The sequence below is a fragment of the Leptodactylus fuscus genome, chromosome 1 (genome assembly GCF_031893055.1).
Source record: "Leptodactylus fuscus isolate aLepFus1 chromosome 1, aLepFus1.hap2, whole genome shotgun sequence".
Taxonomy (NCBI): Eukaryota; Metazoa; Chordata; class Amphibia; order Anura; family Leptodactylidae; genus Leptodactylus; species Leptodactylus fuscus.
Window position 1 is genome coordinate 128755876 of NC_134265.1, and position 60948 is coordinate 128816823.

The window sequence follows — 60948 nt, forward strand, 5'->3', positions numbered from 1 at the left end:
GTGTGTGTGTGTGCATGCATGTGATCCATGTGTATATGTGCATACATGTGTGTGGTCCGTGTATATGTATCCATGTGTGTGCGCATGCGTGTATTTGTGTTTGTGTGTGCACGTGTGTGATCCATGTGTATGTATGCGGGTGTGCATGCACGTGTGTGGTCCGTGTATATGTATGTTTGTATGTGTGCATGTGATCCATGTGTTTGTGCGTCTGCAGTGCAAGTTTCCATGCGTGCGGTAGTTGTGTGTGAGTACACATGTGCTATGTTTGTCCATGTGCGTAGTGTCCATCCATCTGAGTGTGTTTGCGTGTGTGTATTTTCCTTGCGTGCATGTGTGTGCATGCGTGTGATTCATGTTTATGTATGCGTGTGTGCATGCAAATTTGTGGTCTGTGTATATGTATGCATGTGTGTGTGCACACGTGTGATTCATGTGTTTGTGCGTGCACAGTTCAAGTGTCCTTGCGTGCGGTAGTTGTGTGTGAGTACACATGTGCTAAGTTCGTCCATGTGCATAGTGTGCATCCATCTGAGTGTGTTTGCATGTGTGTGTGGTCCGTGTGTTGTGTGTAGGTGTGTTTATGTCTGTGTGTGGTGTGCATGTGGTATTTATGGGGTGATAATGTGGTATTTGTGGGGTGGTGTTTGTGTTGTGTGTGTGTCTAGAGTGGTCTGGTATTTGTGTGGTGTGTTGTGGTATTTGTGTGGTGTTGTGCTTGTGGGTTGGTGTATGTGTGCTGTCTGTGTGATGTTCATATGGTGATTGTGAAATGTTTGTGTGTTGTGTATGGTGGTGCGACTTTTTGGCCCGGTCACTATAATGCATCCCTGTCAGTCACAACTGTTGTTTTCCCCTCAGCACTTTCACTTTCACATTTCCCCATTATATGTATAGGGCCTAACTTCGGGGTCCTCAATTTGATGACGGGGGGGAAGGGGGGGGCGCTAGCGAGATGTAACGTGCACAGTATTCTGCTCCTGTGAGTGGAGAGGGGGCGTGCCAAATTTCACCAAAATCGGGTGAGAACTATGGATTTGTATAGAGCAGACTACTACAGAATTTGAGTTTTATATACCGTATTTTTCGGACTATAAGACGCACTTTCTTTCCCCCAAATTTGGGGGGGAAAGAAGAGTGCGTCTTATAGTCCGAATGTGGCCACCTGGCATCCGTTGTAATAGAGAGGCGGATGCCGGCGAGGGATAGACGCCGGCACAGGTGCCGGGGCCTGAGACATTGCTACGCTCCTCTGCCCTGCATGAAGCCAGCAGCGGCAGCGGCGATGCTATTCCGCTCCTCCGTCCCCCCACCGCTGGCTTCATGCAGGGCAGAGGAGTGCAGCGATGTCTCAGGCCCCGGCACTTGTGGCGGCGTCTATCCCTCGCCGGCATCCGCCTCTCTAGTACAGCGTAGTACAGTTGTATTGCTGTCTATCGGACTTGCAAACAAGTGACCGCAGGTTCAAGCCCCCGGGGGGGAATAAAATAGTAAAAAAAAAAAAAAAAGCTTTAAAAATATATAATAAAAAAAATGAAATAAATAAATGTTCTAAATCACCTCCTTTCTCTAGAATATATATAAAAGTAGAAAATCATATATCATAAACCGCCGGGGTTTTTTTTTCAATACAAGGTGATCTAAGCAACAGACATTCCCCAAAATGGTATAACTAAAAAGTACATCTGGCCCCGCAAAAAAAAAAAAACACTCTATGCGTCCCCGTACAGCTGCAGGGTCACCTGTCAATGTGGGCTTGCAGCTGTTGCAAAACTACAACTCCCATATATTTAATATTTTACCATTTTTTGCTTCAATTTTTTTTTCCCCTATTTTCCTCCTCTAAAACCTAGGGGCGTCTTATAGTCCGAAAAATACGGTAGATAGATTTCCAGCAGATATGCCCAAATGTCTGGATAAAGATCATGTAAAAATAAGAATATCTGTCTTTGTATGTGTTCTATTATGTAGTTTTTAATAGAAGCTAAACATTGTGGTAATCCCATGTCTGTCATCAGTCGCGTAACTAAAGTCTTATGGACCCTGGTGCAATCTTTTGTCCGGGGCCCCTACTTTATCCCTACAGTGAATTCTTCATAGTGATGATTATGGGTGCTAAGGAGTTTAATCAACCTTAGTATGGTTCGGTAATTTGTTGGTCTCTTTGGCTTATGGGCCAAGATGAAAGCTGCAATCTCAATACTGATGCCAGTGCTTATGGGCCCCCCAAGGCTCCTGGGCCACGGTGCAACTGAACCCTCTGCACCCCCTCAAGTTACGCCCCTGTCTGTCATGCAGTTTTACCATTTTGTTCACATTTTAACAATCATGGACAGCACAAGACCCTGTTGAATTTTGGGTAGTGTGCTGTCCATGGTTGATCAGTTTCACATCCATGAAAAATGGATAAATTTTTATCCATTTCTTATACTTTTCTATATTTTTCCGTGGATTGATAGTGTCAGGGGTGGTGTCAATGGGACCACTTCAGTATATTGGATGATAGTGATGCATTCAACACAGAGACAAATTGAACCTGGGTAGAAGCATATCTTTATTGCATACATCACACCTTTTTATACCCATTAAAGTGGGTGTACATGGGGTGTACATATATGAATAAGCAATTTTAGTATCCAATGACAATTTCCCAAAAAGGTAAATTCCCATCACACCACCTGATAGCTGAGGTAATGTTAGCTGACCTCATCTTGTTTTGTGACAAGGCAAAGTCCCAATGACTATCTACTATTAATTTTATCAGTACTGTATCAATAGAAGTTTATGACTTTATTATGATCTGGTTTATTATCTGGGTGCACCAGTCAGTCTACACATATTCTGATTAATATGGAAGATGGGTCAGGCTGACCTGGAGAGATGCATGCTACAAGCTTAAGTTCCATATTAATCCGAATGTATACACATATAGGAAATATATATGAATGTATTCATTTCCCTATCAATAGCTTACAATGAAGCTCTGTGGTCTTTATTTTTATATCAAAGTGTTGTTTTTTTGTTTCTGCATGTTTCCTCCCATTGCAGGGAATCCTCAGGAGACTAATAACACTGATACGCAAGGTTTTGTTGTTTTAAAATGAATAGGTGTATCAGAATGTTTTTTTTGCCCAGATTCCGAAAATGACCTTCAAAATTCTGTATCACGTCAGGTTTTTTCACAAATGATGGAAATGTGAAAAATAAAAAAACATAATTTTGTATCTTGTAAAAATCTTATCTGGAGGGACGGAATGATTGTGTAAGGGATAGATAAACATAAATACATACGCAAACAAGATATTAAGCACTATATACCAAAAAATTATTTTTGGTATATAGTGTATATAAAACTTAATGAAAGACAATTACACATCATCTGACAGACTTTATTCAGAATATTGTAAATACATTTTTTTATGTAAAAAAAAAAAAAGTTAAATATTCTGAATAAAGTCTGTCAGAAGACGCATAATTGTCTTTTATTAAGTTTTATATATTATTATTTTTTGGTATATAGTGCTTAATATCTTGTTTGAGTTGACCAAGGCTTTGTTGGCACTGTGTGAACTTTTGATTGTATAAGTTTCCGCATAACTTGTTTGAATGAATACATCAATGGAAATGCAACTTATTTATCTGTATGACGTCATGATTTGCTGCACTAATTAAAGCGGAGAATGAGAGAATGTTATCTTGGCATGGCAGTATGACTCCTACCTCACGCCATCACTCCCTTCTTTCTATTGGTCACGTGGCACCATTCTGGGGAGATCTAGTCAGTGCGAAGAAGAGACTGGTCACGTTCAGTTGTTTCTTTGTGGTGTGTGCAGTGGCTTCACGTGGTTGTGTTAATCATCCAGACATATTCTGCTACATATGTGGCTGTTATACGACAGGAAAAAATGAAGGCAAAATATTACGCCTTTCGTGAAAAATGCTTATTTCCAATACTTCGGGATTAAACTAGCAGATCAGGACAAAGTTTGGTCGCCTCACAAAGTGTGCCGTGCATGTGTGGAGGGGTTGAGGAACTGGAAAAGTGGAAAAAGGGCATCAATGCCATTTGGTGTACCCATGGTGTGGCGTGAGCCAAAAAATCACAGTGACGACTGCTATTTCTGCACAGTGAAAATTGTGGGCCATACCAGAACCAGTAAGTGTAACATTGTGTATCCCAATATCCCATCTGCCATAAGACCAGTGCCCCATAGCGAATACATCCCTGTGCCATCCCCATCCAATGTCAAGCCCTCAACAGACACCGATTCAGACGGTGATACAAGTGATGGGGCGTACCAACCGGACAGTATGTTAGGTATGTTTGCTTTTAAATATGTATTTATGTTTATCTATTCCTTACACAATCATTCCATCCCTCCGGAGAACATTTTCACACTTTACAAACGTTTCATATAGCAATGTCATTAAAAAATTACGTTGTTTTCAATTTTCACATTTCCATAATTTTTGAAAAGACCTGACGTGATACGGAGGTTTGAAGATCATTTTCAGAATCTGCGGAAAAAATCCATTCAGATACACCTATTCATTTGAAAACAACAGAAAAAAGTTGAAAAATTGCGTATCAGTGTAATAGTAGAGGAGCAGCCTCATATGTAGCAATTAACAAAATACACTGTTTAGCCTGCCTACACTCAGAGATATTCGTGCAGCCACAAAGTATCTAGCTCAGATGATTCCTATTATAGCTGTCTTATAGTAGAGTGTATAGCTAGCCTGTATAAAAGTTCTCCAGTGTGGTAGTGATAACTATCCTTCCCCACGTCTTGATGGCAGGTACTTTGAGATTCAGCCGAACCCACTGTGGCCTCCATTTCTATAGCCCCATACAAGAGCAGTTAATTATTTGGCTGGCTGGTATCACCTACAGCATATGTCTAAGACCTGTCATCTGAGGTTATAGCTACTAACATTTCTAAACACCCTCTGATACATCTTGTAAGAGGCTATTTCCTTTTGCTCTATAAAATTATATTTTGAGCATTGTTATATATATACCTCGCACTTGATGCGATTTTTTTGGTTTGCCCACAATTAACTCTGATATGGTGAGGGATAGTCTCCCTGATATCCTATGGACTAGTTTTATTCAGGGTTCCTAGTGTTGCAGCCATGGTTTAGACTTATCCCTGCATTTAGGATAGGCCTATAATTAATCACAATTCACACATTGGGAGGTATATTTTTTATTTCATTATACATATTTATACCCTAGGCTTTTCATTTTAACCTATATCAATAAAGAATTAGTTTTAAATTGTTGCCATTTCAGTTGGAAGTAGTGTTGGAATATTTTGTTCCCTTTGGACTATTGTCAATCACAGGCTGTAGCATGACCTGTGGCTAATTAAGATGGCGGACGACCCAGGAAAGGTGAGCCATTTTTTTAAACATTTTTATACAATTTTCGTAGCATCCAATTATTATACTCTGGGGCCTGAAGAAACCCTAATGTATAATAAATTTTACTCTGCACTTCTAATTTTGACACAAGCAAAATTTCTCAATCTCATGAGGTTTGCCCATCACTAGTTCATGGCTTTAGTCAGGAGAGCAAATTGGTCTTACAGATAAACATCAGCCTACAGTGGACAGAGCAGTATGTTTATGTAACATGTGATGTTACTTCTATGTACATGTCTATACCACATGAAAAAGCAGTCCTAGATCTTACTCTCCAATTGGATAGAAGAAGCTATAGCAAGGAATGGAAATATCAGTGCATCACTAAAAGGCTCAAGGAGCATGAGTACAGTTAGTCTAGTCTGAATGGCACTAAAGCAAAGCACAATTTAAGACTAAACTAACATTTTGCTTACTAACAATGAATGGAATACAATGGATAGCTGTATTAAATAGGTTTTTCTAATCTTATATGAGATCTGTTGGTTATTCTAGAGCCACAATGCAAATTTATATTTATGTAGGGACAGTCCAGTGCCAAAATAGTTTCAACTCGAACTTAGTTATCCAACATAATCATTGCAATGCATTGGTACACCACATCTACTGCATTACCTATGTCCAGTCTTGAACTGACCTCATTGAAGCTGATCAGATTAGTCTGACAGGACCGGTTTCTCATAAACCCATGCTGATTTGGTGTTATAAGATTAATTACATTGAGATACTCCAGGATGGCATCTCGTAGAAAGCCCTCAAATTTCTTTCCCACCACAGAAGTTAAACTTACTGGCCTATAGTTTCCAGGCTCACTTTTACACCCTTTTTTGAAAATTGGCACCACATTTGCTATTCGCCAATCCTGTGGAACAGACCCAGTCATTACTGAATCCTTAAATATTAGATACAAGGGTCTATCTATGACCATGCTTAATTCCCTCAGAACTTGGGTGTGTATTCCATCTGGACCGGGCGATTTCTCTATTTTAGTGTTTTGCAGGCGGCGCTGCACTTCTTCCTGGGTTAAGCAGGTGACATTTAATTGAGAGTTAACATTACCCCTAATCGTGTTGTTGGCCAATGGATTTTCTTGTGTAAACACTGTAGAGAAGAAGACATTTAATACCTGTGCTTTTTCCTCATCCTCCACCACCATTACACCCAAATTATCTTTGAGAGTGCCCACATTGTCAGTTTTAATTCTCTTATTATTTATGTAATTGAAGAATAATTTTGGATTACTTTTACTTTCCTTGGCAATTTTTCTCTTAGCCTCAATCTTCGCCTTCTTTATTTGTCTTTTGCACAATTTATTTTTCTCCTTATAGTTTTTTAATGCTGTGTCGCTACTAGTAAGGCTTCAAACATTTGTATACATACACTTCATAGATTTATCTTCCCTACTCTTCCACTGCCTACTGACTGCTCTAACCCCACCCCTCGCTCCACCCCCAGTTACAGTACACAAATATAGTATGACTCTTGGAGGCAGCTCACCTGATCCTGGAAAGTCTTCAGGGTGCAACGTCCTACGCCTTCGGACTTGAAAGGCCACAATCATGTAGACAAACATAGAAATAGAAGACCGCTTCCCATCCAGACTTTTAAATAAAATTTAACTTTTAAACCATATTGTTAAAATACAGAAACCACATGGGTGAGTGCAGAAAAGATCAGAAAAAACGTGCAAAATGTTTTAAAACCGCTAACGCAGTTCGGGATACTATAATCCCTTAGTCGTAGCCATCTCTATATATTTCAGTATTCTAAGAAAACGTTGACTCTTATATACAACTACCTATTCCTGTTACACAGATGTTCCAAATCACTTGATTAAATCTATTAACCACCTTTGTTTTGTCTGTCGTTCTTTTGCAATAAAGATTCCAATTACAAACATATATATAAAATTGTATTATCCAATGCGTTGTCTTATTTCTATTAGATAATTCACTTCTATCCTAGTAACTGTTCATACACACAATAGATAAACTATGAATGACCCATTTAAAGAAAAAATATATATACAAAAAATGAATAACATATCGATATAAGCAGCATGGTATGTGACCGTTCACACACACTGCGATTTCATTATAGGTGATCCTGTTAAAAAGAGAGGAAAATTTCATATATATATGTTGAAATATAATAAACCACTCAGCTAATATATGGGCAACATAGAGATAACAACGATGAATTTCTATGAATATATCCGTACACGAAGAGTTCGGGTCACATAATGTGATTACCCAAATAACGGGGTCCTCCCGCAAATACAGTCCTATGAAAAAGTTTGGGCACCCCTATTAATCTTAATCATTTTTAGTTCTAAATATTTTGGTGTTTGCAGCAGCCATTTCAGTTTGATATATCTAATAACTGATGGACACAGTAATATTTCAGGATTGAAATGAGGTTTATTGTACTAACAGAAAATGCGCAATATGCATTAAACCAAAATTTGACCGGTGCAAAAGTATGGGCACCTCAACAGAAAAGTGACATTAATATTTAGTACATCCTCCTTTTGCAAAGATAACAGCCTCTAGTCACTTCCTGTAGCTTTTAATCAGTTCCTGGATCCTGGATGAAGGTATTTTGGACAAACAATTCAAGTTCAGTTAAGTTAGATGGTCGCCGAGCATGGACAGCCCGCTTCAAATCATCCCACAGATGTTCAATGATATTCAGGTCTGGGGACTGGGATGGCCATTCCAGAACATTGTAATTGTTCCTCTGCATGAATGCCTGAGGATTTGGAGCGGTGTTTTGGATCATTGTCTTGCTGAAATATCCATCCCCGGCGTAACTACAACTTCGTCACTGATTCTTGAACATTATTCTCAAGAATCTGCTGATACTGAGTGGAATCCATGCGATCCTCAACTTTAACAAGATTCCTGATGCCGGCATTGGCCACACAGCCCCAAAGCATGATGGAACCTCCACCAAATTTTACAGTGGGTAGCATGTGTTTTTCTTGGAATGCTGTTTCTTTTTGGACGCCATGCATAACGCCTTTTTTTATAACCAAACAACTCAATTTTTGTTTCCAAAATGAAGCTGCCTTGTCCAAATGTGCTTTTTGATACCTCAGGCAACTCTATTTGTGGCGTACGTGCAGAAACGGCTTCTTTCTCATCACTCTCCCATACAGCTTCTATTTGTGCAAAGTGCGCTGTATAGTTGACCGATGCACAGTGACACCATCTGCAGCAAGATGATGCTGCAGCTCTTTGGAGGTGGTCTGTGGATTGTCCTTGACTGTTCTCACCATTCTTCTTCTCTGCCTTTCTGATATTTTTCTTGCCTGCCACTTCTGGGCTTAACAAGAACTGTCCCTGTGGTCTTCCATTTCCTTACTATGTTCCTCACAGTGGAAACTGACAGGTTAAATCTCTGAGACAGCTTTTTGTATCCTTCCCCTGAACAACTATGTTGAACAATCTTTGTTTTCAGATCATTTGAGAGTTGTTTTGAGTAGCCCATGATGCCACTCTTCAGAGGAGATTCAAATAGTAGAACAACTTGCAATTGGCCACCTTAAATACCTTTTCTCATGATTGGATACACCTGGCTATGAAGTTCAAAGCTCACTGAGGTTACAAAACCAATTTTGTGCTTCAGTAAGTCAGTAAAAAGTAGTTAGGAGTATTCAAATCAATAAAATGATAAGGGTGCCCATACTTTTGCACCGGTCAAATTTTGGTTTAATGCATATTGCGCATTTTCTGTTAGTACAATAAACCTCATTTCAATCCTGAAATATTACTGTGTCCATCAGTTATTAGATATATCAAACTGAAATGGCTGTTGCAAACACCAAAATATTTAGAACTAAAAATGATTAAGATTAATAGGGGTGCCCAAACTTTTTCATAGGACTGTAAATGTCAAATTCACCCGAACCATAGAACAATATCATTACACATAGTGAACCAGATCTTTACACATCCTAGAGAAAAGTATATAAATCACTTTGTAACATGTACGGCAAACCTGTATAAATATATCTATGTGAAAGAAATCTCATTCAAAAAATCTAGATGATCTCGTGATGTAATTGCACCAATCACAAAGCTCCCATATGAAGCTCACCCATGTGGTTTCTGTATTTTAACAATATGGATTAAAAGTTAAATTTTATTTAAAAGTCTGGATGGGAAGCAGTCTTCTATTTCTATGTTTGACTACCCAGTTATAGTATCTAGCCCTCTTTCCATTTCTACACTATCTTGCCCTCTACATCTGTTACCCTCCCCCCAGTACCTAGTTTAAACACTCCAACAGTCTAGCCATCTTCTCCCCCAGCACAGTTGCACCCTCCCCATTGAGATGCAGCTCATCCCTAGCATAGAACCTGTAGCCCACAGCAAAGTCGGCCCAGTTCTCCAGGAACTCAAACCCTTCCTTCCTACACCAACTCTTGAGCCACTTGTTTATCTCCCTAATCTCCTGCTGCCTTTCCAGTGTGGCTCGTGGAACAGGCAGTATTTCTGAGAGTACTACCTTGGAGGTCCTTGCCTTTAACTTGCTCCCTAAATCCCTGAAATCATTTTTAAGGACCTTCCACCTACCGCTAACTTTGTCATTTGTGCCAACGTGCACCATGACCGCTGGATCCACACCAGCCCCACCCAGTAATCTGTCAACCCGATCCACGATGTGTCGAACTCGAGCGCCAGGAAGGCAACACACCGTATGACGATCCCGGTCTTTGTGACAGATTGCCCTATCTGTTCCCCTAATAATTGAATCTCCCACTACCAGCACCTGTCTAGTCTTCTCTGCGCTCCTATCCCCCTTCTTACTGGAGCAGACATTCCCCGGCTTTCAGAGGAAGTGTCATGCTGCAGCAGTGTTACCCCTGTACTAACATCCCCCTCATCTGCCAATTTAGCAAACTTATTGGGGTGTGCCAGTTCAGGACTGATTTAGCCTAAAATTTCCACTTCTTCCTTCTCTTTTTAATGAGTTGGTTGAGAACTGAGTTTTTTAAGTACAGGAGGTAAAAGGAGGTGTGGAAAGATTTTTGCAACCTTCAATATATGGAGCATCAATTATGGGCAGGAGACAATACTTTAGTAGTCAAGGGTCAATGTTTTGAGCGTCATAGGCCACAATTTAAAAACCCAGTAAGGTCAGATGCTTTCTAGTACTGACATCACCTTACAGGTGCACGGCAGGCGGAGTTTCAATACCAGGCGAACAAATTCGCTTTCTCCAGTTACTATGTACTGGATTATTTTTAGCTGCCAACATCATCAGGGAAATCCAATGGCTACACTCTCCCTCCCTCATTTAATGATTGTAAAGTGAAGCAAGGGCACTTTTGCACATGTGGGAGTGCCAGTTTGAGAACTTCATTCAGCAAGCCATAGATACCTTTTGAAAAATAGTCCAGCTTTTTCAGCTGGCAAGCTAGGCAGTAGGTGCACTGATAGAGTACCCCATGGTTTGCTGATAGTATGCCAAAAAATTTTCTGGAAATTCTGTCAATTGCTACTCTGCCAACACATTGTTGATATAGCATGCTCCCATACAGGGATGACTTGGAGGATCATTCATGTTCTATTCTGCCTCCTAAGTGTTGTTCTCAGGGTCATAGAATTCTTTCCATTTCAGAAGATATTTTAGTTTTTCCAGCTGCCAGGTAAAGCACGCCTCCCTTTATCATCACCATCATCATGTTTTATTTACAGTACTGCTGCTGCTAAACATCTACCACCACTGCTACCACTCAGGCAGACATGTCCTGCGGCCTTGTTAATCATATTATGCCCTGCTGCACAGTCACTCATGTTACCATAGCTACCTACCATCACTGCCACCACTTTTTTCTAACACATCATCATGGCCATGCACGCCCTCAGAATTTTCACCTCAGGTATCCACCTAGCTCCCCTACCAGAATGAAAGTCATCATGTCGTCTTTCTCTGCTTGCAAACAATACTGATCAGAAAGTCCCTGTGGTAAATTATGTGTTATATAGGAAAAGGAAGAGGGGCACACAGAAGCCTGACTCAAGAACACATCACTCTCAAATGCAATATCCTCCTAAGATAAGCTAGCTAAATAATCAAAATCTTCATCTTCATTCTCAGGAAGTACAACAGTCATGTGGCTACTGGAAGTGCCACCAAAACGAAAAAAACAGGGTTGTTCTTGCCACTCACATTCTTATTTTTAGTAGTAGTACTTCCAAAAGTGTATGCTACTCCCCCTACTTTTGTCTGTCCCTGCCTTGTTTTTTTCCAGTCATTTTTAATGTGCATATTTTTAATTAACCAAAAGAAAAATCCTGAAATAACAAAGATTCTTTTTTTTACATTAGCAAAGGATGCACTACTACTGGGTGATATATACATATATATACATACACACTTGCAGATACAGCGAAACGCTTAACATATTTTGTTCATATTAACAACAATGCTCCTTCTTCACACTGTGTATGGGTCGGTTACCGGATGAGCTAACAGATCTTTTCTTTTTCAAGAATAGCACAGGCTAGACTGAATATTCGGTGAACACACTACTACTGTGTGTGTAGATGTGTGTGTGTGTGTGTATATATATATATATATATATATATATATATATATATAGTACAGACTAAAAGTTTGGACACACCTTCTCATTCAAAGAGTTTTCTGTATTTTCATGACTAGGAAAAATTTAGATTCACACTGAAGGCATCAAAACTATGAAGTAACACATGTGGAATTATATACTTAACAAAAAAGTGTGAAACAACTGAAAATCTGTCTTATATTCTAGGTTCTTCAAAGTAGCCACCTTTTGCTTCAATTACTGCTTTGCACACTCTTGGCATTCTCTTGATGAGCTTCAAGAGGTAGTCAACTGAAATGGTCTTCCAACAGTCTTGAAGGAGTTCCCAGAGATGCTTAGCACTTGTTGGCCCTTTTGCCTTCACTCTGCGGTCCAGCTCACCCCAAACCATCTCGATTGGGTTCAGGTCTGGTGACTGTCGAGGCCAGGTCATCTGGCGTAGCACCCAATCCCTCTCCTTCTTGGTCAAATAGCGCTTACACAGCCTAGAGGTGTGTTTGGGGTCATTGTCCTGTTGAAAAGTAGATGATGGTCCAACTAAACGCAAACCGGATGGAATAGCTGCTGCAAGATGCTGTAATAACCATGCTGGTTCAGTATGCCTTAAATTTTGAATAAATCCCTGACAGTGTCACCAGCAAAGCACCCCCACACCATCACACCTCCTCCTCCATGCTTTGCGGTGGGAACCAGGTATGTAGAGTCCATCCGTTCACCTTTTCTGCGTCGCACAAAGACACGGTGGTTGGAACCAAAGATCTCAAATTTGGACTCATCAGACCAAAGCAGAGATTTCTACTGGTCTAATGTCTAGCAGCTATTTTGCCATGAAGGCCTGCTGCACAAAGTCTCCTCTTAACAGTTGTTGTAGAGATGTGTCTGCTGCTAGAACTCTGTGTGGCATTGACCTGGTCTCTAATCTGAGCTGTTGTTAATCTGCGATTTCTGAGGCTGGTGACTTGGATGAACTTATCCTCCGCAGCAGAGGTGACTCTTGGTCTTCCTTTCCTGGGGCAATCCTCATGTGAGCCAGTTTCTTTTTAGTGCTTGCTGGTTTTTGCAACTACACTTGGGGACACTTTCAAAGTTTTCCCAATTTTTTGGACTGACTGACCTTCATTTCTTAAAGTAATGATGGCCACTCGTTTTTCTTTACTTAGCTGCTTTTTTCTTGCCATAATACAAATTCTAACAGTCTATTCAGTAGGACTATCAGCTGTGTATCCACCTGACTTCTGCACAAGGCAAGAAATCCCACATATTAAACCTATGGGAGGACCAGATTTCGAAAAGGATCACCGCGCTCAGGATCACACGCGTAGTGTGTTCCTCTATATGAAAATAAAGAATATTATATGACTGTTGGCTGAGCGCGGTGATCCTTTTCGAAATCTGGTCCTCCCATATTGAATGACACTAAAGGTGGTACGGATCCTGCAGTCTCGTAGAGAAAGGGGCGGAACCCTCCCTCCTCAAGTGGTTCAAAAACCTAACTAATGGTTGTGTTACACAACCTTGCAAGGTGAGAAGCTCTCATACTAATAATAGAAATTTACCATACGGTACCTCACTATATGCAGCTCGGTGCTGTTCTCTATTTTTGTCTTCACATATTAAACTTGACAGGGTACACCTGTGAAGTGAAAACCATTTCCGGTGACTACCTCACGAAGCTCATCAAGAGAATGCCAAGAGTGTGCAAAGCAGTAATCAAAGCAAAAGGTGGCTACTTTGAAGAACCTCAAATATAAGACATATTTTCAGTTGTCTCATACTTTTTTGTTAAGTATATAATTCCACATGTGATAATTCATAGTTTTGATGCCTTCAGTGTGAATCTACAATTTTCATAGTCATGAAAATACAGAAAACTCTTTGAATGAGAATGTGTATCCAAACTTTTGGTCTGTACTATATATATATATATATATATATATATACATATATATATATACACACACACACACATACACACACACACATACACACACACACACATCTACGCACACACATCTACACACACACACATCTACACACACACACATCTACACACACAGTAGTAGTGTGTTCACCGAATATTCAGTCTAGCCTGTGCTAAATTGAAAATTGAAAAATGTCACTGGCCGGAAGGAGTTAATATTCCAGTTTTACTTGAAACAGCATTAAAGGAAAACAATGCAGACAAACTTATCCTTATGTCACTGTTTCTTAAAGTGTAAATCACTGGATTTAGCATTGGAATAATAAAGGAGTATAAGACGGACAGAAATTTGTTGAAATTAAATGAGTCAATAGCTTGTGGTCTTGCATACATAAATATTGTTGCCCCAAAAAATAACACCACGACAGTCAAATGGGAAGCACAAGTAGAGAAGGCTTTTCTCCAGTTTCGATCAGACGGTCCCTTTTTTATAGTGGATATTATATAGACATAAGATGTTATTATAAGGACTAATGAACTAATCAACACAGACAATGCAGTTAGGAAATCAACAATCTCTACAGTAGAAATGTCATCACAAGAGAGGTTAATGACTGGCGAAATATCACATAAGTAATGGTTAGAGATGAGCGAACACTAAAATGTTCGAGGTTCGAAATTCGATTCGAACAGCCGCTCAATGTTCGTGTGTTCGAACGGGTTTCGAACCCCATTATAGTCTATGGGGAACAGATACTCGTTAAGGGGGAAACCCAAATCCGTGTCTGGAGGGTCACCAAGTCCACTATGACACCCCAGGAAATGATGCCAACACCTCTGGAATGACACTGGGACAGCAGGGGAAGCATGTCTGGGGGCATCTAACACACCAAAGACCCTCTATTACCCCAACATCACAGCCTAACAACTACACACTTTACACACTCAATACCACCTCTCTGACAGTAGGAAAACACCTTGAAACATGTGTATTTGGCACTTGCAGTGAGGAGAGCTTGTCACCAGCAGTGAATTTGGCCCTTGTAGTAAGTTGAGGTTGGCACCAACATTTGTTTTGAAAATCAGGGTGGATTGAGCCTCTAACCAGCAGAGTTTGGGCAAATTCATGGTGGAGGGAGCCTCTAAACACCCCAGTTTGGGCAAATTCATGGTGGAGGGAGCCTCTAAAAACCCCAGTTTGGACCAATTCATGGTGGAGGGAGCCTCTAACCAGCCCAGTTTGGGCAAATTCATGGTGGAGGGAGCCTCTAAAAAACCCAGTTTGGACCAATTCATGGTGGAGGGAGCCTCTAACCAGCCCAGTTTGGGCAAATTCATGGTGGAGGGAGCCTCTAACCAGCCCAGTTTGGACCAATTAATGGTGGAGGGAGCCTCTAACCAGCCCAGTTTGGACCAATTAATGGTGGAGGGAGCCTCTAACCAGCCCAGTTTGAACCAATTCATGGTGGAGGGAGCCTCTAAACAGCCCAGTTTGGGCAAATTCATGGTGGAGGGAGCCTCTAAAAAACCCAGTTTGGACCAATTCATGGTGGAGGGAGCCTCTAACCAGCCCAGTTTGGACCAATTAATGGTGGAGGGAGCCTCTAACCAGCCCAGTTTGGACCAATTCATGGTGGAGGGAGCCTCTAAACAGCCAAGTTTTGGGAAATTCATGGTGGAGGGAGCCTCTAACCAGCCCAGTTTGGACCAATTCATGGTGGAGGGAGCCTCTAAACAGCCAAGTTTTGGGAAATTCATGGTGGAGGGAGCCTCTAACCAGCCCAGTTTGGACCAATTCATGGTGGAGGGAGCCTCTAAAAAACCCAGTTTGGACCAATTCATGGTGGAGGGAGCCTCTAAACAGCCCAGTTTGGGCAAATTCATGGTGGAGGGAGCCTCTAACCAGCCCAGTTTGGACCAATTAATGGTGGAGGGAGCCTCTAAACAGCCCAGTTTGGGCAAATTCATGGTGGAGGGAGCCTCTAACCAGCCCAGTTTGGACCAATTCATGGTGGAGGGAGCCTCTAACCAGCCCAGTTTGGGCAAATTCATGGTGGAGGGAGCCTCTAAAAAACCCAGTTTGGACCAATTCATGGTGGAGGGAGCCTCTAACCAGCCCAGTTTGGGCAAATTCATGGTGGAGGGAGCCTCTAACCAGCCCAGTTTGGACCAATTAATGGTGGAGGGAGCCTCTAACCAGCCCAGTTTGGACCAATTCATGGTGGAGGGAGCCTCTAACCAGCCCAGTTTGGACCAATTAATGGTGGAGGGAGCCTCTAAACAGCCAAGTTTTGGGAAATTCATGGTGGAGGGAGCCTCTAACCAGCCCAGTTTGGACCAATTCATGGTGGAGGGAGCCTCTAAACAGCCCAGTTTGGGCAAATTCATGGTGGAGGGAGCCTCTAAAAAACCCAGTTTGGACCAATTCATGGTGGAGGGAGCCTCTAATTAGCCCAGTTTGGACCAATTAATTGTGGAGGGAGCCTCTAACCAGCCCAGTTTGGACCAATTAATGGTGGAGGGAGCCTCTAAACAGCCCAGTTTGGGCAAATTCATGGTGGAGGGAGCCTCTAACCAGCCCAGTTTGGACCAATTAATGGTGGAGGGAGCCTCTAACCAGCCCAGTTTGGACCAATTAATGGTGGAGGGAGCCTCTAACCACCCCAGTTTGGACCAATTCATGGTGGAGGGAGCCTCTAACCAGCCCAGTTTGGACCAATTCATGGTGGAGGGAGCCTCTAAAAAACCCAGTTTGGACCAATTCATGGTGGAGGGAGCCTCTAAACAGCCCAGTTTGGGCAAATTCATGGTGGAGGGAGCCTCTAAAAAACCCAGTTTGGACCAATTCATGGTGGAGGGAGCCTCTAACCAGCCCAGTTTGGACCAATTAATGGTGGAGGGAGCCTCTAAACAGCCAAGTTTGGACCAATTCATGGTGGAGGGAGCCTCTAAAAACCCCAGTTTGGACCAATTCATGGTGGAGGGAGCCTCTAACCAGCCCAGTTTGGACCAATTAATGGTGGAGGGAGCCTCTAACCAGCCCAGTTTGGACCAATTTATGGTGGAGGGAGCCTCTAACCACCCCAGTTTGGACCAATTCATGGTGGAGGGAGCCTCTAAACAGCCAAGTTTGGACCAATTCATGGTGAAGGGAGCCTCTAAAAACCCGTTTGGACCAATTCATGGTGGAGGGAGCCTCTAACCAGCCCAGTTTGGGCAAATTCATGGTGGAGGGAGCCTCTAAACAGCCCAGTTTGGGCAAATTCATGGTGGAGGGAGCCTCTAACCAGCCCAGTTTGGACCAATTAATGGTGGAGGGAGCCTCTAACCAGCCCAGTTTGGACCAATTAATGGTGGAGGGAGCCTCTAACCACCCCAGTTTGGACCAATTCATGGTGGAGGGAGCCTCTAAACAGCCAAGTTTGGACCAATTCATGGTGGAGGGAGCCTCTAAAAACCCCAGTTTGGACCAATTCATGGTGGAGGGAGCCTCTAACCAGCCCAGTTTGGACCAATTAATGGTGGAGGGAGCCTCTAAACAGCCAAGTTTTGGGAAATTCATGGTGGAGGGAGCCTCTAACCAGCCCAGTTTGGACCAATTCATGGTGGAGGGAGCCTCTAAAAAACCCAGTTTGGACCAATTCATGGTGGAGGGAGCCTCTAACCAGCCCAGTTTGGACCAATTCATGGTGGAGGGAGCCTCTAAACAGCCCAGTTTGGGCAAATTCATGGTGGAGGGAGCCTCTAAAAAACCCAGTTTGGACCAATTCATGGTGGAGGGAGCCTCTAATTAGCCCAGTTTGGACCAATTAATTGTGGAGGGAGCCTCTAACCAGCCCAGTTTGGACCAATTCATGGTGGAGGGAGCCTCTAAACAGCCCAGTTTGGGCAAATTCATGGTGGAGGGAGCCTCTAACCAGCCCAGTTTGGACCAATTAATGGTGGAGGGAGCCTCTAACCAGCCCAGTTTGGACCAATTAATGGTGGAGGGAGCCTCTAACCACCCCAGTTTGGACCAATTCATGGTGGAGGGAGCCTCTAACCAGCCCAGTTTGGACCAATTCATGGTGGAGGGAGCCTCTAAAAAACCCAGTTTGGACCAATTCATGGTGGAGGGAGCCTCTAAACAGCCCAGTTTGGGCAAATTCATGGTGGAGGGAGCCTCTAAAAAACCCAGTTTGGACCAATTCATGGTGGAGGGAGCCTCTAACCAGCCCAGTTTGGACCAATTAATGGTGGAGGGAGCCTCTAAACAGCCAAGTTTGGACCAATTCATGGTGGAGGGAGCCTCTAAAAACCCCAGTTTGGACCAATTCATGGTGGAGGGAGCCTCTAACCAGCCCAGTTTGGACCAATTAATGGTGGAGGGAGCCTCTAACCAGCCCAGTTTGGACCAATTAATGGTGGAGGGAGCCTCTAACCACCCCAGTTTGGACCAATTCATTGTGGAGGGAGCCTCTAAACAGCCAAGTTTGGACCAATTCATGGTGAAGGGAGCCTCTAAAAACCCGTTTGGACCAATTCATGGTGGAGGGAGCCTCTAACCAGCCCAGTTTGGGCAAATTCATGGTGGAGGGAGCCTCTAAACAGCCCAGTTTGGGCAAATTCATGGTGGAGGGAGCCTCTAACCAGCCCAGTTTGGACCAATTAATGGTGGAGGGAGCCTCTAACCAGCCCAGTTTGGACCAATTAATGGTGGAGGGAGCCTCTAACCACCCCAGTTTGGACCAATTCATGGTGGAGGGAGCCTCTAAACAGCCAAGTTTGGACCAATTCATGGTGGAGGGAGCCTCTAAAAACCCCAGTTTGGACCAATTCATGGTGGAGGGAGCCTCTAACCAGCCCAGTTTGGACCAATTAATGGTGGAGGGAGCCTCTAAACAGCCAAGTTTTGGGAAATTCATGGTGGAGGGAGCCTCTAACCAGCCCAGTTTGGACCAATTCATGGTGGAGGGAGCCTCTAAAAAACCCAGTTTGGACCAATTCATGGTGGAGGGAGCCTCTAAACAGCCCAGTTTGGGCAAATTCATGGTGGAGGGAGCCTCTAACCAGCCCAGTTTGGACCAATTAATGGTGGAGGGAGCCTCTAAACAGCCCAGTTTGGGCAAATTCATGGTGGAGGGAGCCTCTAACCAGCCCAGTTTGGACCAATTCATGGTGGAGGGAGCCTCTAACCAGCCCAGTTTGGGCAAATTCATGGTGGAGGGAGCCTCTAAAAAACCCAGTTTGGACCAATTCATGGTGGAGGGAGCCTCTAACCAGCCCAGTTTGGGCAAATTCATGGTGGAGGGAGCCTCTAACCAGCCCAGTTTGGACCAATTAATGGTGGAGGGAGCCTCTAACCAGCCCAGTTTGGACCAATTCATGGTGGAGGGAGCCTCTAACCAGCCCAGTTTGGACCAATTAATGGTGGAGGGAGCCTCTAAACAGCCAAGTTTTGGGAAATTCATGGTGGAGGGAGCCTCTAACCAGCCCAGTTTGGACCAATTCATGGTGGAGGGAGCCTCTAAACAGCCCAGTTTGGGCAAATTCATGGTGGAGGGAGCCTCTAAAAAACCCAGTTTGGACCAATTCATGGTGGAGGGAGCCTCTAATTAGCCCAGTTTGGACCAATTAATTGTGGAGGGAGCCTCTAACCAGCCCAGTTTGGACCAATTAATGGTGGAGGGAGCCTCTAAACAGCCCAGTTTGGGCAAATTCATGGTGGAGGGAGCCTCTAACCAGCCCAGTTTGGACCAATTAATGGTGGAGGGAGCCTCTAACCAGCCCAGTTTGGACCAATTAATGGTGGAGGGAGCCTCTAACCACCCCAGTTTGGACCAATTCATGGTGGAGGGAGCCTCTAACCAGCCCAGTTTGGACCAATTCATGGTGGAGGGAGCCTCTAAAAAACCCAGTTTGGACCAATTCATGGTGGAGGGAGCCTCTAAACAGCCCAGTTTGGGCAAATTCATGGTGGAGGGAGCCTCTAAAAAACCCAGTTTGGACCAATTCATGGTGGAGGGAGCCTCTAACCAGCCCAGTTTGGACCAATTAATGGTGGAGGGAGCCTCTAAACAGCCAAGTTTGGACCAATTCATGGTGGAGGGAGCCTCTAAAAACCCCAGTTTGGACCAATTCATGGTGGAGGGAGCCTCTAACCAGCCCAGTTTGGACCAATTAATGGTGGAGGGAGCCTCTAACCAGCCCAGTTTGGACCAATTAATGGTGGAGGGAGCCTCTAACCACCCCAGTTTGGACCAATTCATGGTGGAGGGAGCCTCTAAACAGCCAAGTTTGGACCAATTCATGGTGAAGGGAGCCTCTAAAAACCCGTTTGGACCAATTCATGGTGGAGGGAGCCTCTAACCAGCCCAGTTTGGGCAAATTCATGGTGGAGGGAGCCTCTAAACAGCCCAGTTTGGGCAAATTCATGGTGGAGGGAGCCTCTAACCAGCCCAGTTTGGACCAATTAATGGTGGAGGGAGCCTCTAACCAGCCCAGTTTGGACCAATTAATGGTGGAGGGAGCCTCTAACCACCCCAGTTTGGACCAATTCATGGTGGAGGGAGCCTCTAAACAGCCAAGTTTGGACCAATTCATGGTGGAGGGAGCCTCTAAAAACCCCAGTTTGGACCAATTCATGGTGGAGGGAGCCTCTAACCAGCCCAGTTTGGACCAATTAATGGTGGAGGGAGCCTCTAAACAGCCAAGTTTTGGGAAATTCATGGTGGAGGGAGCCTCTAACCAGCCCAGTTTGGACCAATTCATGGTGGAGGGAGCCTCTAAACAGCCCAGTTTGGGCAAATTCATGGTGGAGGGAGCCTCTAAAAAACCCAGTTTGGACCAATTCATGGTGGAGGGAGCCTCTAATTAGCCCAGTTTGGACCAATTAATTGTGGAGGGAGCCTCTAACCAGCCCAGTTTGGACCAATTAATGGTGGAGGGAGCCTCTAAACAGCCCAGTTTGGGCAAATTCATGGTGGAGGGAGCCTCTAACCAGCCCAGTTTGGACCAATTAATGGTGGAGGGAGCCTCTAACCAGCCCAGTTTGGACCAATTAATGGTGGAGGGAGCCTCTAACCACCCCAGTTTGGACCAATTCATGGTGGAGGGAGCCTCTAACCAGCCCAGTTTGGACCAATTCATGGTGGAGGGAGCCTCTAACCAGCCCAGTTTGGACCAATTAATGGTGGAGGGAGCCTCTAACCACCCCAGTTTGGACCAATTCATGGTGGAGGGAGCCTCTAAAAAACCCAGTTTGGACCAATTCATGGTGGAGGGAGCCTCTAAACAGCCCAGTTTGGGCAAATTCATGGTGGAGGGAGCCTCTAAACAGCCCAGTTTGGGCAAATTCATGGTGGAGGGAGCCTCTAACCAGCCCAGTTTGGACCAAGTAATGGTGGAGGGAGCCTCTAACCAGCCCAGTTTGGACCAATTCATGGTGGAGGGAGCCTCTAAACAGCCCAGTTTGGGCAAATTCATGGTGGAAGGAGCCTCTAACCAGCAGAGTTGTGGGAAAGCAGGGTGGAGGGAGCCTCTAACCAGCAGAGTTGGTGGAAATCAGGGTGGAGGGAGCCTCTAACCAGCAGAGTTGGGGGAAATCATGTTGGAGGGAGCCTAGTATTAGCAGAATTGTGCAACGCTTATGGTGGATGAGTATGAGGATGCGGAGGAATTGGAGAGGTTGAGTACAGACATGGAGTTTCATGTTGGGGTGCTTTACACAGGTGGGCACAAAAATGAAGGCTCTATCCAGTGGTGGTTCATTTTTATCAAAGTGAGCCGGTCGGCACTCTCAGCTGACAGACGGGTGCGCTTGTCAGTGATGATGCCACCGGCTGCACTGAACACCCTCTCAGATAGGACGCTGGCGGCAGGACAGGACAGCACCTCCAAGGCATATAGGGCAAGTTCAAGCCACAGGTCCAACTTCGACACCCAATACGTGTAGGGCGCAGAGGGGTCGGAGAGGACAGGGCTGTGGTCGGAAAGGTATTCCCGCAACATGCGCCTATACTTCTCACGCCTGGTGACACTAGGACCCTCCGTGGCGGCACTTTGGCGAGGGGGTGCCATCAAGGTGTCCCAGACCTTAGACAGTGTGCCCCTCGTTTGTGTGGACCGGTGAGAACTTGGTTGCCTACTGGAGGAACTGCCCTCCCTGCCGCCACTGTCACATGCTGGAAACATCTCCATCATATTCTGCACCAATTGCCTGTGGCAAGCATTGATGCGATTGGCCCTCCCCTCTACCGGAATAAAAGACGAGATGTTGTTTTTATACCGGGGGTCAAGGATAGCAAAGATCCAGTACTGGTTGTCCTCCATGATTTTGACAATACGCTTGTCGGTTGTAAAGCACCCCAACATGAACTCAGCCATGTCTGCCACAGTGTTAGTTGGCATGACTCCTCTGGCCCCACCGGAAAGTTCAATCTCCATTTCCTCCTCATCCTCCATGTCTACCCATCCGCGCTGCAACAATGGGACGATTCGAAGTTGCCCGGAAGCCTCCTGTATCACCATCACATCATCGGACAACTCTTCTTCCTCCTCCTCCTCCTCCTCCTCCTCCTCCATTAAACGCAGTGAAGCGGACAGATGTGTGGACCTACTCTCCAGCTGTGACGGATCGGATGCTATCCCTAACTCCTCTGTGTGATCTGAGTTATCCCTGATGTCAATCAGGGATTCTCTCAGAACACACAAGAGCGGGATTGTAAGGCTCACCATCGCATCCTCAGAGCTCACCCTCCTTGTGGACTCCTCAAAGACCCGTAGGATGTCACAAAGGTCTCTCATCCATGGCCACTCATGGATGTGAAACTGAGGCAGCTGACTTTGTGGCACCCTAGGGTTTTGTAGCTGGTATTCCATCAAAGGTCTCTGCTGCTCAACCACTCTATTCAACATCTGAAACGTTGAGTTCCAGCGTGTGGGGACGTCGCACAAAAGCCGGTGTTGTGGCACATGCAGGCGTTGCTGGAGAGATTTTAAGCTAGCAGCGGCTACTGTCGACTTGCGAAAGTGGGCGCACATGCGCCGCACTTTCACCAGTAGCTCTGGAACATTGGGGTAGCTCTTTAGGAAACGTTGCACCACTAGGTTGAAGACGTGGGCCAGGCATGGAACATGTTGGAGTCCGGCAAGCTCCAGAGCTGCTACCAGGTTCCGGCCGTTATCACAAACGACCATGCCTGGGCCCAGGTGCAGCGGCTCAAACCATATTGCCGTCTCATCGAGGAGGGCATCCCTCACCTCGGAGGCAGTGTGCTGTCTGTCCCCCAAGCTGATCAGCTTCAGCACAGCCTGCTGACGTCTACCAACGCCAGTGCTGCAACGTTTCCAACTCGTAGCTGGGGTCAATCTAACAGCGGAGGAGGAGGCGGTGGCGGAGGAGGAGGCGGAGGAGGAGGCGGTAGAGGAGGAGGAGGAGGGGGGTGTTCTTCTCGTGTCCCTGCCAGGAATGTTAGGCGGGGAGACGAGGTACACCGGGCCAGTTTGGGAAGCAGTCCCAGCCTCAACTACATTTACCCAGTGTGCCGTCAGTGAAATGTAGCGTCCCTGTCCGCATGCACTTGTCCACGCGTCGGTGGTCAAGTGGACCTTTGTGCAAAGCGCGGAACTAAGGGCCCGCCTGATGTTGAGTGACACGTGCTGGTGCAAGGCGGGGACGGCACACCGGGAGAAGTAGTGACGGCTAGGGACGGCATAGCGAGGTGCCGCAGTTGCCATCAGGTCCAGGAAGGCGGGAGTTTCAACAAGCCGGAACGCCAACATCTCCTGGGCCAGCAGTTTAGCGATGTTGGCGTTCAAGGCTTGCGCGTGTGGGTGGTTAGCAGTGTATTTCTGCCGCCGCTCCAATGTCTGAGAGATGGTGGGTTGTTGTAAAGAAACGCCTGATGGTGCCTTTGATGGTGCAGGAGAAGGAGATAAGACAGGACCAGGGGAGGATGAGGTAGAAGTCAACAAAGTGGCGGAGGCAGATGAAGTGGTGTCCTGGCTCGTCCTCTGGAGTGCATCGCCAGCACAGTCAGCAGTGGCAGTGGCAGAGGCAGAGGCAGAGGCAGTGGCAGTGGCGTGAACGGCAGGCGGCCTTTGTCCTGCCGTTGCTGCCTGCCACTGATTCCAGTGCTTGGATTCCAAATGACGGCGCATTGAAGTGGTGGACAGGTTGCTCTTCTCAGAGCCCCTAATCAATTTCGAGAGGCAAATTGTGCAGACAACACTATATCTGTCCTCGGCGCATTCCTTGAAAAAACTCCACACCTTCGAGAAACGTGCCCTCGAGGTGGGAGTTTTTCGGGGCTGGGTACGAACTGGAACATCTTGGGAGATTCCGGGTGTGGCCTGGCTTCGCCTAAGCTGCTGACCTCTGCCTCTGCCTCTAGCTACCCTTTTTGGTGCTGCACCTGCCTCAACATCCACACTACTTTCCCCGCTTGACATCCCCCCTGTCCAGGTCGGGTCAGTGTCCTCATCATCCACCACTTCCTCTTCCAACTCCTGTCTCATCTCCTCCTCCCGCACAATGCGCCAGTCAACTGGATGCCCTGACGGCAACTGCGTCACATCATCGTCGATGAGGGTGGGTTGCTGGTCATCCACCACCAAATCGAACGGAGATGGAGGAGACTCTAGTGTTTGAGCATCTGGACACAGATGCTCCTCTGTTAGGTTCGTGGAATCGTGACGTGGAGAGGCAGGTTGAGGGACAATGAAAGGAGCGGAGAACAGCTCTGGGGAGCAGGGACAGTTTGGGTTATTGTTCTGTAAAGCTTCGGAATTTTGGGAGGAAGGAAGACAAGACTGTTGGGTAATAGGAGGAGAGGAGGCAGAGTCTGACTGGCTGCTGGACAATGTGCTGTAAGCGTTCTCTGACAGCCATTGCAAGACCTGTTCCTGGTTCTCGGGCCTACTAAGGTTTGTACCCTGCAGTTTAGTTAATGTGGCAAGCAACCCTGGCACTGTGGAGTGGCGCAATGCTTGCTGCCCCACAGGAGTAGGCACGGGACGCCCTGTGGCTTCACTGCTACCTTGCTCCCCAGAACCATTCCCCCGACCTCGCCCACGGCCTCGTCCACGTCCCTTTCCGGGAGCCTTGCGCATTTTGAATTCCTAGTTAGAAATTGGCACTGTATACCAGTAGTAAAAATTGTGGGTGCACGTAACCCCAATATATTCTTTGAATTCCCAGTCAGACACTGGCACTATATGGCAGTAGCAAGAAATGAGGGTATTTGTATTCCCAATATACTCTTTGAATTCCCAGTCAGACAATGGCACTGTATACCAGTAGTAAAAATTGTGGGTGCACGTAACCCCAATATATTCTTTGAATTCCCAGTCAGACACTGGCACTATATGGCAGTAGCAAGAAATGAGGGTATTTGTATTCCCAATATACTCTTTGAATTCCCAGTCAGACAATGGCACTGTATACCAGTAGTAAAAATTGTGGGTGCACGTAACCCCAATATATTCTTTGAATTACCAGTCAGAAACTGGCACTATATGGCAGTAGCAAGAAATGAGGGTATTTATAACCCCAATATATTCTTTGAATTCCCAGTCAGACAATGGCACTGTATACCAGTAGTAAAAATTGTGGGTGCACGTAACCCCAATATATTCTTTGAATTACCAGTCAGAAACTGGCACTATATGGCAGTAGCAAGAAATGAGGGTATTTGTATTCCCAATATACTCTTTGAATTCCCAGTCAGACAATGGCACTGTATACCAGTAGTAAAAATTGTGGGTGCACGTAACCCCAATATATTCTTTGAATTACCAGTCAGAAACTGGCACTATATGGCAGTAGCAAGAAATGAGGGTATTTATAACCCCAATATATTCTTTGAATTCCCAGTCAGACAATGGCACTGTATACCAGTAGTAAAAATTGTGGGTGCACGTAACCCCAATATATTCTTTGAATTCCCAGTCAGAAACTGGCACTATATGGCAGTAGCAAGAAATGAGGGTATTTGTATTCCCAATATACTCTTTGAATTCCCAGTCAGACAATGGCACTGTATACCAGTAGTAAAAATTGTGGGTGCACGTAACCCCAATATATTCTTTGAATTACCAGTCAGAAACTGGCACTATATGGCAGTAGCAAGAAATGAGGGTATTTATAACCCCAATATATTCTTTGAATTCCCAGTCAGACAATGGCACTGTATACCAGTAGTAAAAATTGTGGGTGCACGTAACCCCAATATATTCTTTGAATTCCCAGTCAGAAACTGGCACTATATGGCAGTAGCAAGAAATGAGGGTATTTGTATTCCCAATATATTCTTTGAATTCCCAGTCAGACAATGGCACTGTATACCAGTAGTAAAAATTGTGGGTGCACGTAACCCCAATATATTCTTTGAATTACCAGTCAGAAACTGGCACTATATGGCAGTAGCAAGAAATGAGGGTATTTATAACCCCAATATATTCTTTGAATTCCCAGTCAGACAATGGCACTGTATACCAGTAGTAAAAATTGTGGGTGCACGTAACCCCAATATATTCTTTGAATTCCCAGTCAGACACTGGCACTATATGGCAGTAGCAAGAAATGAGGGTATTTGTATTCCCAATATACTCTTTGAATTCCCAGTCAGACAATGGCACTGTATACCAGTAGTAAAAATTGTGGGTGCACGTAACCCCAATATATTCTTTGAATTACCAGTCAGAAACTGGCACTATATGGCAGTAGCAAGAAATGAGGGTATTTATAACCCCAATATATTCTTTGAATTCCCAGTCAGACAATGGCACTGTATACCAGTAGTAAAAATTGTGGGTGCACGTAACCCCAATATATTCTTTGAATTACCAGTCAGAAACTGGCACTATATGGCAGTAGCAAGAAATGAGGGTATTTGTATTCCCAATATACTCTTTGAATTCCCAGTCAGACAATGGCACTGTATACCAGTAGTAAAAATTGTGGGTGCACGTAACCCCAATATATTCTTTGAATTACCAGTCAGAAACTGGCACTATATGGCAGTAGCAAGAAATGAGGGTATTTATAACCCCAATATATTCTTTGAATTCCCAGTCAGACAATGGCACTGTATACCAGTAGTAAAAATTGTGGGTGCACGTAACCCCAATATATTCTTTGAATTCCCAGTCAGAAACTGGCACTATATGGCAGTAGCAAGAAATGAGGGTATTTGTATTCCCAATATACTCTTTGAATTCCCAGTCAGACAATGGCACTGTATACCAGTAGTAAAAATTGTGGGTGCACGTAACCCCAATATATTCTTTGAATTACCAGTCAGAAACTGGCACTATATGGCAGTAGCAAGAAATGAGGGTATTTATAACCCCAATATATTCTTTGAATTCCCAGTCAGACAATGGCACTGTATACCAGTAGTAAAAATTGTGGGTGCACGTAACCCCAATATATTCTTTGAATTCCCAGTCAGACACTGGCACTATATGGCAGTAGCAAGAAATGAGGGTATTTGTATTCCCAATATACTCTTTGAATTCCCAGTCAGACAATGGCACTGTATACCAGTAGTAAAAATTGTGGGTGCACGTAACCCCAATATATTCTTTGAATTACCAGTCAGAAACTGGCACTATATGGCAGTAGCAAGAAATGAGGGTATTTATAACCCCAATATATTCTTTGAATTCCCAGTCAGACAATGGCACTGTATACCAGTAGTAAAAATTGTGGGTGCACGTAACCCCAATATATTCTTTGAATTACCAGTCAGAAACTGGCACTATATGGCAGTAGCAAGAAATGAGGGTATTTGTATTCCCAATATACTCTTTGAATTCCCAGTCAGACAATGGCACTGTATACCAGTAGTAAAAATTGTGGGTGCACGTAACCCCAATATATTCTTTGAATTACCAGTCAGAAACTGGCACTATATGGCAGTAGCAAGAAATGAGGGTATTTATAACCCCAATATATTCTTTGAATTCCCAGTCAGACAATGGCACTGTATACCAGTAGTAAAAATTGTGGGTGCACGTAACCCCAATATATTCTTTGAATTCCCAGTCAGAAACTGGCACTATATGGCAGTAGCAAGAAATGAGGGTATTTGTATTCCCAATATACTCTTTGAATTCCCAGTCAGACAATGGCACTGTATACCAGTAGTAAAAATTGTGGGTGCACGTAACCCCAATATATTCTTTGAATTACCAGTCAGAAACTGGCACTATATGGCAGTAGCAAGAAATGAGGGTATTTATAACCCCAATATATTCTTTGAATTCCCAGTCAGACAATGGCACTGTATACCAGTAGTAAAAATTGTGGGTGCACGTAACCCCAATATATTCTTTGAATTCCCAGTCAGAAACTGGCACTATATGGCAGTAGCAAGAAATGAGGGTATTTGTATTCCCAATATATTCTTTGAATTCCCAGTCAGACAATGGCACTGTATACCAGTAGTAAAAATTGTGGGTGCACGTAACCCCAATATATTCTTTGAATTACCAGTCAGAAACTGGCACTATATGGCAGTAGCAAGAAATGAGGGTATTTATAACCCCAATATATTCTTTGAATTCCCAGTCAGACAATGGCACTGTATACCAGTAGTAAAAATTGTGGGTGCACGTAACCCCAATATATTCTTTGAATTCCCAGTCAGAAACTGGCACTATATGGCAGTAGCAAGAAATGAGGGTATTTGTATTCCCAATATACTCTTTGAATTCCCAGTCAGACAATGGCACTGTATACCAGTAGTAAAAATTGTGGGTGCACGTAACCCCAATATATTCTTTGAATTACCAGTCAGAAACTGGCACTATATGGCAGTAGCAAGAAATGAGGGTATTTGTATTCCCAATATATTCTTTGAATTCCCAGTCAGACAATGGCACTGTATACCAGTAGTAAAAATTGTGGGTGTATATAGCCCCAATTCTATTGCTAGGGGACTTGCAGGGTATTTCTGGGGTGAAGGTGGGGGGGCACACCGTTGGAACGGGTATCGGGGTATATATCGGGTATACGGGAATACACTGACAGTGTATTCCATTCAGGATCCTGGGAAAGCTGGGTTGCGGCGATTGAGCCCGTCAGTGCCACGTTACACTGACAAGCTTCTCCCTGGAATTTAGCTCTTACAAGAGCTGTTGGTTGTCTTCTCCTTCCTATCCTAGCCTGTCCCTGCCTACCCAGAATCTAAGCCCTAGCTAGCTGGACGGAAACCTCCGTCCTCGGTGAATTGCAAGCTCAGAATGACGCGAAGCTGGGCGGCGCTGTTCTTTTAAATTAGAGGTCACATGTTTTCGGCAGCCAATGGGTTTTGCCTACTTTTTTCAACGTCACCGGTGTCGTAGTTCCTGTCCCACCTACCCTGCGCTGTTATTGGAGCAAAAAAGGCGCCAGGGAAGGTGGGAGGGGAATCGAGTAATGGCGCACTTTACCACGCGGTGTTCGATTCGATTCGAACATGCCGAACAGCCTAATATCCGATCGAACATGAGTTCGATAGAACACTGTTCGCTCATCTCTAGTAATGGTTAATTATATTGGGTCCACAAAAGTTGAGCTGCGCTATCAAACCTATAGAGAATGAACAGGCCAGAAAACCTAAAAACAAACTCCCCAAAGTAAGGACCCAGCACATCTTATCAGTCATAATACTGTGATAGAGTAAAGGGTTGCAAATGGCAAGATATCTATCATAGGCCATGGCAGCCAACAAGAAGCATTCTGAACAGCCAATGGAAAGAAATAAGTAGAGTTGCAACATACAACCATATAGAGATATTATATTATTTCCCGTCAAAAGGTCACTTAACATTTTTGGCACAGTAACAGATACATAAACCGTTTCCAACCATGATAGTTTACTAAGAAAGAAGTACATGGGTGTGTGAAGTTTAGGATCCCGCATTGAAATAAAAATGATTGTTGCATTTTCCAAGATTGTGAACATATATGCAATAGAAAATAATGTTGCAAGTAGAGTCTTAACCAACGGAGAAGTTTGGAAGCCAAGCAAAATAAAATGTGTGGAATTTGAGCCACTGATACTTTCAATAATAGAGAGCATGGTCAGCCTGTAAGATACAGAAAGTGCAAACGGATTTACATTTTAATGTTTCACTGGTATTATAATCCCTGTTTGGTGTTTTACCTGTTTACCCTGTTTTGGTGTTGGACGTGCCCACCTTTTATTTTTCAAGGGTACATCACCCATTGTGTTTTATGTATATAAAAGCTTTAACAGTTATCAAGAACATACTGCTAAAAGGTAATATAATAGTAAACTAAAAATTTACTTATAGACAAATTTACCAATAACCGATCAATTCAAGCTTCATTTATGACATGTTTAGAATTACATTGTTCAGTTGGCAGGGTCACGGTTCTTGGATGCAAAGCTTTCTTGGGAAGGAAATGAGAGATATTTTACTGTAACAAAAAAAACAGGAATATGGAATAACAACCAGGAGCATCAGTGGAATAGGAACTGCAGGCAGGTTGTTTCTGGGTGCCAGGGAATGCCAACAAGCCACTCTGTCTTGGTTAATGTATTTGTGATGTCCTTATGCTGATTTACAAATTCTTAAGGAAATAATTCTCTAACATCTTAATTCGGATGATGCCTAATCTGAGCTTGTCAATTATTCAGTAGCCATTACATGTGTCAGTGCATACATTTCTAGTCATACCAGATTAAAATGTTTAAAATGTAAAGTTCATGAATGTCTCAATCTGTGCACCGATGTATTTCACTTTTATTCTCCTTGTGTACATTAATATTCTTCATTCTTCTATTATTTCATCCTGATCACTTGTAAAAGTCTATGTTTTAGATAATTTCTTAATAGTATTGCCTGTGTCATAGCCGCTTAGATAAACCTGTTACCTTTACCACTGTAGGATTCATCTTTTATATCTGCACACGATGGAAGTCTCTAAACTCCCGGCCCTCTGAGATTTTACACCAGTTAATTCTGAAGTAACTATTTTGGGAGCGCAAATTGGAATACACATTGCTCACAAGTGCTTTCTATTAAATGTACATTGTACAAAAATAATACAAGTTAGTTAATGGTATATTAACACATGATATTTGACCCTTGAAATACTTAAAGGGGTTCTCCCATCTGAGTCTTTCAGCCAGGCTGCATGCACTGTCTGCTTCCCTGTCGTCCTACAGCGGCACAATATGGGGTATTTCTGCCCCTGTGTGCTGGTAGGATAGGCGGATTTTTAATTAGCCAATTAATTAATCATGGCTTGCCCTATAAGAGGGCACAAGAACCTCCCCCCTGCTTGTTTTTTTCTGTCCTGTGTGACTGGACAGATGGTGAGGAGGCCTGTGTGTTGGTTGGAAGAAGGTGTGTGTTAACCCCTTCTTCTTCCCCTTTTTTCTCTTTCCCTTTTCTTTCCTCCTGAGAGAAAGATTTAGGTTTTGTCTTACCTGCTCTGCAGGGTGTTCTGATGGCTTAGGGGGCGTTCACACTACCGTCGGTGTCCGACATGTAGTGTCCGCTCCTAGTGTCCGCTCAAAATCAGTCACGGACGCTAGGAGCGAACACTAGATGTGTCCGTGACACCTGTCATTCACTTGAATGGGCATCGGGTGCATGCAGGGTTCCTCTGTCCGCTTGAGAAGTCGGACATCTTCTCTTGCGGACAGGGAAGGACGGGCACGGAGTGCAAAAGAACGCACCCGATGCCCATTCAAGTGAATGACAGGTGTCACGGACACATCTAGTGTCCGCTCCTAGCGTCCGTGACTGATTTTGAGCGGACATTAGGAGCGGACACTACATGTCAGACACCGACGGTAGTGTGAACGCTCCCTTAGCTGTGCACAGCTCATTCACTGCCCAGTAAGGTAAGCTGAGTCCTAGCTCCAGCTTTACTCTGTGTCGAGTGCAAACTAAAAGCACTGATACTTTTTGCTATGGGCACTCTGTTACGTCTATTGCGATGGCCTGTATGTGCCTGTCCGTGTTACAGTCACAGGCATGGAAATTGTGGGAGCAATCTCTGAGTCTTTTTTCATTGGCAGTCTTACCCAGTAATTTACTATTAAGTACATTGTCATACATTTTATTACATTGACCAAAGTGCATTACCTTACATTTGTCAATATTAAACTTCATTTGCCAAGTCTCCGCCCATGCTTCCAGTTTCCTTAGATCCGAGTGTGCACAAGGGTTCAAGAGCACCCTCGGCTCTGATGTAGCAGAGCCGAGGGTGCACAAGGGTTCAAGTGCACCCTCGGCTCTGATGTAGCAGAGCCGAGGGTGCACTTGAACCCTTGTGCACCCTCGGCTCTGCTACATCAGAGCCGAGGGTGCACTTGAACCCTTGTGCACACTCGACTCTGCTACATCAGAGCCGAGTTTGCGCTTGAACCCTTGTGCACACTCAGCTCTGCTTCATCACGCTAATAGAATGCATTGGCCAGCGCTGATTGGCCAGAGTACGGAATTCGGCCAATCATCGCTGGCTCTGCTGGAGGAGGCAGAGTCTAAGGTCGGACCAGAATGGAGACTGGTGTGGAGCAATCTTAGACTCCGCCTCCTCCAGCAGAGCCAGCGCTGATTGGCCAAATTCTGTACTCTGGCCAATCAGCGCTGGCTCTGCTGGAGGAGGCGGAGTCTAAGATCGCTCCACACCAGTCTCCATTCTGGTCCGACCTTAGACTCCTCCTCCTCCAGCAGAGCCAGCGTTGATTGGCCGAATTCCATACTCTGGCCAATCAGCGCTGGCCAATGCATTCTGTTGGCGTGATGAAGCAGTGCTGAATGTGTGAGCTTAGCTCAACTACGCCGGTGGAGTAGTTGAGCTAAGCACATACATTCAGCTCTGCTTCATGATGCTAATAGAATGCATTGGCCAGGGCCAGTGGAGTAGTTGAGCTAAGCACACACATTCAGCTCTGCTTCAATCAGCGCTGGCCAATGCATTCTATTAGCATGATGATGTAGCAGAGCCGAGGGTGCACTTGAACCCTTGTGCACCCTCGGCTCTGCTACATCAGAGCCGAGGGTGCACTTGAACCCTTGTGCACATTCAGCTCTGCTACATCAGAGCCGAGTTTGCGCTTGAACCCTTGTGCACACTCGGCTCTGCTTCATCACGCTAATAGAATGCATTGGCCAGCGCTGATTGGCCAGAGTACGGAATTCGCCCAATCAGCGCTGGCTCTGCTGGAGGAGGTAGAGTCTAAGGTCGGACCAGAATGGAGACGGGTGTGGAGCGATCTTAGACTCCGCCTCCTCCAGCAGAGCCAGTGCTGATTGGCCGAATTCTGTACTCTGTGGCCAATCAGCGCTGGCCAATGCATTCCTATGGGAAAAAGTTTATCTCACAAAACACACAATTACACACCCGATAGAGCCCCAAAAAGTTATTTTTAATAACATTCCCCCCTAAATAAAGGTTATCCCTAGCTATCCCTGCCTGTACAGCTATCCCTGTCTCTTAGTCACAAAGTTCACATTTTCATATGACCCGGATTTGAAATCCACTATTCGTCTAAAATGGAGGTCACCTGATTTCGGCAGCCAATGACTTTTTCCGATTTTTTTTAATGCCCCCGTTGTCGTAGTTCCTGTCCCAGCTCCCCTGCGCTGTTATTGGTGCAAAAAAAGCGCCAGGGAAGATGGGAGGGGAATCAAATTTTTTTAGCGTTTTCCACGTGGTGTTCGATTCTAATCGAACAGAGCGAACAGCGTGATGTCCGATCGAACATGTGTTCAATAGAACGCTGTTCGCTCATCTCTACTAATAAACACTATTAAACATTTTTTGGATTTTCATTTTTCACTCCCCACATTCCAAAAGCCATAATTTTTTCTCTTTCCAGAGCCATATCAGTACCATCATCTCTAGGTCTCCGCTACACATAAACATGGAGACCCTGTAGCTACGGTGGCTGCTCTGCAGCAGAGTGGAGGATGTTGGGAAGGGGTTAAAGAAGTCCAGTTAAAACCATTCCTACCATTCTTTAACCCTTCACTTGTTTGTGACTCTCCATATTGTGAAAACAGCCGAGTAAACATTATGTAAGGTTTTAGAAATACTCTAGAAGTCGCTCTTCACAAAAATGAGAAAATATTTACAATACAACAATATAGGGCAATCTGAGGTAGTATCACTACGTACAAAACAATAACCCAAAAAAGGGTTAACTACCACAAAAAAGAGAAAAAACTTATCTAAGAATGTATATCAATTTTATTAAGATCCACATTTAAAATGAAGATTGAAAAGAGAGAAATGGTATAACCACAGTAAGTGCACGACATACATAATATAGGTGTACGAAAATGAAATGTCAATGTCACAAATAATATAGGTTTTGTAAGCAGAACATTGCACACAGACACATGAAAGCAGCTATTACATATACCGTGCTATATAGCACATATAAGACATAAAGAAAGTACACCTACCCAAAACCACATGGACTATTATATCATAAGTTAATGAGACATTACCTATATGTATATCGTGCACAGTACGCGCCCCGACGCGCGTTTCGCCATGCAAGTGTCTTCGTCAGGGGGAAGAAAAGCTATTGGTCTCCAGGACGACACCAATTGAACAATTTCAAAATGCCGTGGAAAAAGAACTAATTAGACTCCACAGTCAAATCTCTATGACACCAGTAAGAAATAACTTGACAGAGACAGAAAAAATGAGTCTTAAGAAGTTGGAGGACAACTCTGACTTGGTAATTAAAATGGCGGACAAAGGTGGAGTAGTGGTCGTCCTGGACACCAGTGATTATGAAAGTGCAGTACATAACATATTGAGTGATGTTTCAACATATAGGGTGCTTCAATACGATCCTACAGATATCTTTTCTGAACAGCTTGATAAATTGCTACTAGACGGGGTATGCTGTGGCATTTTCACGGAAAAAGATTTAAAATACTTGAAAAATGAGTCACCAGTGGTACCGTTGTTTCACGGTCTTCCAAAGATCCACAAAGGTGTACTCCCCCCTCCACTTAGGCCTATTATATCCGGGATAAATTCCCTCAATGAAAAAGTTTGCCAATGGGTTGACAAAGTTTTGCAACCCTTGGCCACTAGGGTCCCGGGTCACCTGAGGGACACTAAGGAGGTCTTAAAAATCTTTGAGGGTTTTCAGTGGAGGGGGGAGTACACCTGGCTCTCGTGTGATGTTGTTTCCTTATATTCTGCTATTCCACATGAGGTGGCTATACGGGCTGTGGAGTATCATTTAGCTAAATATTCCAAATTATCGGACGAACATTGTGAGTATGTTATCACTATTATAAGATACCTCCTAACCCATAATTATTTTATGTTTAACCGTAAATATTATATACAAACATGTGGCGCCCCAATGGGTGCAAAATTTTCACCTTTTCTCGCAAACATAGTGATGGCTTGGTGGGAGGAAAAATATCTGTTCAGATATCTGTGATAACAATCCGTTTAAAGAGGCAATTGCTTTTTACGGAAGGTATATAGATGATACCCTCATTGTTTGGTCCAAGGATACAGCTTTGATCCCACAGTTTGTCAGCCACATTAACAACAATCCTTTTAATTTAAGATTTACTCACCAGGTAGAAGAATATAGCATAAATTTTCTTGATGTTACACTTATGGGTGATGGGGCTAGTGGTAAAGTTTCTGTGAGCATGTACCGCAAGGAACTTGCAGGTAATACAATCCTACATGCACACAGCGCACATCCCCGGCATAAAATCTTTGCCAGTTGGTGAGTTTAAGAGAGTGCGGAGAGCTTGCACTGATGATAGAGATTTTGAGATGCATGCACAGGAGACCTGGGAGTGATTAAAACGGCGGGGGTACCCGGATTGGTCACTCCAGAGGGCAAAACGGATAGCCGAGGATTCGAACAGAAAAGCTATGCTATCTGATGATAATATGTCTAATAAAACCCAGGGCAAGGGATCATCGCTATATTTTTCAACTAGATACAGCAGCGATTATGATAATGTAGTTAGAATAATTAAAAGGAACCTGCCCATACTATTTCAAGATGACGAACTATACGACATATTGTCGGATGGTTGCAATTTTGTGGCCAGAAGGGGTAAAACCCTGGGAAATCAACTGTCCCCTAGTCTATAAGTTAGCAATACCATCCCCAGATCTGAAACGTGGCTGCATCTCAAAGGATTCTTTGCATGTGGAAACAGTAGATGTTGCATGTGTAGGTATGTGGATAAAAGTGGCACCTTCACAGATACTGTGGGTTTACATAGATATGACATTAAGGATTTTCGGTTTATTTGATAACATGCACCCAGTGCCAATTGCACTATGTGGAGAGTACACGTAGACCGGTAAAATTGCGGATATTGGAACATATCCAGAGTATCAATAACCCGAAGTCAGGGAAGTCAACAGGAGTATCAAAACATTTTATACAAGAACACCAACGTGATTGCACCCCACTGGTATTTAAAATCATTGAAAAGGTACCTAAACCCATTAGAGGGGGTGATTGGGACCATAAACTAAGAGTTAGGGAGGCCTTTTGGATTTTTAAATTGGGAACCAGAACACCAGAGGGTTTGAACTAGAGAAATGATCTGGCATACATCTATTAATTCTTCTAATGTAATGTGGGCCTTTCCCAATGTGGTTTCATATATATATAATTGGTTCTGTACCATATGGCCCCCTGGATCGATATTTTGTAATATTCAGTTTTGCCTTATTATCTCTTTTTTACGAGGGTATTCATCTATTTATAATACGTACATTTTCAATTTACCGTATGATACCTGGTGTTTATTTATAAGTGTATATCATTTTGATAACCGACACATGGGTATTATCAGTCACTAGCGTGACCTTAATAATGTATCTAGTAAGTGCTATTCATATAATTCCATCATTACATACCTCGGCTTGTGAAACACGCGAGCGCATGCGTGTCATGGCTTGTGAATGTGTAGGAGTCATCTTTGTTGAGGGCCGGTGGTTTTTTGAATTGAATTCTTCACGCATGCGCGCATGCTTCATGTTTGGGAGGGAACCATCTTTGCTGAGGGCAATAAGGCTCTCGGCTTACTTATTACTTATTTTATTTCACCGGATTCCCAGGTATATTAGCATATGATGCATTAATGGATATCAAGTGTTTCTCCATATAGGTGCTTTTGGCCTTGGAGTGAGACTACTGTGGATAAGTTTGGTGCTAATGTTACATTTATATTTGTGGACTTGCGTCTGGCATATTAATAAGGTGTTTAATCACTTCATGTTTTCTTGCACATAAGATCTTCTTGCAATCCGTATGTTTATTTTTTGAGTACTAAATGTACTTTACATACAATAATGTTAAATTCTTGGAGTTATTTACACAGGTGAAAGAATGTTTTTAATCCATAATTTTTTTGTTTTTATTACCATACAATTTTGTATTTGACATGACCTCTGTTTTAAATGTAGGGATTGCTCAGGTCACCTGCATATAATTGACCTCAGGTGTTCCGAATTTAATCGGAAGAGCTGAGGCCGTTATATTAGGGGCATATGCTATACCATATCAGGCTACGACTAAGAGGATCATATGTCCTCGAAACGCGTCAGTTATCTCCTGATGTGATCGTAAGAATTTAAACTCTTCCATGATGTATGGTTTTTAACCATTGAAAATAAAGGCTAAGTTTTAAGAAAAACAACGCGTTGGTGCTGGATACCGCTTGTACTTGTGTAATCACTCGCACCGTTGGAGTTTCTGGAGCCGGGCATCCGCGATTGTTTATGGACACTGCACCTTATGAAGTTAAGGGGACATTTTCATCTGAACAGAGTGAGTGGGCTGTGATTTCCCTTTCCCCGTACCCTTTCAGCTGTGTGTATACTTTCTTTATGTCTTATATGTGCTATATAGCACGGTATATGTAATAGCTACTTTCATGTGTCTGTGTGCAATGTTCTGCTTACAAAACCTATATTATTTGTGACATTGACATTTCATTTTCGTACACCTATATTATGTATGTCGTGCACTTACTGTGGTTATACCATTTCTCTCTTTTCAATCTTCATTTTAAATGTGGATCTTAATAAAATTGATATACATTCTTAGATAAGTTTTTTCTCTTTTTTGTGGTAGTTAACCCTTTTTTGGGTTATTGTTTTGTAAAAATGAGAAAATGTTGCGTAGGGTTTTTGCAGATGACTGTGTGTGAGTTCAGTGTCCTAGCGTTTTGTTTTTTTCCGGATAGCACACTGACTCATTTATTTCTATCACCTATGCACATGACTGTGTATTACATGTATGAGTGTGCGGGGTGACAGTCTGGGCCGAAATGCTCGGGACAGGTCCAGTTTTGTGTTAGTCCATCTGTGGGCCATCGTAGCACACCCGGAGTACAGGCAACACACGGATGACACATATGCCTCCTGTGCACCAGGAGTGCTGTTCAATCACGGCTAGGGGCCAGCACATGGTTGTGAGCAATTAGCCTTATAAGATAAGATAATCCTTTAATAGTCTATATTCATGTAAAAGTGCCAGAACCGCTCATATGACATAATCAGTTTGATGCTTTTGTTTACCAAAATATTTCTAAGTGAGAACAGCAGTCTAGTTGGTTACTAGTTATACATTTGTTTCTATAGCAGGTTTAAGGATTTTTACAAAGACAATTTAAGGCTGCATTCACACAGAGTAACGTTGGCGTTTTTTGTGCTTATTTTGGCACATTGCGCCGCGTTAACGCCGCGTATATGCCGCGATTGCGCTGTTTAACACGACCGCAAAATAGCGTGGTGCAAACGCGGCGTATACGCGGCGCTATGTGCCAAAATAAGCACAAAAAACGCCAACGTTACTCTGTGTGAATGCACCCTCAATGTACAGTATATATCCTATCTCTCTCAAAAATATCCTGCACCTGAGAGCTGCAAACATGTGAAAACATTTACATTTTATAAATGCCAGCAAGGTCATCTGCGTGTTGTTGGAATCGATAATCTGCCTATATTCAGCAAATTGCTGCCATAGATTGTTCGCCTGCTCCAGCGTTTCGGCAGTTCTCAAGCTGTCCTGCTTCTGAACTTGTTCCTCGCGCTGTGCCTGTGATTGTTATGGCATCTCAGCAGCTCGCTGAGACGCCATATAATGAGTGTGATGTTGGTATTGATGATCTGCCTGCTTCGGTGTTTCAGCTGCTCTAAGAGCTGCTTTATGCCTAGTTTGTTTAATCCCGCTGAGCTCTGCTTGAGGAGAAGTCTGTGGTGACTTCTGGCTACCTTTATAGCTCTTGTGGCTTTAGAATTTTGTGACAAATTAAATTTTATTTTTCTCAGCATGTTTAAAATTGGCAAACTGCCAATTTGGATTAAAGGGGCTTCCTGGAGCAGATCATATAATAAGCAAATGTATGTGCACAACTGACTCAGGGTTATCTGTGTGTTTACATATAGAGATTACAGAGCAGCTATATCAGCAAACTCCAATTAGCTGAGTGAGTCCTGTTGGCAACAACAGTTTAATATACTATATGAACATAAATTCATAACAGTCGTGAAGCCATGTCATTTACCGAGATGAAAACAACTATTTTAATTTATAATATATTAAAATAATTTAACATTAAAGAGGACCTTTCACCACTTTTGGGCACATGCATTGTTATATACTGCTGGAAAGCTGACAGTGCGCTGAATTCAGCGCACTGTCGGCTTTCCCGATCTGTGCCCAGTCTAAAGAGCCTACGGTGCCAGTACCGTAGTGCTCTATGGTCAGAAAGGCGTTTCTGACAGTCAGTCAGAGACGTCCTTCTGCCTCGCGGCGCCTATCGCGCTGTGCTGTGTGAGCCGGGAGGAACGCCCCCTGCCTCCCTGATAATACTTGTCTATAGACGAGCAGTGTGAGCAGAGGGAGGGGGCGTTCCTCCCTGCTCCACAGTACAGCGCGATAGGTGCCGCGAGGCAGAAGGACGTCTCTGACTGACTGTCAGAAACGCCTTTCTGACCATAGAGCACTACGGTACCGGCACCGTAGGCTCTTTACACCGGGCACAGATCGGGAAAGCCGACAGTGCGCTGAATTCAGTGCACTGTCAGCTTTCCGGCAGTATATAGAACTGCCTGTGCCAAAAGTGGTGAAAGGTCCTCTTTAAAGGAAATTCATTAAATTTGAGTATAATTGGATCTAATTTCTTTTTCCAAAATATAGCGCTAATTACAATATAAGTACTAGAAATTTTTATGTATTCAAAATGTCATAAAATGTTTTTGAAATGCTCCTTGGATATCTTTGTTTTTTAGAGTGTATATAAGTGGGTTTAAGAGAGGTGTAATGCTTGTGTAGAACAGCGACAGAAGCCATTCCCTATCGGCAAACACCCTAGATTTCGGTCGGAAGTACATCAAGCTTCCACTTCCATAAAACAGCAGTACAACAATGAGATGGGACACACATGTTGACAGGCCCTTCTTTCTTCCACCTTTAGGAATGTTTAGGACTGAAATCAAAATTTGTACATAAGATCCAAATATCATTATGAAGCAGCCATGCATTAGCAAGCTGCCAACTGCAAAAACAGTGGCTTCATTAGGGAGCGTGTCAATGCAAGAAATCTTCAACAATGGTGGAATATCACAGAAGTAGTGGTTCAGAATGTTGGAACCACAAAATGTCAATCTAAAAGTGTTTGCAGTGTGAATTGTCCCAAAAATTACCCCGATGACCCAGGTTCCAGCAACCATACGAAAACAAAGATTTTTACTCATAATAGCCGTATATCTCAGTGGATTACATATAGCAACATACCGGTCATAAGCCATTGCAGCCAATAAAGAAGACTCAGAGGCTGCGAATGAGAGGAATACATAGAGCTGGATAATACATGCTGGTAGGGTAATGGCTAAATGTTCTATTAATAAATTCACAAGCATCTGTGGCAGTGTTGTAGAAGTATAGCAGATGTCTAAAAATGCCAAATTTCTAAGGAGAAAGTACATTGGTGTCTGAAGATGATGATCCATTTTTGTGAGTACAATAATAAGAATATTACCTATTACTGTCACAAGGTATATAATCAGGAAGATCACAAAATACAAGCCCTTGAACCTTACGTTGGCAAAGGCCTGGAGGTAGAACACTTTCATATTTGTTCCGTTGATCATGGTTGTTAATTTATCAGTCGCTGATTATTGAATGTATACTAAGTAATATTGAAGAAATATCCAGAAATGAATTATTTTGAAGGTCACAGAAAAAAGTATAATATCAATGTTTCCTAAAGGAAGAATATTCCCAGCATTTCCCATTTCAAGTATTTAGGAACAAGTTTTGTACTAAATTCTTAGTAAACCATACATGGCAATGAGCAATGTGGCTAACACAAACATGTAAGACAATAAGAGAACCAGTGCCTGTATTTATATAAGCTTTGCCTGTGAGATATGAATTCCCAAGGTCTCCAAAGTTCTTTTCTCAAGAGACTCTACTAATGTACTGTACGTAGAGATATTATAGTGTTGAACATTGTTGCTTTTAAACCCTTTAACATCTGTGCCTGTTTCATTTTTGTTTTATTACCTTCCAAAAAACATAGCATTTTTATTTTTGTGCCAGCTTAACTCCATTAGGGCTTGTTATTTTGTGGCTTGATTTTTCAATGGCACCATTTTGAGATACATATCACTTTTTATTGGCTTGTTATAATTTTGGGGATGGGATGAAAAACAGAAATTCTGACATTATAATGTTTTCATTTGTTAACTATAGATTATATAATGTGATGAATTAATAGTTTTTTCTATTTTTTGATAAAATAAAACATATTTTCAAAGCATTTGATTTTAGTTTTTCCATTTTTTTTAGGCTCTACCAGCATACTTCATCACTAGAAAAACGTGATCCCTAGTAATATACTTTAATGCTTCTGTATTGTAGTGTGTTATGGCCATCACAAAACACTGACAAGCATCCGATGAGGCTGTAATATACAGTAGCGGCAAAGTTGTTTTAATAGACCTCATCCCCATGGAGTACTAAAAAATAGAGATGAGCAAACACTAAAATGTCCGAGATTCGAAATCTGATTCGAACAGCCGCACACTGTTTGACTGTTCGAACGGATTTCGAACCCCATTATAGTCTATGGGGGGAAATGCTCGTTTCAGGGGTACGCAAAATTCGATAAAATTATACTTACCAAGTCCACGAGTGATGGTCGGGCTGGATTCTCCTTGAAGTCTTCTCCCAGCGCAGCATCCCCGCGTCTTCTTCTGGCTGGAATTCACTCTGCCTAGGCATCGGGGCCTAGGCAGAGCCAACTACGCATGCGAACAGCTAGTAGTGTTTGATCGAGTACAAGTATTTCGAATACCGTAGTATTCGATCGAACACCTACTCGATTGAACACTACTCGCTCATCTCTACTAAAAAACCCTCTGCTGATTTTCCCTGATGGCAAGTCAACACCAGAAAAGTCTGTGTATATACCCTTAAAGGTCTATTTACACTTGCGATTTATTCTGAAAATTTGCTTATTGCTGAGCAATTATAATGATAAATTGTTGGTGTTAGCCATAATGAAGATCAGTGATAAAGCTATTACTATTTACTATCAACTGTGAGGCCTGGTTCAGGGAGTCCGCATAGGGATCACCCGAACGGAATACTGAACGCATTGACAAGCGGTGAGCTTATGAAAGCACATGGATCCCATAGACTATAATGTCTCTCTATTCTCTCATGAAATCCTGACCTTTTTCTCATACCGCTCATCCTGTTGCCTCCTTTTCATAGCGCAGCTTCCTGTTAACACTAATACTGCAGAACTGCATATAATAAATATTGGCTGTTTGACAATGGAAGATGTGACTTACTGTAAACCTTCAGACAATGTTTAAAAGTGCTTCTTAACCAGTTTCAGACCTCTCATAGACTATATACGTCTGGGCAGTCCATTTCTAACCCTGCAAGGACATTTACAGTATATATTTCCTTGCAGGGTTAGCCTGCTGCACAAAATCGTGCAGCTTTAGGAATGGGATGCCAGCTGTTACTACAGACGGACATCCCATATGGAAGGCAGGGATAGTTATTACCATCCCTGCCTTCTCAATAGCTGTGTGTATTGTGCATCATTACAGCTCCCCCCTGACCCGAGAGTCACATGACTGCTAGAGGACTGAGAACAAATCAGTTCTGGAGTACAGTATAGGAGGCTGTACTCCTTCAGTACCTTGAGCTGTATGTACCAAGAACCAGCTTCAGTTTATGAAATCATAAAAAGAAATAAATAGCTCCACCCCTGTGACATAAAATAAAACCCTATTTTATAGAAAAAAGAAGCAAAAATTATTTGAATAACCTAAAGGGAAAAAATGTTATAGCCCTAAAAAAAACAAAAACAAAACCAAAAAAAAAAAAACCTAAACCATTGAAAATAGCCAGTACTGAAATGGTTAATACCACATTCTACTTTTCACCAGAAGTTCATTTCTTAATGCCCTGTGGTGATGGAGTAGAAGGCTCAGCAGCCCAGTTCCAGTATGCCAGCTCCAGTTCCATTTCACAATGAATAAGGATGGCATGGCGTTTTCCTAGCTTTTATTAGTTTATGGTTTCACATATTAGGACAAAATAATTTAAAAAAAAATCTGCTGAATAAAAGGTCTTAAAATTAATTAAATGAAGATGAAAAGCAACATGTGACAAAATTCACCATATCACAACTTATTTAAGAAAAATTAGGCCAAAATGCAAAAGGAGTGTGTGAAATATTAATTACACCCTTACTTCTATGAATTAGAAAGGTAAATAGCAGCCAAGTGCTGATAGTCAAATGTCCTTATTTAGTGATTTATCAGGAGGTGTGACCTCCTCTACAAGAGCAGAATATTTTGTAGGTTGCTGGTCCTGAGCATTAATTCATGTGTGTGCCAAGGAGAAAAGACGCCAGCAATGATCTTAGGGAAGAAATTGTTGCTACCCATCAATGTGAAAAAGCACTATAACAACATTTCCAGACAATTTGGATATGGTAGATAGCAGAAATCAAGCAACTGAGATTCACACTGCTCTGGGAGATAGATTTAAGGGTGCCTTTACACGGAGTTACGCTCCATGCATTTTGTCCATCTTATGGGAGCCTGCACACGGAGTTTTGCTCTGCTCATTCTGAACGTAAAACTCGTTCAGAATGAGCGCGTAAAAATCAGATCCCATTGATTTCCATGGGTGCCGGCATACGTGCGCTATCCATTGAAATCAATGGGACGGTTTTTTCCCTATTGCTTTCAATGTGATACGCGCGTATGCCGGCACCGGTATGCCAGTAAGACATTGAGTTTCTGAGCGTGTATTTTTGCGCTCGTGTTTTTATGCGTGTAATTTTTCGTCCGCAAAATTACGCACTCAAAAATACTCAATAGCTTACTACATTTTACACGTGTATTTTTACACGTGTAAAAGGGACAAAATGCACGAAGCATAACTCCGTGTGAAGGCACCCTAAGGCACTCCAAACATTCCACACCAGAGCCTGCCGCAAAGCTGGTTGGACTTATGCTCAATTTTCACCCAGGTTATCGTCCCAATAGCTTAGTGGAAAAAAATGGATGCTCTGCAATCTGCAAACGAACCAAGTCCCACAGTACTTGAACAGTTAGTGGGGAGAGTTTAAAAAGATAACATTTCAGCTAGTGATACTGACATAGATAGTAAATACTAAAGAGATAATACAGTGTAGAATAGTGTAGTGTCTGTGTCAAGAACCTATTAGCTGGGCCGATATTTAGGGCAATTATCGGCAATGAGCAATCCTAGCAAAGCTCTTTGCTAATAATTTCCTTGTCTAATAATGCTGCTGATAACCCAGAAGAAACAGGAAAAAAAACAGAACCCACTCAGTTTACATTGGTCTAGGTAAAAAGGCAGATCAATGCGTTACTCAGGGCTCGTTCACATCTGCGCCCGGGACTCCGTTATGCAGGTTTCTGTTTCCTGCACAAAGCAGGGCAGGAGACGGAAACCTGCTGGCATCTTTCAAACCCATTCATTTGAATGGGTTTGAAAAGTGTCCGGCCGTGAGCGCCGGTGAGCGTTTTATGCTCTCCGCGGCAAAACCGTTTTTTTTAAACCAGACACAGAGTCGGACATGCAGTACTCTGTGTCCAGTATAAAAAATTGGTTTTGCCGCGGAGAGCATAAAATGCTCACCGGCGCTCACGGCCGGACTCGGCATGACAGGTTTCCGTCTTCTGTATGCAGGAGACGGAAACCTGAGAACAGAGTCCGGACTCCGGTGTGAACCCAGTGTCAGTGATTGACATTTTGCAGCAGAGATTTGGCTGTCTAAACAGCCTTTAGGAAGAGATGAAGACTGGAAAAGAAGATTGAAATGTATTTAATGAATTGATAGAGAGGAGAGGAGTAGAAAGTGTCTATCTGTTCCAGTTAGGCCACATATCTGGCACAGTCTGTAAGTGTGCCAGTAATCCAGTGATGTGTTTGCTATTGTACTAAGTGCAGCTGCAGAAGTGGCATCAATAAATCACAATTTTCAGACTCAGATTCAATCTGTACTGTGTGTGTCCAAGACCATAACACACAATTTAGTCATGACAAATTCTCAATTTTATTGTAAGTATGCGCTACAACTAGTAGAGGAAGACCACAAGGTTGGGAATAGTAGTAGATAAATTCATGGTGGCATTGTCTTCTATCAGACCGTCTAAAAAGGGATCCTCAAGGACTGATACAGTGAAGATGGGGCTTGCATTGTGAAAGATGGTGGTAGTAGTGAGCAACCTGGCGCACTTCCCTGTAGTAAGGCTCCCTGAGCCTGATGGTGTTTGGCACGTTGTTGATGGTGAGTGCAGGATGGAAAGCTCAGGAGACGGTGCTGAATGAAGCTTACTTCATTACTTCATTACTTCAAGAACTTACGGTTTACTGAAGAAAACAGGTAATAAACAGTAACAATGTTTCCATATGAGGCAGTGGAGGGCAGGTAATCAAAAAGGCTCAATGATGAATGATGAATAGTAGCTATGAGGTCTGTCCAACAATTCTCACAGTCATCGCTATAAACACAAGTCCATGAAGTGGGAAGTTCATAACTTCATAACTATATATATAACTAACTAGGACTCCAGCTTCAACCTTCTACCTCACTATAGAGGAAGAGGTTGCACACAGTATCTTCTTCTAACATTGGAAGGAGAAGACCCCCTGTCACCTTCCCTTACTAGAGTGCCCTAAGTTGTAGGCTGTGCCATCTGCATTACAGACATAATAAAATACTGCATATTCTCTTGTGCCAATGTGAAATAGATATAATGAAACAGTTCCTTTTCCCGGAGCTTCCACTTGTGGCATAATTTGCTATTGTTTCCTTGTTTTCCTATACATGGTTTAGAAAAAAAATTGGACCAGTTTTTTTGTCTAAAAAAATTGATAGTAAGGTCATATACGCTACATATCAGTACTAGTATGATGAAGATTGTTTTAATTTTTCATTGAGTTTTTGCTGCATTCAAGTTGTGATAGTGATACAATAAATATAGATAATAGTCAATGGCATCAATAAATAAACACTGATTTTATAGGTGGAGACCGGTATTTTCTAGGAGTGTCTTCTGTTACATACTCCCTTGACTAGTTTTGCAAATGCTCCTTGGATATCTTTGTTTCTTAAGCTGTATATGATGGGATTTAGGAGAGGTGTAATACAGGTGTAAAACAGTGACAGAAGCCATTCTTTATCAGCCAATAGGTTAGATTTTGGACGCATGTACATAACGCTCCCACTTCCGTAATATAGCAGGACAACTATAAGGTGAGATATACATGTAGACATAAGTTTGGTTTTTCCGAATCTTTTAGAGATGTTCAAGACTGATATTAAAATGTGCAGATAAGAACCACATATTAAGAAAAAGCAGCCAAGCATTACAACACCACCCACAACAATAACAGTAGCCTCATTGGGGAATGTATCAACGCAGGAAATCTTCAATAAAGGCAGAATATCACAGAAGTAGTGGTTAAGATGATTGGAGCCACAAAATGGCAATCTAAAAGTGTTTGCAGTGTGAATTACCCCATAAATTCCCCCTATTACCCAGCTCCCAACAACCATATTAAGGCAAATATCTTTACTCATGATGATGGAATATCTCAGTGGATTACATATAGCAACATACCGGTCATAAGCCATTGCGGCCAGTAAAGAAGACTCAGAGACTGCGAATGAGAGGAAGAAATACAACTGGATAATACATGCTGGTACGGTAATGGCTAAATGTTCTATTAATAAATTCACAAGCATCTGTGGCATTGTCGTAAAAGTATAGCAGATGTCTAAAAATGCCAGATTTCTAAGGAGAAAGTACATTGGTGTCTGAAGATGATGATCCATTTTCGTAAGTACAATAATAAGAATATTACCTATTACTGTCACAAGGTATATAGTTAGGAACAACACAAAATACAAGCCCTTGAACCGTATGTTGGCAAAGGCCTGGAGGTAGAACACTTGGATATTTGTTTCGTTGATCATGGCTGTTATTTTTCCAGTCATATAAATAATTTCCTTATGTGTAGAGGGTTGGAGGAGTATGTTTAAGTCCTGTCTAGATATTGGATGTATGTTCAGTGGTATTGAAGAAGTATACAGTAAGAAAATAAATATTTTTCAGGTCACAGTAAGAAGTAAACAAATCAACATTTTTCTAACAGGAGAATATGTCCACTTTTCTTCTTTCCCAAGAGTATTTAGAAACAAGCTTTACATTACATCTTTAGCAAACCATACATAGTAAAAAGTAATGGCTAAAGACAATAAGACAATAAGAGAACGAGGGCCTGTACTTATATAAGCTTTGCCTATGATAGATGAATTCCCAAAGTCTCCAAAGTTCTCTCAAGAGATTCTACTAATGTACTGTATGTATAGAGAAATTGTAGTATTGAAAATTGGTGCTTTCTTAACCCATCGGCAATATTGCCTGTATGGGCTTTAATAGCCAGACCCTTTTTTATTGTTTCATTATTTCTTTCCAAGAAACACATTGTTCTTTTTCTGTCAACTTAGCTGTACTAGGGCTTGTTTTCATGTGAGATGACATTTTATATATGACTTTTCCATCCATTCTAATATTTTTAGAAATTAATGTAAAATAATAATAATAATTCTAAATTTCAATGACAGAGATCTTATAAGGCCTGCTAATACTAGCTAATACTAAGATGGAAGACCTGGTACTTTTGTTAAACCCCTGACACACATGATACCTACTTTTCAGGTATGCTGATGAAGATGACAATCTAACTGTCAGAGTCATTAGATTTCACAGTCTTTATTGTTCACAATATCTAAGGGGGTTTAACAACTGGTATCTGTATTTTCTTTGATCCTGGCAATTGCACTGGGACTTGTCCATTGTAATTATTATTATTGTATGTGATTCTGAGTAAACCTCACAAATCATGTACATGTATGTCATGTGTGTCTGACACTGTGAGCTGTAGTACGGGGCACCACAAGGTACAGTTCTTGCCCCATTCCTCTTCACACCGTACACTGCTGACAGCTGTTACTTACAGAAGTACTCCGATGACTCTGCTATAGTAGGCCTTATCACTGATGGTGACGATAGGGAATACAGAGACTTAAACCGGGACTTTGTTGAATGGTGCCAGCAGAACCACCACAGGATTAATGCTGGGAAGACCAAGGAGATGGTGGTGGACTTTAGTAAACGGAGAAGTGCTTCGACCCGGTGGAGATTCAATGGACATGCATTGAGATAGTCAGGACCTATAAGTATCTGGATGTGTTCCTCAATAATAAACTAGACTGGGCTGATCACCTGGATGTGCTGCACAGAAAGGGTCATGGCAGGCTCTACCTGCTCAGGAGGCTGAGGGCCTTCGGAGTCCAGGGGCCACTTCTTAGGGCCTTTTTCAACTCTGTGGTTGCTTCAGCCATCTTTTTCGGTGTGGCCTGCTGTGGGAGCAGTATATCAACCAGGAACAGAAATAGACTTCGCAGGCTGATTAGAAGGGCTAGCTCTGTCCTGGGGAGGTCCCTGGACCCAGTACAGGTGGTGGGTGACAGAAGGATACTGTCCGTGGTGACCTCCATGCGGGAGAACAAATCCCATCCTATGTATGGGACCTTGATGGCACTTGACAGCACTGTAAGTGACCGTCTGCTCCACCCCAAGTGTGAGAAGCAGCGCTATCGCAAGTCCTTCCTTCCAACCATGACCAGGCTGTATAATCTACATTAGAGATGAGCGAGTACTATTCGAATCAGCCGATCCGAACAGCACGCTCCATAGAAATGAATGGATGCACCTGGTACTTCCGCTTTGATGGCAGCCGGCCGCTTAACCCCCCGCGTATCGGCTACGTCCATTCATTTCTATGCGAGCGTGCTGTTCGGATCGGCTGATCCAAACAGTACTCACTCATCTCTAATCTACATCAGTCCAAGCAAAGATCACTCCGAACAGAAAACTAATGACGTCTTCCTTCTTTCTTCTTCTGTTCCTTAGCTGCTATGGACTCCTAGTATATCTTCTCTTCTCAGCATATGTGTATCTACGTCTGTAATATATTACTGTGTATTATCCTGTATCTGTATTACTATGCTGCTGTAACATGCTGAAATTTCTCCACTGTGGGACTATTAAAGGATTATCTTATCTTATCTTAAAATTTGAATATGGAGAGAACTGTGACAAACTCACACAGGTAGGTGAACTGTGGTAAGTACAGATAACAGATATAGTGCTAGCTAGTTGTCATGGACTTGCTATGGTTGAAAAGATTAACCTTCTTATATTGCAACTAGGTAACATTGGACCTTTTGGCAAACATTCAATTGTTTCCATTTTCGGGGGGAAATGAGGAATGAAACACCACCACTCAACTACCACTCCGCCATTAAAGAAATCAGAAGTTTTATATACTGGGCTTTACTGTCCCTGACACAGTATAATCCTCATCCCCTCATCCCCTTTATTAGACCACACCCATTATAATGCCTCCTTTACTGGCTGCAAATTGGTATATCACTCCCTTTCTGACCCCCACACAGTATAATGCTCCCTTCATTGACCCCTATACAGTATAACCCCCTTTACTGGTCCCTACTCATTATAGGACCCCTTTACTAGCCCCCATACAATATACTGCTCCTTTACTGCCCTCAGACTAGATAATCCCTATTTCTGGCTCCCATGCAGTAAAGTACTGCCTTTACTGGCTCCACAAAGTATACTGTCCCCTTTACTTCCCATACAGTATATTGTCTCCTTTATTGGCCCCCACACGGATATTGCACCTTTACTAGCCCATACACTAGATAAGGCCACAGTACTACTTACTAGACAAATCAAAACAGAAAGGCTGAATCAAAAAAGTAACATATCCTGGTCTCAATCCAAGAGGTCAGTGTTCAATGATAAAATCAGAAGACAAGAATATCTGCTAAACAAGGATCAGTATAACAGCAACAAACACATATAAAGATAGTTCAGATTTTCAAACTTTATTATGTAATAAACTAATATTAGACACATGGGACATAAAGAACAGACCTTAAATATCCCTCCAAAACTGCTGATAGGTTCAGCATAGCAGAGTTCTGACACAGCTACAGAAATCTTCACTTGTTGCCCTAACAACCTTAAAGCAGCAGCAGTGATCAGAGCCACACCGTGAGATTCCTAACAACCGCAGTCAGGAAAATTAGTCACAAATAGAGATGAATGAAACTCTCAAGATTTGTTTTGTTTCAGGTTCAGGTTGGTTCAGGTCCCACATTAATGTCAGGTCAAACAAGTTCATTACAAACCAAACCTTAATTTGGCTTAACACATAGTGTATGACACTGTCAGGGCTTATCTATTTAGTTTCTAGCTCTCTAAGGTAAACACAGCCAAAGTTATATCAAAAGTGAAAGTGATATGCATGTCTATGGAAAAATAGAAGATAAGCAGTGGATACAAACTCAGAGTTTAACCATACTTTGCTTTTATGCATTATAACATTTAAAACACTCAAAAAGTGAAACTTTTGGGGGAAAATTTTGCTTTCCCATGGTTCTCCAGACACACAAGGTTATATTGCCAAAAACAATATTTTTTAACAAAAAATAGCCAGTTTTGATGGCTTGTAAGTGCTACAGACTTATTATTAGGGGAAAAAAATCTGGCTGTGAGCATAGTTGAAAAGTGATAAAGAATTGGCCTTTAAAAAAAATAAAAACCCACCAAAAATATTCCTTTATGGGAGCAGATTTAAAATCAAAATGTGGTATAGCAGAATGTGATGAACCAGACCACAGGATATGTCTGACTGAGTGGTGGCAATGGTAGCTGTAACAACATGAATGGCGGGCAGTCCATATGGATTAATATGATGGTCCAGACCACATGACATATCTGGCTGCTTGATGGTAGCTGTGGCAATATCAGTGGCAGTGCAGCATGGAATGGTATCATAGGCCAGGCTGTAAGACATTCACAAAGAGGCCTCAAGTTGATTTTTAGTTGATCCTCCTGATCACTGGGTGATCTGGCAAGCAAGCCCCCAGTGATTGGACTCTTATTCCCTGATTCGTTGATAAATGTCCATAAGAGGACAACCCTTCAATAAAAAAAACATTTAACCTCTTGCCCAAAAAAACCTTAAAACTAAGGTCCTACCATTTTTTATGTAGATTGTGAGCCCCACATAGAGCTCACAATGTACATTTTTCTCTATCAGTATATCTTTGGACATATGGGATGGAGATCCACACAAGCATGGGGAGAACATACAAACACCTTGCAGGTGGTTTTTTGCCCTTGGTGGGATTTGAGCACCAGGACTCCAGTGCTGCCAGGCTGCAGTGCTAACCACTGAGCCACCATGTGGCCCCTAGGTCCTACCATTTTTTGTTGCAGATTTTGCTGCATTTTTGACCCAAAGTCAGGAAACACTTGAAAAGGAATAGAAAATAGGTACTTATTTGTTATCCTACTACATTTTGTTTGTTATCCTACTACATTTTATTCGTTAACCTATTTGTTATTGTTATTTAGCGATTGTCACCAGTAAACAGTTCAGCAGGTCCTCTCCGGCGTGGACCTGTCGCCACATGAATTCCACCAGGTATGATTGTAGGTGGTGCCTGGCTCTGCCCCGGTGCCTCTTATTTCTCCATTTCGCCAAACCCCACATCCTTTCGACGGTCTGCGTGTGTGTACCCATCTCAGGATCGACGAAATTCCGCGAATGGTTGACAGTGGTATGTCGGTAGCTGGCTTGCCAGAGGGCCTCGGTGTCGTATCCCTTCCAGCAGTCGGAATGTAGTATGGAGTCCGGGGCCACGTGTTTCCTAATGACTGATGTCAGGGTAGAGGCACTTCTGTCCGGCACCAATTCCAGGAAACACTCTTTCGTCTCCCTGCATATTCCACCAGACACCCATCGCTGAGGTAGTACTCTGCCAACGTTGTTTTTCCTCTTTGTGAAGACGCTCTCGTCGACCTCGACTACCTTATTTGCGCCGCCTACCTGGTTTACGGAACGGCTCGCTAGTTCCACCGCACATGCCTGCCTCATGTAGTTGTTCCAAATGACAGTTGCCAAGATCGACATCTCTAGTTGTTCCTCGCACAAGGCAACTGACGTCAGCTCCTTACACCAGTACATGAAATTGAGGATTGTGATGAAAGTTAGGTGGGATCCCTCGAACCAATTACCCGACCTCAAACCGTAACTTGTACGGCACTCGGTCTTCGCGCAAATCCACCGGGCGCCGGACCTGTTGAATTTCAAGTTCATTTGATGACCGTTGCCGCATCTCCTCTCTGACGGCAATAACCCTTTCCTATGGAAAAGCTGTACGGCGGCCTCTTCCGTACCGGGTAAATCCCATATCTTCTTTTTATTAGAGTAGTGTAGTGTCTGTGGCAAGTACCTATTAGCTGGGCCGATACTTAGGGCAATTATTGTCAATGAGCAAAGCTCTAATTTCCCTGTCTAATAATGCTGCTGATCAGCAGATCCAGATCATTGGCATCACATCGTCCTGTGTTATCAAGGCAATAATTCATGTAGTCAAATGGGGGAGGAACAGCTGCAGCAGAGACCCTACCTCACCCATTCACTTTACATTGGCCTAAGTAAAAAGGCTGACGCATATTAATGCAGATCAATGTGTTACTCAGTGATTGACACTCTGCAGCAAAGATGTGGCCTTTAGGAAGACATGAAGATTGGAAAAGAAGATTGAAATGTATTTAATGAATTGATAGAGAGATAGGAGAGGAGTAAGAAGTGTCTATTAGAGATGAGCGAACACTATTCGAATAGCACGCTCCCATACAAATGAATGGATGCAGCCAGCACCCGGGGGGGTTAAGCGGCCGGCTGCGTCCATTCATTTGTATGGGAGCGTGCTTTTTGATACGGCTGTTTCGAATAGTGTTCGTTCATCTCTAGTGTCTATCTGTTACAGTTAGGCCACATATCTGGCACATTCTGTATGTGTGCCAGTAATCCAGTGATGTTATTGCTATTGTACTAAGTGCAGCTGCAGAAGTGGCATCAATAAATCACAATTTTCAGACTCAGATTCAATCTGTACAGTGTGTGTCCAAAACCATAACAGACAATTTAGTCATTACAAATTCACAATTTTTTCTGTAAGTATGCGCTACAACCAGTAGAGGAAGACCACAAGGTTGGGAATAGTAGTAGCTAAATTCAAGGTGGCAGTAACACTGGAAGGAGAAGACCCCCTGTCACCTTCCCTTATTACAATGTCCTAAGTTGTAGGCTGTGACATCTGTATTGCAGACATGACAAAGTACATTTTCTTGTGACAATGTCAATTAAATATAATGAAACAGTTCCTTTTCCCGGAGCTCCCACATGTGACATCATTTTCTATTGTTTCCTTGTTTTCCTATACATGGTTTAGAAAAAAATTGGACCTGTTTTTTGTCTAAAAAAAATTGATAGCGAAATCATATACGCTACCCATCAGTACTAGTACAAAGAAGATTTTTTTATTTTTTTCATTGAGTTTTTGCTTCATACAAGTTGTGATAGTGATACAGTAAGTATACATTATAGTTAATGGCATCAATAAATAAACACTGATTTTATAGGTGGAGACCGGTATTTTCTAGGAGTGTCTTCTGTTACATACTCCCTTGACTAGTTTTGCAAATGCTCCTTGGATATCTTTGTTTCTTAAGCTGTATATGATGGGATTTAGGAGAGGTGTAATACAGGTGTAAAACAGTGACAGAAGCCATTCTTTATCAGCCAATAGGTTAGATTTTGGACGCATGTACATAAAGCTCCCACTTCCATAATATAGCAGGACAACTATAAGGTGAGATATACATGTAGACATAAGTTTGGTTTTTCCGCATCTTTTAAAGATGTTCAAGACTGTAATTAAAATGTGCAGATAAGAACCACATATTAACAAAAAGCAACCAAGCATTAGAAAACCACCCACAACAATGACAGTAGTCTCATTGGGGAATGTATCAATGCAGGAAATCTTCAACAATGGTGGAATATCACAGAAGTAGTGGTTAAGATGATTGGAGCCACAAAATGGCAATCTAAAAGTGTTTGCAGTGTGAATTACCCCATAAATTCCCCCTATTACCCAGCTCCCAACAACCATATTAAGGCAAATATCTTTACTCATGATGATGGAATATCTTAATGGATTACATATAGCAACATATCGGTCATAAGCCATTGCGGCCAGTAAAGAAGACTCAGAGGCTGCGAATGAAAGGAATACATAAAGCTGGATAATACATGCTGGTAGGGTAATGGCTAAATGTTCTATTAATAAATTCACAAGCATCTGTGGCATTGTCGTAGAACTATAGCAGATGTCTAAAAATGCTAGATTTCTAAGGAGAAAGTACATTGGTGTCTGAAGATGATGATCCATTTTTGTAAGTACAATAATAAACATATTACCTATCAATGTCACAAGGTATATTGTTAGGAACAACACAAAACACGAGCCATTGAACCTTACATTGGCAAAGGCCTGGAGGTAGAACACTTTCATATTTGTTCCGTTGATCATGGCTGTTACTTTTGCAGTCACGTGAATTATTTGCTCGCCAACTGGAAGTGTAGAGGATTGGAGGAGTGTGTTTAAGTCAAAGTAATTGGTTTTGGTTTGTCATCATTCCTGTCTAAATATTGGATGTACGGTCAGTAATACTGAAGAAATGTCCAGTAACAAATGAAATATTTTTCAGCTCACAATAAGAAGTAAAATATCAACATTTTGTAACAGAAGAACATGTCCAGTTTTCTTCTTTCCCAAGAGCATTTAGAAACAAGCTTTACAGTAAATTCTTAGCAAACCATACATAGTAAAACGTAACGTGGCTAAATGTAGATACAAACATGTAAGACAATAAGAGAACCAGTGCCTGTGTTTATATAAGCTTTGCCGATGGTAGATGAATTCCCAAAGTCTCCAAAGTTCTTTTCTCAATGGACTCTACTAATGTACTGTACGTAGAGAGATTGTAGCATTGAACATTGATGCTTTTTTTAACCCCTTGGCAACATTGCCTGTATGGGCACATTTTTATTTTTTCATTGTTGCATTCCAAGAAACACATTTTTCGTTTTCTAGCACCTTAGCTGTATTAGAGCTTGTTTTCACGTCGGATGACATTTTTAAGACATCATTGTGGGATATATATTGAGCATCAATCCCTTTTAATATTTTTTAGAATGAAGATTAAAAAAAAACTGTAATTCCATCATTTTATTTTTCTTTAACCCCTTCCCGACATTCGCCGTAATAGTACGGCGCTGCAGGGAAGGGCTTCCCGCAAACCGCCGTACTATTACTGCGGATGCATGGTGCGCACACAGAAACTGTGTGTGCACCATGCACAGTGGGTGTCAGCCGTAATACACGGCTGACAATGCCCCGTAACACCCACGGTCGGAACCGGGTCCGATCGCGGGTGTTAACCCCTGAGATGCCGGTGATCAACATGACCACCGGCACCTCCGGGGTTACAGTGTAGTATGGTGCCGATCGGCACCCCCGCGCCAGTTTCGGGGGGTGCCGGTGTTCGTAGGGGGCAGCCCGGGGTCTGATCAGTGACCCCGGGTCTGCCCCTTCACTTACCCCGTCCTCGCGCCTGGCCGATCCTGCCGTAAATGAAGCTGTCAGCCTGTGCGTCTACACAGGCTGACAGCTTCCTATACACTGCAATACACGTGTAACACGTGTATTGCAGTGTATATGTATTGAAGCGGTGATCAGCCGATCACTGCTTCAATCCCCCATGGGGACAGAAAAAAAGTGAAAAAAAAGTCAAAATAAAAAAGTTTAAATAAGTTTAAAATAAATTATAAATAAATAAAGCCCCAAAAATCCCTTTTTCCCCATATAAAATGTTTTATTATGTAAAATAAAGAAAAATAGAAAAAAACATTACATATTTGGTATCGTCGCGTCCGTAATAACCTGAACAATAAAATTAAAACATTATTTAACCCAAACGGCGAATGTCGTAAAAAAAAAAACATAGAAAACCGCACAAAATAATGATTATTCACCACCTTTCCCTTACAAAATGTTCAATAAAAAGTAATCAAATGGTCAGATGAAAACCAAAATGGTACCAATAAAAAGAAGAGGTCTTCCCGCAAAAAATAAGCCCTCAACCAGCTCTGTCTAGAGAAAAATAAAAACGTTATGCCTTTCAGAAGATGGCGATGCAAAAACAATAGATTTTTTTCCCTGAATTGAATTCTATTCTGCACAAATAGCAACGCATTAAAAAATCATATAAATGAGGTATCGCCGTAACCGTACTGACCCGCAGAATAAAGGTGACATATTACTTATGCTGTACGCTGCATGGCGCAAAATTAAAAAAGTAAAACTCAATGCCAGGATTGATTTTTTTTTTTTTTTTAATCCAGCAAAAAAGGGTTAATAAAATGTATTCAATAAGATGTAGACACCCAAAAACGGTGTCATTACGAAATGCATCTCATCCCGCAAAGAATAAGCCCTTATATGGCCGCGTCACCAGAAAAATAAAGAAAATATAGCAATGAAAGAAAAAGCAATGCCAGAATTGATGTTTCCTTTTACATCCCACCCAGAAAGAGTTAATAAAATGTAGTCAATAAGTTACAGGCCCCAAAATGGTGGCATTGAAAAGTACATCTAATACCGCAAACACCAAGCCCTCATATGGCCACATTGCCAGAAAATAAAAATAAAAATCTAGCTTGTACAATGTGAAGACAAAAACCCCAAAAGTCGCCAAATCATTAGGACAAAAGTGACTGCGACTAGAAGGAAATGTGTAAGCGGTGCGAGCGTTTTCAGGGGACACCCCATATTTAGAGCTTATGAGGGATAATACACCAGCGCTGATCCCCCAGAATGCCCCTCTTCCCCGTCCGTGTCATAGGAGCTAGTGGGAAAATAGAATGGGATTTGGTGTGCCCAATTTACTCCGCACAGCTTACACATTCACTTCGGGGTTACTAATGCTCACTACATCACTTGATAAATTCTTTGAGGGGTGCGGTTTTCAAAATGGGGTCACTTTCTAGAGGTTTCCACTGTTTTGACTCCTCAAGGGCTTTGTAAATGCGACATGGTTCCTGAAACTGATCACAGCTAGATCTGCCCTGTAAAAGCTCTTTGGCGCGCCTTCCCTCCTGCGTCTCGCTGTGCGTCCATATATTAGTTTACACCCACAAGTGGGGTACTATGGTAGTCGGGAGAACTTGCCTAACAAATTGTGGGATGCGTTTTCTCCTTTAACCCCTTGTGAATGTGCAAATTCTAGGGCTAAACGAAAATATTAGTAAAATAAATTCAAATTTGAAAATTTCACCTCCATTTTGTATTAATTCCTGTTAAGCACTTATAGGGTTAAATTACTAGGTATATGTTGTTTTGGCTTATTTAAGGGGTGCAGTTTTGAAAATGGGGTGATTTATGGGGGGCTTTAATACAAGGGTCTTTCAAAACGCTTTCATAACTGGATTAGGCCCTTTAAAAAATGGGTTTTGGAAATTTCTTGAAAATTTTGAATATTGTTGTTTCACTTGTAAATCTTATAATGTCCGTAAAAATTAAAAGGGTGACTAAAGTTTGATGCCGACATAAAGCAGAGATCTGGGACATGAGATTTATGATATAATTTTGGCGGTCTGACTATCTGTATGTAATGCACATCATTTCAAACTTTATAAAATGCATATTTTTCAAAATTTCCACCAAATTTCCAATTTTTTTATAATTAAACACAAAACATATCAACCAAAATTTACCACTAACATGAAGTACAATGTGTTATGAAAAAACAATCTTAAAATCACTTTGGTAAGTTAAAGCGTTCCAAAGTTATTGCCACATAAAGTGACACATGTCAGTTTTGAAAAATCGAGCTTGGTCAGGAAGTCAAAAAGTGCCATCGGCGGGAAGGGGTTAACCCCTTCCCGCCGATGGCATTTTTTGATTTTCGTTTTTCGTTTTTGACTCCCCTCCTTCTAAACCCCATAACTTTTTTATTTCTCCGCTCCCAGAGTCATATGAGGTCTTAATTTTTGCGGGACAATTTTTTCTTCATGATGCCACCATTAATTATTCTATATAATGTACTGGGAAGCAGGAAAAAAATTCAGAATGGGGTGGATTTGAAGAAAAAATGCATTTCTGCGACTTTCTTACGGGCTTTGGTTTTACGGCGTTCACTGTGCAGCCAAAATGACATGTCCCCTATATTCTGTGTTTCGGTATGGTTCCAGGGATACCAAATTTATATGGTTTTATTTACATTTTGACAGCTAAAAAAAATTCCAAAATGGTGTTAAAAAATTTTTTTTCTAAAAGTCGCCATATTCCGACGGCCGTAACTTTTTTATACATAGGTGTACGGGGATGCATAGGGCGTCTTTTTTTGCGGGGCCGGGTGTACTTTTTAGTTCTACCATTTTCGGGAAATGTTATTGCTTTGATCACTTTTTATTCAAATTTTTATCAGAATTAAAACAGTGAAAAAACGGCGGTTTGGCACTTTTGACTATTTTTCCTGCTACAGCGTTTACCGAACAGGAAAAATATTTTTATAAATATGTAGAGCGGGCGATTTCGGACGCAGGGATACCTAACATGTATATGTTTCACAGTTTTTAACTACTTTTATATTTGTTCTAGGGAAAGGGGGGTGATTTGAACTTTTAATACTTTTTATATTTTTTTATATTTTTTTTTTTTACTTTTTTTTTATTTATTTTTTTGCATTTATTAGACCCCCTAGGGGTGTTGAACCCCAGGGGGTCTGATCACTAATGCAATGCATTACAATGCTAATGCATTGCAATGCATTGCAAAAAATCATCATCTCTTTTGCAGGCTGTATACACCAGCCTGCAAAAGAGAGAATTTGCAGACCGGCTGGGAGCCTTTAACAAGGCTCCCGGCTGTCATGGCAATGTGACGTCGGCCCTGGAGCATGCTCCAGGAGCCAGCAATCCCTGCCAAAATGGCGGCGCCCATGCGCCACCGGGAAAATGGCGCCTCCGGCGCCTTTGACAGCAGCGCCGGAGGGGTTAATCGGTCCCCGGACCGATCGGAGGCATTAGAGCCGGTTGTCTACTGCTTAAAGCAGTAGACACCCGGCGGCTATGACGGCCGCCCGGCTCCCGGGCGGTCGCCATAGTTACAGACCCGACACGCGCCGTACTATTACGGCGCATGTCGGGAAGGGGTTAAATATTTTATCTTAATTTACTTAATTTTTTTAGGTACTACTATGATACTTAATCACTAGGGGATGTTAATCCTGTTATAAAACACTGTAATAATTGTACATTGCGGTGACAGAGATCTTATATGGCCTACTAGTAATACTAAGACCTGGGAGCTTTTGTTAAACCCCTGACACACGATATTCACATTTTAGGTATGCTGATGAAGATGACAATCTCTCTGTCCAACCCATTAGATTTCACAGTCTTTATTGTTCACAATATCTAAGGGCGTTTAACAACTAATATGTAACATCTCTGCCTGTTCGGGCCTCTGCGCCACCCTCTGCTCGCATGCTGTGGCGCAGGAGGCGTGTGCAGTTTGATAATCTGCTTAAGGTTTTTAGTTGCACTGTGTGAACACGGCTCTAGTCCTTAATTGGATTTGCACCACACCCGTCTTCTGCCAAGGTTGCCTCTGTTCATTTAGTGTTTGATTTTGTCTTGCCTGTGATTGACAGCTTTTCTTCCTATCAGGTTCAGGGCGGGTTCTTCCTCCCCTATTTAGTCTTGGCTCACAGTCACACTGGTGCTGGTTATTGCCTCTTGCTTTCTGGTATCTCTTGCTGTTATTTACTTGTATGCTAATCCTTGACCTCTGGCTTTCCTACTGACTATTCTCTTGACTCCGATTTGGCACTGCATCGCTCTCTTGTTACCGAACCCTGGCTAGCTGACCTCCCTTTGTTGTTGTACGTCTTGTCTGCGTTTTGTGTTTCACGTATTCAGGGAGGGATTGTCTTCGTGGTTGTCGCCTATTACCTAGGATAGGGTCTGGCAATAGGAAGGGCAAGCGGGGGGCTTCAGTTTAGGGCTCACTGTCCCTTGTGCCCCTCCCTCCAGGGTTCACCAGCAGCTTCTGGGGAATTATCATCTGGCTATTCCCTAACATAATATCTGTGTTTTCTTTGATCCTGGCAATTGCACTGGGACTTGTACATGTATGTGATTCTGAGGCAATAAACCTCACAAATCATATACATATATGTCATTTTGTGGTTAAAATTAGAATATGGAGAGAACTGTGACAAACTCACACAGGCAAGTGATCTGTGGGAAGTACAGATAACAGATATAGTGCTAGTTAGGTTGCATGTAGAGATGAGCGAACAGTAAAATGTTCGATATTCGATATTCGTTTCCAGTAGCCGCTCAATATTCGCCTACTCGAATCGAATATCGAATCCCATTATAGTCTATGGGGGAAAATGCTCGTTTCA

At 42.6% G+C, this 60948-nt stretch overlaps 3 protein-coding genes across 3 annotated transcripts; all 3 read right to left on the reverse strand.

Annotated features, from left to right (window-relative positions):
• Positions 1–14120: 14120 nt before the first annotated feature.
• LOC142189596 (olfactory receptor 6P1-like) lies at positions 14121–30049 on the reverse strand. The gene is made up of 2 exons (XM_075262205.1): positions 29445–30049; positions 14121–14568 (listed from the first exon to the last, which is right to left on the reverse strand). Exons 1-2 carry the CDS (start codon positions 29972–29974, stop codon positions 14121–14123), a joined length of 978 nt encoding a protein of 325 aa, XP_075118306.1. The 5' UTR covers positions 29975–30049.
• Positions 30050–46502: 16453 nt separating this feature from the next.
• LOC142189597 (olfactory receptor 2D3-like) lies at positions 46503–47438 on the reverse strand. The gene has a single exon (XM_075262206.1). It carries the CDS (start codon positions 47436–47438, stop codon positions 46503–46505), a length of 936 nt encoding a protein of 311 aa, XP_075118307.1.
• Positions 47439–54068: 6630 nt separating this feature from the next.
• On the reverse strand, positions 54069–55004 carry LOC142189598 (olfactory receptor 2D3-like). The gene has a single exon (XM_075262207.1). The coding sequence runs from the start codon at positions 55002–55004 to the stop codon at positions 54069–54071; it is 936 nt and encodes a 311-aa protein (XP_075118308.1).
• Positions 55005–60948: the final 5944 nt, after the last annotated feature.

Bases quoted from the DNA above. Each gene is read 5' to 3' on its own strand.
- LOC142189598 (XM_075262207.1), bottom strand. From the start codon at position 55,004: ATGATCAACGGAACAAATATGAAAGTGTTCTACCTCCAGGCCTTTGCC.
- LOC142189596 (XM_075262205.1), bottom strand. From the start codon at position 29,974: ATGCTCTCTATTATTGAAAGTATCAGTGGCTCAAATTCCACACATTTT. The intron at 14,569-29,444 runs AATTAACCATTA...TTCGCTCATCTC, and splicing joins AACTTTTGTGGACCCAATAT to TAACCATTACTTATGTGATA.
- LOC142189597 (XM_075262206.1), bottom strand. From the start codon at position 47,438: ATGATCAACGAAACAAATATCCAAGTGTTCTACCTCCAGGCCTTTGCC.